Raw genomic sequence first — 63,545 nt, forward strand, 5'->3', positions numbered from 1 at the left:
GGGGGGGGGGGGGGCTTGGATAGAAAGGTTTCATAAAAAGAAAAGCTAACAACGAGGCCCAAAATAAAGAACTGATGTCTCTATGAACCCATGCGTTTAGTTGACTTTAAGGAAACAATCATTATATTTTCAGTTGCAGTATACTCTAATTTTTTAAAGATTTATTTAAGGGTCATCCGACCAAGCTTCCAAAATCAACCTGTTTACCCTAAAATGGGATAACAATTGAATTTATACACAGTTTTAAGGACACGTGATATAACTTAGTACAAATTAAGAAGAATGAATTAATATTGATATTGACGATAAAAGAAATAATGCGAACCACACGAATTGAACAGCCTTGGCCCTCGCGTTCAGTCACCCTTGAACCAAATATGTTTCAACTTGCTTATGAACAGAGTAACAAGATAATGAAAGCTAGAAAATGACAGTATATTGCTTAGTATTGCGTGAATATGATGATGTTTACAAATGATCAGACCCCCCTTTGTATAGTAGGGGAATCCTACTCTAGGTACAAATCTGTATGAGGTAAGAAATCCCATGATTGGCTAATCGGTCTCTTCTTGATATGTGTCGGAATTCGCGCCGTGATCCTCGCCCGATTGCGGATATTTTGGTTTTCCGTTATTCGGCTCGGTAAACTTCCCTCGATCTTTATCTTGTTCGGTCTCGATCTTGATCGGTCTCAGGGTCACGAGCTCGGCAACCTAACTTTGCATCATGGTTCGATATAATACGAGGCTGAACCTTGGCTTATCGCGTTCCAATCTCGATAAGTCACACAAAAAGAGCGAGCCCGATTTTGACCGTATACAGATAGTCCCCTCGTTTCTCGGAGAGAACATGACAACAAACGATATGAAACTTTTCCAATCCCGTCTCGACATGTCATGACGTAAGCGACGAGCCCGACTATGATGTCAGCGACAAGTGGATACCGATCATCCCGTCAGTTCGGTTACCGAGGCATTAAATGCCTGTTAGTTGCTGGTTGGCCACCACTGGTTCTGAACCGCCACCTTCTTCCACTCAAACATTACGTTCAAAACTTCCCTTACCGTTGCTTCTCTTCAAAAATCTCTTTGCTTTGCAATTCTCGCTCCCAAATCTCTTGGATCTTAAGCAAATCGCATATCATCCTAATTCCCTTCTCTTCTACTTTACAATGGAAAAAAGTTCTAAAACCGTACCGCAAAAGGAGGTCGCCTCTTCTTCACGGCCCGCCGGCGACGGAGCTATGGAGGAACCTCCCCTTGAGGATTTCGTTCCAGGAGGGTGCCCTATTATCGCCGATTTTAGGATCGAATAAACCTCCTCAGTACCTGGTCAATGTGAACCGGTCTCAAGATACATATGCATGATAACCGATGATCCCCTTTACAAAGTTAAAGAGGAGTGCCACTGGGTCGATAAACATGTTGTGGTACCTTTGCCCGAGGAGTCGATCACTACCCATGTGGAGGGTTTCCTAAGTGTTTACACTTACCCTTTCATGTTGGGTCCCTTAGACCCTATCATCGTCGCCTTCTGCAAGAGGTATGACGTGACCCTGGGCCAGATCCATCCTTCCTTCTAGATAATAGTGATTCTCCTCCGATTCTTCGTGAGCAAAATCGAAGGATGTCTTTTCACCCTCGATCACCTTATGCGCCTTTATAGTCCCCGACTTTATCGAGGAGGGCTGATCAAGCTTGCTCGTCGGGCCATCAAGGCCCCGTTCTCGAGCAAAGACGAAGCTCGCGACCGAGGTTGGATGGGCCAATTTGTCTGAATAAGGACTTCGGACCTAATCCCTGCTGAAGACATGCCATTTCCTAAAAAATGGAACATGAACCGTGAGTAGTACTTTACCTTTTAAATTTTGTTGTTTTACCTCTTATCTTCTATCCTCGTCTATATTTTTTGGTATTGCATCTATGGCCCAGGCGCCAGAGGTAATCTCCGATCTCCAGCAATGGGTCAAGAGCCTAGTGTCGCAGAGACCATACTCTGAGTGTGCTTGGATGGAATTATCAAAGGGTCAATGGGAGGCCCGTAATCATGGTAATTTTCTTTCTCAAAATGGTTATCGTTTGGGGATTTTTCGAGCTTACTCGTCTTTTTATTTTGTAGGCCTCGGGAAGGATGTAGTAATGAGACCTCCATCTGACGAAGAAGAAGTCCTTCCCCAACCACCTGCTCCGAAGCAGGCCAATGAGAAGAAGAGAAAAGGGGCTCCGAGTTCCCCGAACTTGGAAAAGCCAAAGCCAAAGAAAAGGCAAGCCCGTTAACCCAAGGGGAGCACCATCGCTCTATCCTTGGACTCAGTCCGTCGGCTAGGGTGTGAGTCTGAAGATGAAGAAGAATAAGAATCCAATCTGGTAGCCCAAGTGCGGGCTGGTGCTTCGATACAAAAGCCCTCCGTACCGGAGGAGGTTAATAAGGGAGCTTCGGCCGAGGTTCCTGAGCCAGAAAGAGTTGAGGCCACTCTGTCCTAGGTCGGGGGCGAGGCTTCTCGAGTGGCGGAAGGTGTTCCGAGGGACGAGTTTGGCGTGAATGATATTTCTAGGTCCCCTCAGATTTCGGACGCCATGATCCGTGAGGCCAATATGTTGGAAGGTCGCTCTTGCGAGGGTCCTCAGGGAATGGTCGATATCCACACCTTCTTGGATGGGGTTGAGTTCGATGCTTTGGAAGATGTCACCGGGCTTGGTGACTTACCGGTGCCAAAGAAAGCACCGTCCCCTGGCGCTACTGGGTCTTCGTTGAGCCCAAAATTGGTGGACCGATTCCCGGCCCCAAGTATTAACCCCGACCGTAGGGGGAATATAGTAGTTTCTGTACCGGAGGACGCCCGGGTATTCTCTCCCCCAATAGGGATTGCCAGCTACCTCAGATGCTTGGTGACCGAGGAAGACCAAGCCATGATGAATGCGGTGGGAGCCGTTGGCCTGTTCAACGAGGCCCAATATGCCCTGAATCGGGTAACTTCGAGGGCCATTCCATTATCTCTTTTAAACTTGGAGTCGTAGGTAATTCTAACATCTTTTTCCTTGCTTGTAGGCTTTGGTGTTGCTTCACGAGGCTTTCCTTCGAATCCGGGAGGTTACAGCATTATATGCGCACCACCACTTGATCAGTTGGTATATGTTGATGATTTTACCCACAGTGGCCGAGATGATATGATGGGTTGCCCTCAGAAGCTTGATGATTTTATGCACACCTATACCCATGCATGACACGACATTTACACGCACGTGCATGATGTTATAATTGTTTAAGGATTTGCAAAGTTATATAAACTTACAAGCGGAATTCCTTATTCCATGTTTCATCTATGTCTCTTATGTACTGATTTTCATGCCTTACATACTCAGTATATTGTTCGTACTGATGCCTTATTTTTTCAGGGCCTGCGTTTCATGCCCGCAGGTGTAGGTAGGCAAGTCAACAGTCCCCCTACTTAGGATCTTTGATCAGCGAGAGTTGGCGTGCTCCCACTTGATCCCAAGCTGCTTTTGATTTTGGTAAGATATGTTTGTATATATATATATATATATATATATATATATATATATATATATATATATATATATGGGTATGACTTGGCTCAGTCTCGTCTTTGTACAGTTGTATTTCTGTTAGAGGTCTATAGATAGTTATGTATAGTTGGATAGTATGTGGCCTTGTCGGCTTTCAGTTTTTGTTATATAGTTGTCTATAGTAGCCTTACCGGCTCGCCCCACTGTATTTCCGCATGTATATGTACATATGAATTTTGGACAGGTTTCCCTGGCATATGTTATTCATGTTTATATCTTAAACGCATGCTTAAGAGTGTTCGACAAGTAGGATCGGGCACCCGTCGCGGCCCATCGGTTTGGGTTGTGACAAAAGTGGTATCAGAGCAGTTCTATCTTAGGGTTGTCTACAGACGGTGTCTAGTAGAGTCTTGTTTATAGGTGTGTTGTGCACCACACTTATAGACGGGAGGCTACAGGACATATAGGATGTTATCCTCTCTTCTTATATTAGATTGTGCAATATAAGAATTCATGTTCCTAACGATATGTTACGTTTTCAGTGATGCCTCCAAACACTACAGCCGCTAGCAAGGGTCAGAAGGCTACGAAGGTGTTAGGAGGAGATATAAGTCATACTATGGAGTCAGATCCATCGGAGATCATGGGTTCTATCAAGGAGGATCCATCCTAGGATCCATATGACACATCCGTTCGAGTAGTTTCGATTTTGCTGGCAGCAGATGAGGTGAGGGGAGTTCCTACCTTACCAAGGCCCTTAGTTTCATTATCAGGGCCCATTGATCAGGGTATAAAGGGAGTGGTGCATGGATTGGCACAACTGGGTTCCCCTCTGGCTCAAAACTATGTCAAGGTATTTGCGGACAACAACTCTTCTGAGGTTCCAGATAGTCCACAGTCTTGGGATTCCATCAACCAAGGTTCGTCAGTCTAGGTTATGGGATACGCAGAGGAAGAGGATAGTAGTCGGGCCAAGAGGAGGAAGCTAACTGATAAGGATATGAAGATTGCGCTTCGGAGTGTATCTGATCGAGGCTCTCATATAGGACGAGGCAAGGACCCTCTGCTGTAGACTTCCTCCAAAGGCCAGCTTTTGGTTGGTGACTTCTGGGAGTATTACCAATTCAGGGTTCTGCATATGTTAGGTTGTTTTATAAGGACATAGGGAGCCCTGTCTCGACTTGTATATATTATGGTTATGTTTACTTAGAGGTTTTGGAGACAGTATCCTGTATATGGTTTTGGGTATGATATGTCTACGGCCTGGTCGACCCCTATGTATATAAACCTTTTTCTAAATTAGTTATGCGAGTTATGTTTCAATATTGTTACTTATATATATGGATGTGACTCGAAATGGCCCGTGATAGATTTGATAATAAGCAAGGATAAGGTACGTGGTGTTCGGTTGGGTAGAACTTGATGTTATAATGGGTATGGATTGGTTGGCCTTTTATTATGCTAACATCAAGTGTAGATCACAGATGGTTTGATTTCAGTTCCCAGGAGAGCCTGTTTTAGAATGGAAAGGTAATACGGCATCGCCGAGAGGTAAATTTATCTCCTATCTCAAGGCAAGGAAGATGATTAGAAAGGACTGTATTTATCACTTAGTTCAGGTTTGGGATGTGGAAGTAGAATTACCAACCATTCAGTTCATCCCTGTGGTTAATGAGTTTACTAATATTTTTCCCGATGAGCTTACGGGTCTTCCGCCAGAGCGAGAAATTGAGTTTGCTATTGACCTACTACCAAATACTCATCCAATATCTATTCCCCCCTTTAGAATGGCCCCGGCAGAGCTGAAGGAGTTGAGGGAACAGCTAAAGGACTTGCTTGAAAAAGGCTTTATTAGACCTAGTACATCACCATGGGGAGCACATGTGTTATTTGTGAGGAAGAAAGATGGTTTCTTACAGATGTGTATTGATTACAAACAGTTGAATAAGGTGACGATCAAGAATAAGTACCCGCTCCCGAGGATTGATGATTTACTTTATCAGTTGCAAGGTGCCAAGTATTTTTCAAAGATAGACTTGAGGTCCGGGTACCATCAAGTAAAGGTTAAGGAGGAAGATATTCCGAAGACAGCATTCAGAACCAGATACGGGCATTTTGAGTTTCGTTTTATGTCGTTCGATTTGACCAATTCCCCAGCACTATTCATGGATTTGATGAACCGTGTGTTCAGGCCCATTTTAGATCTGTTCGTAATTGTATTTATTGATGATATATTGGTGTATTCTCGTTCAGAGGCTGAGCATGCAGATCATTTGCTTACTGTGCTCAGAGTTTTACAAAAAGGAAAGTTGTATGCAAAATCCTCTAGATGTGAATTCTGGCTGAACTCTGTAGCTTTCCTTGGGCATATCATTTCGAGTGAAGGTATCCGGGTTGATACACAAAAGATTGTGGGAGTAAAGACTTGGCGTATAGCCACGACACCGACGGAGGTTCGTAGCTTTCTCGGTTTGACAAGTTATTACAGGATATTTGTAGAGGGATTTTCTTTGCTTTCAGCACCTTTGACAAGGTTGACTCAGAAGGGAGCAAAGTTTCAATGGACTAATGCTTGCGAACGGAGTTTCCAGGCATTGAAGGATAGATTGACTTCTGCACCAGTTCTAACGCTCCCAGAAGGGACTAACGGTTATATTACCTATTGTGACGCCTCGAGCGTTGGGTTGGGTTGTGTACTGATGCATCATGGTAAGGTTGTAGCTTATTCTTCTAGACAACTAAGAAAGCACGAGAAGAATTACCCGACCCATGATTTAGAGTTAGCCGCAGTGATTCATGCACTAAATATGTGACGGCACTACTTGTATGGCATTATGTTGATATCTATACGGATCATAAGAGCCTCCAATATATCTTCAAGAAAAAGGAATTGAATTTACGCCAAAGGAGGTTGTTGGAGCTACTTAAAGATTATGATGTTGATATTTTATACCATTTGGGGAAGGCGAACATGGTAGTTGATGCCCTCAGCCGTAGATCTATGGGTAGCCTGTCATATTTACAGCCAGAGAAGAGGGGAATAGCCCATGAGATTCATCAGCTAGCTAGTCTCGGAGTTCGATAACTGGACTCAGGTGATATTGGAATTACTATTCAGGATACGGCAACATCCTCGTTAGTAACTGAAGTAAAGGAACACTAGTACGAGGATCCTGTGTTAGTTTATTATAGGGATACCACCCCTCATAAGGAGAAGACACCGTTTGAGGTTACAGAAGATGGGGTCCTCAGATATCGAGGACGATTATGTGTCCCTAATGTTGCACGGCTGCGCCGGCAGGTTATGGGAGAAACTCACTATTCTCGTTATTCTATCCATCAAGGAGTGACAAAGATGTATCATGATATCAGGGAAGTATATTGGTGGGACGGAATGAAAAAGGATATAGCGGAGTTTGTTGCTCAGTGTCCTAACTGCCAGCAGGTTAAGATTGAGCATCAAAAACCCGGTGGATTATTGCAGGCTATAGAGATTCCGACTTGGAAATGGGAAGTAATTAATATGGATTTCATCGTAGGCTTACCTCTTATCCAGTGTAAGTTTGATTCTATATGGGTGATTGTTGATAGGCTTATAAAATCAACCTATTTTCAGCCCGTTAGGACTACATATTCCGCAGATGGTTATGCAAGGCTTTATATTAAGGAGATAGTATGACTGCATGGTGTCCTGTCTCTATTATCTCGGATCGAGGAGCTCAATTCACAGCTAACTTCTGGAGGTCCTTCCAAAAAGGATTAGGGACTCAGGTAAGTCTTAGTACAACATTTCATCCCCAGACAGACGGACAAGCTGAGCATACTATTCAGACACTTGAGAATGTGTTACGAGCTTGTGTGATAGACTTCAAGGGTAGCTGGGATGATCATCTGCCGCTTATTGAGTTCGCATATAATAATAGCTACCATTCCAGTATTTAGATGGCTCCATACGAAGCTCTTTACGGACGGAAGTGTAGGTCGCCTATAGGGTGGTACGATGTTGGGGAAACTACGTTAGTAGGACCAGAATTGGTACACCAGGCAATCGAGAAAATTAAGCTTATACAGGAAAGGCTATTAGCAGCTCAAACTGTCAGAAGTCTTATGCGAATAATGGACGTCGAGACTTGGAGTTTCAGATTGATGACTAGGTATTCCTAAAGGTATCACCGATGAAAGGTGTCATGAGGTTCGGTAAGAAAGGAAAACTTAGCCCTCGGTTTGGACCATATAGGGTCATACGCAAGGTAGTCCAGGTAACATATAAGTTGGACTTTCCTTCTGACTTGGAATCTGTACATCCAGTCTTTCATGTGTCTATGCTCCGTAACTGTATCGGAGATCCTTCCAGAATCGTGTCAGTTGACGATGTTCAGGTCACAGAGCAGCTATGATATGAAGAAACTCCCATTGCTATATTAGACAGACAGGTTCGAAGATTGAGAACTAAAGACGTAGTTTCGGTGAAAGTACTTTGGAGAAACAACAATGTGGAAGAAATGACTTGGGAGGCCGAGGAAGGCATGAATTCTAGATATCCCTACTTATTTCCTCCTCCAGAGAAGGGTCCGACTGAGACATCACAACCTTAAGATACGTGTATGAATTCTTGTATTAGTTATTATCATTGGTCGTGTGAGGCCATTGTCGTTATTGAGGATTGTGGTCCTATGTGGCGTTGAATTATTGAGTTCCTACAGGAAGAGTTGGTAGTAGTTTTGTTACAAAGGCGACTCTGCCAAAGTTATATAGATCCGGGGAGTTAAACATTCGAGGACGAATGTTTCTAAGGGGGGAAGGATGTTACATCTCGCGTTTTCGTACTTTAAAGTTTCATCTTCAGTTAATTGACATAGACTCGGGGATGAGATTATCTTCAGGTTAACGTATTTATGCTATTTATAACAAGCGGTAAGTAAGTGCCAAGAAAGATAAAGGGTACACGAATTAAAGAAAATGAGTTTCGTTGAAGGCTGCCGATTTGGGATGAAATATGGTCCGAGCTATAATACCTAATACTTATGGACTAGTACCATATAAGGTACCATATGAACGTGATAGTATGATGTAAAAATTATATTAAATATTAAAAATAAGTAGGATTTTAAGTAAATTGAGATAATTCTTAATTATGCGGGCAATTGGTTAATTAACGGGTAACGGGACATTACCTAATTACCTAATAAGTGGATAAAGATTAATAATCTCACCCCACCCCCACGTGGCAGCAACCCACTATTAAACCCTATGACTCTTAGTCATATTGTCTTAGTGGCCATCTAAAGTAATAAGACACTTACGTGTAAGTAAGTGTAAGACATTATAGGTTTGGTTTCATAAGACATTACAAAGTTTGGTTTCTTCCTAAATTCATATTCAAGACAGTTTCAAACCAGACGCTCAAACTCCACCCAGCAAGCTTTCAACAAGATTCTTGCAATGTCACGACCCAAACCCCGCGCTGGTCGTGATGGCGCCTCTCATGAAGACGAGGCCAGCCAACTACCCGACTCGTCTTTGCAAAAATAGATTAAACATGAATAACAGCTTAAATATGACTTAATAATATTAATTAGCGGAATTTCAACCCCACACAGCCCTAATCGAGGTGTCACAAGTCACGAGCATCTATCAGAATGTAAATCCACTACAAGGTCTAAAATATACAAAACCGGAATAATGAAAAAAAAAAGAGAGAAAACATGGTGCTGCGAACGCTGGCAGTCACCTCCTTAACTCATATAACTCTGCCTCTGATCAGCCAAAACCCGTTGCCGGGTGAATAAATACCTGCATCTGCACACGAGGTGCAGGGAGTAAAGTGAGTACTCCAACTCAGTGAGTAATAAAGGTAAATAACAACTGAGCAGTAAGAAATCACGTAAAGCGGACCATCATGCTGTATAGAAGCAGGGTACAATCCTTTGAGAAAAAAAAAATAGTGAAGCTGTGAAATCTTTGGAAATCTCTTGGCTCAGTTTAAATCTCTTTTTAAAATGATCTTTCCAACAGTTACAAAATGATTTCAAAACAATTAATGCCGATAAGCACAGAAAAACCGCCCCTCGGGCACAAATATCACAATATAACAGGTAAAAAGGCAAGTAAATATGCAAGATGAGCACATAAAAGTTCGCCCCTCGGGCAATATCTCAAAACAGTACCAGCCCCTCGGGCTCACTCTCAGAAACACTCTCAGCCCCTCGGGCTCACTCTCTCAGATCACTCTCAGAACAGTATCATATAGTAACCGCTGCGGCGTGCAGCCCAATCCACAACTCGCTGCGGCGTGCAGCCCGATCCATATATCATCGACGACGCTCACTGGGGGTGTGCAGACTCCGGGATGGGCCCCTTACGGCCCAAGCGCAATATCAAGCCACCTCGTGGCATATAACATAAGGCCTGAAAGCCTCCTCACATCACACTTGAGGCCTGAAAGCCTCCTTACATCACACTCGAGGCCTGAAAGCCTCCTCACATCACACTCGAGGCCTGAAAGCCTCCTCACATATGGCCCTCGGCCTCACTCAGTCCAGAAAACCTCATAAGCCCCTCAGGCATCAATAAAATAGTAGTGCTCAGCCCAAACAACAATGGAAATATCATTTAGGTCTTAAAGTTGAATTAAAGCGGCTGAGTTTTTAAAACAGTATAATCAACAGGACTGAGTTCAAGTAGTATATCAAAATAGTGAGGAAACAGTGATAAAAATCCCCGAAGGGTTCAAATAATTGGCACGAAGCCCAAATATGGCAATCAGCCCAAATCATGATGATAGCAAATAAGTTTCAGTCAATTACGCGGTAAAATCATCAATCAGGATGGACCAAGTCACAATCCCCAACGGTGCTCTACCCCACGCTCACTATCCGATGTGCAAGTCACCTTAATATAGCACTATGATGTGCAATCCGGGGTTTCAAACCCTCAGGATATCATTTACAATCATTACTCACCTTGAACCGGCGAAATCTCTAGCTCGCGACGCCTTTGCCTCTCAAATCGGCCTCCACGCGCGTCGAATCTATCCAAAATCAGAGCGAATACATCACAATAGGCTAAGGGAACAATACCCAATCGAAAACAATCGAAAAATAACAAAAATCTCGAAATTAGCAAAACCCGAGCCCCGGGCCCACTTCTCGAAGATCAGAAAATTTTACATCAATACATTCCTTATCTCCTCACGAGTTCATACATACCAAGAACTCTCAAATCCGAGCTCAAATGGCCCATCAAATCCCCAAATCAAATTTCACAAATCTCAAGCCCTAGTTCTTCAATTTTTGGCTTAGTTTCCATGAATTTCTAGGTGGATTTCACAATAAAAACCAGTATTGAGATCAAAAATCTTACCTCCAATCGATTCCCCTTGAATCCCTCTTTAATCTCCACCAAGAAGCTCTCAAAATGATCAACCATGAAGAAAAAATGACCCAAAATCGCGGAAATGAGCTTTTAAAACATTCTGCCCAGCTATATATTTTCCTTCTATGCGATCGCAGCCCAAGGATTGCGATCGCAATGCACAAAATTCCCCTCTCCAAATTTAACACTGTGCTATTGCGATTACACCAACGCGATCGCAATGCACAACTTCCATGGCCTATGCGATCGCACACCAACACCTACGATCGCATACAATAAATTTCTCCTCAAAATCATGGATCAACTTACACTGTGCGATAGCATGCCTCCTTATGTGATCGCATTGAACAACCAACAACCCCCTCAAAATCCTCATATGCGATCGCAATGCCTCTCCTGCGATCGCATAGAGCAAAACCCTGCAGCACTGACCTGCAAATTTTCTGCAACATCCTAAGTCCCAAAACCTCCCGTTACCCATCCGAAATCACCCCGAGGCCCTCGGGACCTGAACCAAAAGCATCAATGCATCCTAAAACATCATTCAAACTTGCTCCAATCATCAAAACACCTCAAACAACATCAAATTACTCAAAACTCATCGAATTCAAGCCTAAGTTCTTCTAAAACTTCCGAAACACGCATTTGATCAAAAACCCAACCAAAATGTCCGAATGACCCGAAATTTTGCGCACACATCACAAATCACATAACGAAGCTATAGCAACTCTCGGAATTCCATTCTGACTCCCGGATCAAAATCTCACCTATCAACCGGAAATCGCCAAAATACTAACTTCGCCAATTCAAGCGTAATTTTACACCAGACTTCCAAAACCAATTCCGATCACGCTCCTAAGTCATAAATCACCCAGCGAAGCTAACCAAATCATAAAAACTCCGATCCGAGCTCGTATACAAATAAGTCAACTCTTGATTAAACCTTTCAAATTCCAAGCTTTCAACTGAAACTGTTCTTTCAAATTCATTCCAAATTTTTTCTGAAAACCAAAACCAACGATCTACATTAGTCATAATATATTACACGGGGCAAGTCATGCCCGGGAATTAGCGATAAAAGTGCAAAAGCTCAAAACGACCGATCAGGTCATTACATCCTCCCCCACTTAAACACACGTTTGTCCTCGAACGTACCCAGAGTTGTTCTAAGAGCCAACCAATCGCTGAATAACCTTACCATGCATATACCCGGGGGTGATCCCACGTCACCCTATCTCATATAGGTCCGCTAACACGCTTTAACCAAAATCACACAATCCAGTCTAGCTTATAAATCATAGGACCACATTTCACTTTCTGAAATCATTCACAAGATCAGAACCTCACATCTTTATTCAGAATAAGCCCGAACCAGCTGTAATAACCCATACCTGCAACCTCCGGTGTAATTATACGATATACCACATAACTCAAACACTCGAAACGATAACTTCTATTCGCAGCAGCTGCACACAACACCCGAATACCGGTAGAAAACCTCTTATCAACTAAGGTCTTATTCCAACACTTCTATATACTGCTAACGATAAATGAAACATGCAATAAACCACAACCATCTCTCAGGTCAACCATTCATGAAGTCACTTCCCTTTTTGGCTATCACCCCAGCAGATTTCCGAGTCGGGCCTCGATATTATCCTCCCAACAAGCTGAAATCAAATCCGTTTGCATTCATTAATGGCCCCAACGATCACCTCGAATCCAACACACCACTCTGGTGACATGACACATCACTACAGGCCTAAGCCACAACTTGCATGATTCGCGCGCCAATAAGAAACGGTCTGAACATACTCAAATCATGGAAATGACCCAAACGAAAGAGCTGTACCTCAAGCCAATCAGTACCATCACAACACAAAGGCTGAGACCCCATCTCACATCATAGAAATAGAACACATGAATCTTCCCCGAAAGGTCATATCTCCACGTAGCCTTGCTACAATGCGCGATCCTATCCAAACACTGCTCCACATGAAACACCTTAAGTCACTATGCGCAAAATCGACAGCCACGCACAATTTGATGTCTGGAACCAAAGCAAATCATTACACCAATGGTGAAACAAGTAACACATATCACACAAACCCGATAGAACATATCCGATACGCCATTCACCGAGCAACTCCCAATTACTCTTCCCGCTCGACTTCACTTATGAAATTCCGATAGAACCGCACCATAGGTGCCTATTGCCAATAGATCGTAACGTCTCACAACACTGAAAGATAACTCATAGATCCCCCTAATATCTAATAGCTCATTAACAACCGAATCAACACATCCCTCGCCAGCAACAACTCGAAGTCAACAAGCCGCCTCGATGCCGGACACATATCCATATAGGTCTCCCAATGGACTAGACATCAACTCTAGTTACCCACAATAGATAAATAACCCTTCGAAGGTTCACAATGAATGAATCATAGCGCATACTAACACTGACTAACTTACCCACATTTTGTCATCCACAACCACGAGCTAACCTGTACATGAGAACTTCCCATCTCCAAGTCCATAAAACACACGAATTACCATATCTGATCCCAATTTCGCCATTCGCATATATAACTCACCTCTAGTACTCAATCATTCCACGAGAGATATTCTAAGATTCTTCTGTGCTGCCAAGCAAACTCGAATATCAGCAGCCGATCTGACAAGAAGTGCTGCAATACTACCGAAGTGCCATCAACTTAATCACATTACCCTTTTTCTGAAACCCATACTCTCGTCAAATCACTTCCAAATAGAAATACCATTTCCTTAATCATCTGAGGCTACCCGTTGCCTAAAAGTGTTATGAACTTCCTTTCAGAACTGAACTGAAACCTCATACGCGCAAATCTCGATCCTCCACAACATACCGCATATACCACACATCCAAGGTTAACAGGAAAACTTTTCTCTCTCTTCCAAGCCACAGACATCTACGCACTCAATTAGCCAAGAACTTCCATTGATCCCATCTAGAAGAAGAATCACTACACATCCCATACCTCTCATATTCGTAGAAAATGCACCGCTCCAGCCATGGTAGAAATCAACAAGAACTTTCCCAATTCCGTTTGCACAAATTAAACTGCCAGGACTGAATCCTTCTAACTAGACCAAGCTAAGCAAGCCATCAAAGCCCATGAGCATTGTTGTAAATTACCTGTAAGAACCCATTACCTCGAACACATACAAAGAATTGATCATATCCTTACCGTACCGATTCGGTCTACTATCAAACCATTCCATCTATCTGAATTTCCTTCTGGTTCATTTTCAACTCGATGCTCCCTCTTGCTGTAGTACCACAATCTCTCAATTCCAGGCTCACTACACGAGACCCAAGCACAAGACCCCACTGTCTAGGAACCATAAGCCGCTAAATACTCTCTCCAATATTACCAGAAACCTCACGCTCCCGAATACTTCAATCTGAAGAACTTCCTGCGAATCCGAATCCGTTACCTTTACTTTCCTGATACTGATACATAGAACCCCATAATTAACATAGAAATACCACAAATCTGAACCTCTTCCAATGAAAACACAGTTTCTAACCACACATGTAACTCTAGAGCACTCAATTGATGTATACAGACTCTTGAACACATTAGAACTATTCTCGCAAGTCATTCCCTCTTATTCAAGCTGTCGTTTACCTGACCCAACGAACAGAACCGCTCGTGCCTCATTGGCACTCCGATACTGCAGAATGAAACCCCCATCCCAATACAACCAAGCAACTTCCTGCTCTATGCACCGAGCATCCTTTACCAACAACAACTCTAGACATTCCGTGATTCTCATACCCTATACAGCATAATATAACCTTTGCCAAAATTTTCCTTTACTCGAGCCATAGCTAATTCACTCGCATGCCCCAAACTGGAACCAACATAGCACCTAACCGTGCAATCAACTGCTCACAGCAGACTCCCCACTTGGCTCGAAGCCATAGATCAAGATACGCTCAATAACTCATAACACTTTTACTCTTTTGATGCCAACATACCATAGCGAGATTAAACTCAAATCATTTATAAGTTGTGAAAACATAGATCATCCCGTACTGTAACTCTCCTGCAATTCTCGCATTCATCCCCGCAACAGTTAAGCCCACTCTCTTAAGTAATCCAAAATCTCAAATTTTAACCCGTACCCTTCCATTACACATGAGACCTTCTAACATACACATAAGGATCACACCACTTCGGAACACTCCGCGGGAAATAACCCACGTGCTTCGCCTCAATATAGCATTTCCGTATACCTTCCACTGTCATACACATTACACAGCCACTTAGTCTTCCTGAGTCTGAACTCATACCGCAACATAAAGTTTACTTCACTCCCATCTAGGAGACACGAAGGATTCTTCACGCGCCCATAACTCGGAGCTACACATCCAATCACAATGGAAATTATACACTTAATAGTTCATCTACCATCTAGCAGACCTTCCTCGTCACTTCCAAGTCACATAGATACATCTCGCAGTACTAATACACTCTTTACATAGCTACTCAGCCGTCACTTCCACTAATAAGGACAATACCGAACATATAAGTTCAAAACACCTATTCACACAATCAGCACCTCAGTGCTCAAGCCATAGGCAAAAATCCGGCCCCAAGTCCTCCAGACTAGCCCAACATCAAACTCATAGAGATCACATCTCGCCCCTTGATCGGGGAATCACAAGCCATCAAGGCACATCTGATACTGAGCGCTCATGCGCGCATACAAACGCGTGGAAGGAATTTCAAGAGATTCTTTTCAAGCTGAATCAAGGACGCATGATAAGAATTCAAGAATGTGAAGTTTTCCTAAAGGTTCTGCAGCCTCTCGAGGATAAATACAGACGTCTTCGTACCGATCCGCGAGACTACTAAACCTGCTCATGACTCGTGAGACCTAGTAACCTAGGCTCTGATACCAACTTGTCACGACCCAAACCCCGCACTGGTCGTGATGGCGCCTCTCGTGAAGACGAGGCCAGCCAACTACCCAACTCGTCTTTGCAAAAATAGATTAAACATGAATAACAGCTTAAATATGACTTAATAATATTAAGTAGCGGAATTTCAACCCCACACAGCCCTAATCGGGGTGTCACAAGTCACGAGCATCTATCAGAATGTAAATCCACTACAAGGTCTAAAATATACAAAACCGGAATAATGAAAAAAAGAGAGAAAACATGGTGCTGCGAACGCTGGCAGTCACCTCCTTAACTCATATAACTCTGCCTCTGATCGGCCAAAACCCGCTGCCGGGTGAATAGATACCTGCATCTGCACACGAGGTGCAGGGAGTAAAGTGAGTACTCCAACTCAGTGAGTAATAAAGGTAAATAACAACTGAGCAGTAAGAAATCACGTAAAGCAGACCATCATGCTGTATAGAAGCAGGGTACAATCCTTTTAGAAAAGAAAATAGTGAAGCTGTGAAATCTTTGGAAATCTCTTGGGTTAGTTTAAATCTCTTTTTAAAATGATCTTTCCAACAGTTACGAAATGATTTCAAAACAGTTAGTGTCGATAAGCACAGAAAAACCGCCCCTCGGGCACAAATATCACAGTATAACAGGTAAAAAGGCAAGTAAATATGCAAGATGAGCACATAAAAGTTCGCCCCTCGGGCAATATCTCAAAACAGTACCAGCCCCTCGGGCTCACTCTCAGAAACACTCTCAGCCCCTCGGGCTCTCTCTCTCAAATCATTCTTAGAACAGTATTATATAGTTACCGCTGCGGCGTGCAGCCCGATCCACAACTCGCTCCGGCGTGCAGTCCGATCCATATATCGTCGGCGGCGCTCACTAGGGGTGTGCAGACTCCGGGAGGGGCCCCTTACGGCCCAAGCACAATATCAAGCCACCTCGTGGCATATAACATAAGGCCTGAAAGCCTCCTCAGATCACACTCGAGGCCTGAAAGCTTCCTCACATCACACTCGAGGCCTGAAAGCCTCCTCACATCACACTCGAGGCCTGAAAGCCTCCTCACATCACACTCGAGGCCTGAAAGCCTCCTCACTCACACTCGAGGCCTGAAAGCCTCCTTACATATGGCCCTCGGCCTCACTCAGTCCAGAAAACCTCATAAGCCCCTCAGGCATCAATAAAATAGTAGTGCTCAGCCCAAACAACAGCGGAAATATCATTTAGGTTTCAAAGTTCAAATAAAGCGGCTGAGTTTGTAAAACAGTATAATCAACAGGACTGAGTTCAAGTAGTATATCAAAATAGTGAGAAAACAGTGATAAAAATCCCCGAAGGGTTCAAATAATTGGCACGAAGCCCAAATATGGCAATCAGCCCAAATCATGATGATAGCAAATAAGTTTCAGTCAATTACGCGGTAAAATCATCAATCGGGACGGACCAAGTCACAATCCCCAACGGTGCTCTACCCCACGCTCGCTATCCGGCGTGCAAGTCACCTTAATATAGCACTATGATGTGCAATCCGGGGTTTCAAACCCTCAGGATATCATTTACAATCATTACTCACCTCGAACCGGCAAAATCTCTAGCTCGCGACGCCTTTGCCTCTCAAATTGGCCTCCACGCGCGTCGAATCTATCCAAAATCAGAGCGAATACATCACAATAGGCTAAGGGAACAATACCCAATCGAAAACAATCGAAAAATATCAAAAATCTCGAAATTAGCAAAACCCGAGCCCCGGGCCCACTTCTCGAAGATCAGAAAATTTTACATCAATACATTCCTTATCTCCTCACGAGTTCATACATACCAAGAACTCTCAAATCCGAGCTCAAATGGCCCATCAAATCCCCAAATCAAATTTCACAATCTCAAGCCCTAGTTCTTCAATTTTTGGCTTAGTTTCCATGAATTTCTAGGTGAATTTCACAATAAAAACGAGTATTGAGATCAAAAATCTTACCTCCAATCGATTCCCCTTGAATCCCTCTTTAATCTCCACCAAGAAGCTCTCAAAATGATCAACCATGGAGGAAAAATGACCCAAAATCGCGAAAATGAGCTTTTAAAACAATCTGCCCAGCTATATATTTTCCTTATATGCGATCGCAGCCCAAGGATTGCGATTGCAATGCAAAAAATTCCCCTCTCCAAATTTAACACTGTGCGATCGCAATTACACCAACGCGATTGCAATGCACAACTCCCATGGCCTATGCGATCGCACACCAACACCTGCGATCGCATACAATAAATTTCTCCTCAAAATCCCAGATCAACTTACACTGTGCGATCGCATGCCTCCTTATGCGTTCGCATTGAACAACCAACAACCCCCTCAAAATCCTCCTATGCGATCGCAATGCCTCTCCTACGATCGCATAGAGCAAAACCCTGCAGCACTGACCTGCAAATTTTTTGCAACATCTTAAGTCCCAAAACCTCCCGTTAGCCACCCGAAATCACCCCGAGGCCCCCGGGACCTCAACCAAAAGCATCAATGCATCCTAAAACATTATTCAAACTTTCTCCAATCATCAAAATACCTCAAACAACATCAAATTACTCAAAACTCATCGAATTCAAGCCTAAGTTCTTCTAAAACTTCCGAAACACGCATTTGATCAAAAACCCAACCAAACGATGTCCGAATGACCCGAAATTTTGCGCACACATCACAAATCACATAACGAAGCTATAGCAACTCTCGGAATTCCATTCCGACTCCCGGATCAAAATCTCACATATCAACCGAAAATCGCCAAAATACTAACTTCGCCAATTCAAGCCTAATTTTACACCGGACTTCCAAAACTAATTCCGATCACGCTCCTAAGTCATAAATCACCCAGCGAAGCTAACCAAATCATAAAAACTCTGATCCGAGCTCGTATACAAATAAGTCAACTCTTGGTCAAACCTTTCAAATTCCAAGCTTTCAGCTGAAACTGTTCTTTCAAATTCATTCCAAATTTTTCGTGAAAACCAAAACCAACGATCTACATTAGTCATAATACATTACACGGGGCAAGTCATGCCTGAGAATTGACGATCAAAGTGCAAAAGCTCAAAACGACCGGTCGGGTCGTTACATGCAACCACACAATTCCAACAAGAATTGTTAGAACTGTAGCTACGTAAAATTTTGCGGTTCTAAAGGAGTACGGTGCAATCTTTTCCAAGAATATTATACGGATTTTCCCTACTCCGGGTATGTTAAGGCTAAGCCCTTCCTTTTTTTTGGCATGATCTGTACGACATGAACGAAACGAGAAAATGCACAGCTTCCATAATGGCTCTATTCATAGAAGTATTAGAGGTGCCTATGTTCTTAATTCTCCATGTGTCCTATTATTCTTTCGTCTGTTCATGGGTTTCAAAAAATACGTAAGTTGATAAAGTTTACTTCATGATATTAATCAACGGCTTTCATGGTCTTATGACACAAAAAATATAATTTTAGTATATTAATGTTAATCAAATGTCAACTTTGAACAGAATATGGTATAGTCATCGGGCAATCATTGGTCAACATGTAAACATAAAGTTTACATACTACAAACTCTCATATGAATAATATAAAGGATCTTACTTTTACTTTTTAATCTTAAATACAAAAATTACACGAGAGATGTTTATTACTTATATATATCTTGAACTACTTCTCCCCTAAAACTGTGAAAAGATCTTAAAATAATTATTAATGTTTTCATGTTCAATTTGTTTATATATGAAGGATTTTACTGACCTACTTATCATGCATTACATTCATTTACACTGACCCATGACCAGATGGCGTTATATACGCATATATATGCAAATATATGTATATGGGATATGGAAAAAGGTTACCGCATTATATACGCACCACCACCTGATCAGTTAGTATATGTTGATGATTTTACCCACAGTGGCCGAGATGATATGATGGGTTGCCCTCAGAGGCTTGATGATGTTATGTACACCTATACCTATGTATGCCACGACATTTACACGCACGTTCATGATGTTATAATTGTTTCAGGATTTGCAAAGTTATGTAAACTTACAGGCGGAATTCCTTATTCCATGTTTCATCTATGTCTCTTATGTTCTTATTTACATGCCTTAGATACTCAGTACATTATTCGTACTGATGCCCTATTTTTCCGAGGCGTGCGTTTCATGCCCGCATGTGTAGGTAGGCAAGTCGACGGTCCCACTTCTTAGGATTCTTGATCAGCGAGAGATGGCGTGCTCCACTTGATCCGGAGCTGCTTTTGATTTTGGTACGATATGCTTGTATATATATATATATATATATATATGACGTGGCTCAGTCCCGTCTTTGTACAGTTGTATTTCTCTTAGAGGTCTGTAGACAGTTATGTATAGTTGGATAGTATGTGGCCTTGTCTGCTTCCAGTTTTGGGTATATAGTTGTCTATAGTAGCCTTGCCGGCTCGCCCCATTGTATTTTCGCATGTATATATACATATGTCTTTTGGACAGGTTTCCCTCGCATATATTATTCATGTTTATATCTTAAACGCATGCTTAAGGGTGTTCGACAGGTAGGACTCGGCGCACCCGTCGCGGCCCATCGGTTTGGGTCGTGACAGTCCGCAAGCCTGAAGTCCCTTTTCATATCTCTCTAGCAGTTTACGGTATTTCAGATAGTTATGCTTTCATTCAGACTTTTATTTGTAATGTTCTACTCGCTCTTGTACTTGTGACACCAGTTTTGGGATTGCATCTAGATATCGCTTTTGTTATGGTTTTCTCACTCTATTTCAGTTTATTTAGTTTCTTGGTTATTATTTAATCTGAATTGTTAAAAATGGCTTAAAACTATTCTAACGTTCGCTTGCCTAGCAAGTGAAATGTTGTCATCACGGTCCCGAAGGTGGAAATTCTGGGCCGTGACAACTAATTTTAAATCTCATGAGATCCACCTAGGCATGAAAGCATGTACTGTGATTGACTTTCTTTCGCAAATTACATTGTCCATACAACACTAACAACAAACTGCATGTGTTGATATATGTACATCGATGTCAATAATTATATTGATATGTACAATAGTGCAAATGGCTTTTACATTATTAGTGTTAACGGTGGCTAGACAGGAACTTTGCTAAAGGTGTTCTCACTATAAAGAAGCCAATAATTTTTTATGGTAGAAATTTAAAAATAGCTAGATTTATAAGTGATCATTCAAAAATAGATAAAGTTTCAAAAGTAACCGAAATTTAGCCACTTTTCATGTAAAGATAATCTGAACGAAAGCACTGTTCAAAATTCGGAAAATACTCCAGCATAATATACTGGAACTCCAGTATAATATACTGGACTTCCAGCATAATATACTAGAATTCTAGTATAATATACCGGTCCAACATAATATGCTGGAAGTTCATATACAGGTGCTCCAATCTCCAGTATATTATGTTGGAACTTTCCGCGTGTTGGAGTTCCAGCATAATATGCTGGAAATTCATACACAGGTGCACCGATCTCCAGTGTATTATACTGGAACTTTTTGTGTTGCAGCAAAATAGTGACTATTTTTCAATGACTTTGCAAACGCTGGCTATTTTTGAATGACCAGTCCGTAAACTGGCTAACCCATGCTATTTTTACATGAATGGATGCATTGAAATTTTAAATCAAAACACGCATTAGCTAAACCATAAAAATACTTTATAATAGAACTAATTTTATAAATTAAAACTAACATAAAACAACAATAGAAATTCTATAATAAAAGTAAACATAGGACCAAAAGAAAGAGAGAGTCGAGAGATTGTAGAAATCTTTTTGTTAATTTTATTTGTAATGCTTGAATTTAATTTATAAAATTTATTTAATAAATAACTATTAGTTTAAAAATTACTTTTAAGATTGCTGGTTTGTTTCTACACAAATATTAAGCTTGAAGAGTTATTATTAGGAAAATTTTAGATTAAAAAAAAAGAGTCGAATAGACCAATGTGGTCCTCGTTTAGTTTTGAAAAATTAAATAGGCAGATGAAATGTTAACATAGGGATTTAAACTCATGAACTCCAACTAAATTTGAACACTCTTTGTCGCTACTCTAGCCTACCTTTCTCAATTGTTTCAAGGATGTTTAGAATATATTATATACCCATAAAGGTGTTATTTGGCATATATCAATAATATAATTTTTCGGTAAAGGGTGTTCGTTTCACATCTTTGAGACTATGTAACTATGCCACTTTTAGTGTGGTTTAATAAATGCTAGCAGGATAATTACCATTTAATTCTTATCATAGAAATTGGCCTGTAATTACCAATTACTCCTACTTAAAAGTGAGTTGTAATTACATTATAAATTACTTAATTTATAATTACACTGTCAAACTCTCTCCAATATATTTTAACTTCATTTTTCAACTAATTAAGTGTTGGGGAAATTGTATGAGGGTCATCCAAGAGAAAGATCACATGCCATGGTGGTCTTAATCGATGAGACATTTGTTGGGAGTTCATTATGGAAAGTACAATTCAGACAACAGCTAATTAAATATTTGTGCATGCTACTTAATCACCTCTTACATATTCAATTATTTATATGATTTTTTTATTTAGAATTTAAAAAAAAAAAAAAAAGTGTTCATGAAACAAACTTGAGAAAATCCCTCGCTTCCTCTCCTACCAAATTAGATCCGAGCACCTCTCAATCCAATCTCCTTCTCCATCACTCACTTTCTTCTTCCTCCTACTCTACCGCTTCTACTCAACAGGGAATTCAGCACCATAACACTTTGAAACTCTAAAACAAACAAACTTAATGAGTCGTTGGAGCAATAATAATAATGACTTCTTCTTCTTCTTCTCAACGACCGGCATTTGGCCTCAGCTACCTTCGCAAAACTGTAACTTGGCTATTTATCACCTTGTTAATCATCTATCTTCTTTACTCTTTCACCTTAATTCTCAATAAAGATTCTGAATGTACCAATTCTTCCTCAGACTTATCCACAAAAGAAGCTTTTTCTCTCCCTCCACCTCCACCTTCTCATTCCAAAAACTCATCTTTTCACGAAAATTCAGGGGAGCCTGAAACAGGTCTACAACACATTGTATTTGGAATCGCAGCGTCTTCGAATTTGTGGGATAAAAGAAAAGAGTACATAAAATTATGGTGGAAGCCAGGGGAAATGAGGGGTGTAGTTTGGTTAGACAAAAATGTTACAATCAAGAAAAATGAAGGCTTACCTGAAATTCGTATTTCAGGGAACACAACTAAGTTTCTTTACACGAATCGACAAGGGAGCAGATCAGCTCTTAGGATTTCACGTGTGGTTTCGGAGACATTAAGGTTAGGTCTTAAAGATGTGAGATGGTTTGTAATGGGAGATGATGACACAGTTTTTGCTGTGGATAATGTTGTGAGAGTGCTTTCGAAATATGATCATAACCAGTATTATTACATTGGGAGCTCTTCAGAAAGTCATATTCAGAACATATTTTTCTCATATGCCATGGCTTATGGTGGGGGTGGATTTGCTATTAGTTATCCATTGGCAAAAGAGTTAGAGAAAATTCAAGATCGTTGCATTCAGCGATACCCTGGATTATATGGAAGTGATGATCGAATTCAAGCTTGTATGGCTGAGCTTGGTGTCCCTCTTACTCGAGAACCTGGATTTCATCAGGTAATTTAATTGAATGAAATTCTTGTTTTTATTTGGATCATACACAAGCTCTTCCTTTTGTATCGTTTATACAGTTTAACTTCTATGCACTAATAGTGTAAAAGATTTTTTGCACTATCAGGTCGTTTAAAAGATAACTATAGGTAACCTTCCATAATAAGTGGAATTAATAATCTGGAAATAAAGGCTTCAATGATCATTCTTGATCCATGTTAATTGGATGTAAGTCTTGTTTTTCGACCACATTATTTGGAGCATATATGTACCCAAACTAGTTATTCTGGTATTGTTCCAAGAGTTTAATTTTTGTGCATTGACAATATAGAATTTTTTTGATATTACTTAAAATAACATGTAATTGTTTATAGTAATCCTAATTTGATAACATAAATAAGTTGCTATAACTGAGAAAAGTAGATTGATAGCGTAAAACGTCTTTACGCGTTTAATTCAAATTGTTCATCAGAGTCATAACCAAAGTTTCATGCATTACTAGGCTATGCAACAATAATATTTGATCCCAGAGCCATGACACCAAACAATCCAAGTAAATAAGAAACTCACTCTCATTTCATTCTCTGATCATCAACTCCTTAGTGAAAATTATTATTGTACATCATTTTTCTATGCGTCATATAAGAGTACTTTCACTGAAGTTGATGAATTTTTCTTTGTGGTAGTATAGTATGATGTGTATGGGAACTTGCTAGGCCTATTGGGAGCACATCCTGTAACACCTCTAGTATCAATTCACCATCTTGATGTAGTGGATCCTATAATCCCAAGAATGAGCAGAGTTGATGGACTCCAACGCCTTTTTGAATCGATGAAATATGATACAGCCAGCATAATGCAACAGTCAATCTGCTACGACAAGCAAAAATACTGGTCTATTTCAGTGTCATGGGGCTATGTGGTTCAGATCACAAGGGGTAATATCTCTCCTAGAGAATTAGAAATGCCCACAAGAACATTTCTTAACTGGTACAAAAGAGCTGATTACACAGCCTATGCATTCAACACTAGGCCTGTGACCAAGCACCCGTGCCAGAAGCCTTTCGTGTACTACATTAGCGCAGCCAAATTTGATCGAAGCAAAAATCAGATCGTTGGGATTTACCATCGTCATAGAGAGTCGTATCCTTATTGCAGGTGGAAAATTGAGTCACCTGAGAATATCAACGCCATTGTTGTCTTGAAAAAGCCCGATAACGATCGTTGGCGAAAAGTAAGTTGTCGTGAAATTTCTGAAGATTGATCCCTAAGGACTATGTACTAAGTGGATTATATTATGATTTGCAGGCACCGAGAAGGGATTGTTGTAAAGTTCTACCATCAAACAACTCCAATTTGTACATTCGGGTAGACAGTTGCGGAAAAGGTGAAACCAGTGAAATGTAGCTGTTAGAAGGAGGGCTATAGTTTTTCTTACTCTATTTTTTTGTACTCATCAGCTGTAGATTAGGATAGGAGGAATTTAAATATTCTATGTTGAGAACAGAAAATTTTATAATTTTGCAACTTAAATGATGCTAGTACTAGAAAGCGTACATAAGCTATACTAGACTAACACACAGTGGATAGCCTAAATGTATTTTGCTTCAGCTAGTAAAAGCAATATACATATTTTAACCAACATACTGCAAAGCTATGTTAACCTCATGAAAAGTTAAATTCCAACCTAAACATGTCCAGAAAATACTTGGGAAAGTACAATCAGAATATAAAACATAGAGATAATAACACAAATTTCTTCAACAATTTTCACCAACTGCTGTGATCAACAATGATCCAGATGCAAAAATTGCATCCTTAGGAACTACTAAGAATGATTTTTAGGAACAAAGAGAATCCAGAAATGAAGGAATGACTTTTCAGTATAGTTGAGACATTGCCCACTAATCCTGGTTGAAACAATAGTAATTCCTGCTCGGTACTTTCATGTTACTTGTCCGGTTTGGCAAAGGCGGATCTAGGATTTAGACTCTGTGGGTTTAACTTTTAAAAAATTTAACATTGAACCCATTACATTTTTAAAGTTATGGGTTCAAATCTATTATTTTTGCAGTTTTAATGTATTTTTTCACATAAATTTCTACTCTGTGTCGAAAGTTATGGGTTCAATTGAACCCGTAAGTACCACTGTGCATCCGCCGAATGGAACAGATCAAACGGAATAAAAATGGGAAAACTCTAGACTACCTTTTCTAAATGAATTCACCCTAAGAGACACCTATTTACAGAGTCAATGAGCAATAATAACAAACAAAAAGCTAGTATTATTTGATGATTCCATAATTGCAAAATGAAGGTGGTTATCATTCGGATACAGAGGAATGTCGTAGAGCATAATTATTTTTCCATTTCTTATCTCAAATCTCACTTCATATCTGTGGAGACCTCAAGAGGAACTAATAAGAACCCATAACAATATTGCTCATCATGTTATGGGGACGTTTCATTAAATTTTCAATTTTGGTCATTTTGATCAACCCCATTCAATGTTCCACAATATTGCTCATCGTGTCTGCTGCAGTTTCATTGTTCACATTCTGTATATGGATTGACTCTTAGAGGATGATAGGAATTTCAAGCTGTTAATATCCTTCTTGGATGATTCATTTTCGCAGGTGAAATGATTCTTTCAGTCATCAGAATATGATGTTTTTGCCCCTTGTCTCTAATTTTATGTGACATCTATTTTCTTCCTTTTTGTGAAACTGTCCGATTTCAAGGTTAAATTTAATGTTTCTTTAATTTATTTATTTTTTAAAATAAAGATAATAAAATCGAGCAGTTTATCGACAACATTGAAGAATTTTCTGTTAAAAAGTTTACTCATTGCCAGTTTGAAGCCAGAAAAAAAGAGGAGAGCTCCGACAAGCTGACAGCCATCATAAAAACTATTCTATTCATGATGAATCCTCACAATACAAAATACCTGGGATTGAGACATAACTATTGTTATTCTAGTATATCATTGAAGCGTCGAGTTTTTACATATATACTATAAAGTGGAACTTGGATTTACACCATAGTGCCATATAAGTTGGGGACTGTAGGATATACAGAAGATTGTGCCATAGGACATCTTTATTATGTCCATTATATGATTTTAAATCTGCACCTGTAATTTATGTGACACAAAAAAGATGACAACCACGTAACTTTGTGTGTTTTTCTCTTGTTTTAGTCCTCAAGCTCTGTTGTTATCATGTCCATCACCATTACCAGGATTCTTCATCTGTTTTAGATTTGTGAAAAGATTGACTTTTGGTGGACTTTCGGACAGGAGGCTCGGTTTCGGGGTCATACTTTTGGGAGGCAAGGTAGTTCAAAGCAGTGACGATGTCAACAATGGGAGGACGCATATTAGGTTGTTCCTGGACACACATTGCAGCAATTGCAAGAGCTTGGTATAAGCTCCTAATTGGATAATGACCTTCAAGTGCTGGATCTGCCATCTTGTAGAATTTCTTCCTGTCTTTGAATAATGGTCTTGCCTGCAAAAGAAGAGTGGCATCTCTTGAAAATTAAAAAAAAAAAAAAAAAAAAAAAAAAAGAACTGTACCCTCCACTAATAGTTTAAGCTTTTACATGAGGTGGTCACACACTTCAACATGGTAACAGAGCCGAGCCGACAATGAAGGATTCATTAGCATATATGCACAAGTTCAATAAGGCTCGCCTTAGTTCCCTCCCGACTAATCTCAAATCTTGAATGAGGTGTCATAATGTTAACAAAGCACTTTGTTTTCTTCTATCAGGAAACAACGCGTAAATTTGATTTGCAAACATACACAGATAACAACATAATCATCCGACAAAACAAAATTAAAGTGCAGCAACTGGAATTAATTCAGCAGTTTCTCTGATATTGCTATGCCCCAGAATTGGGCAAGACAGACAGGAATATGCATGTTTACACTATATCAACAGACATCTACTCCTTAAAGCAGTATTCTGTTCCAAATTGGCACTGTACGGTTCTACAAGTTTGTAAGAAATGTACAACAACTTTTTATGAGTCATAAAAGAATGATCCCTTTTAATCTCTCACATTAAGCACTCTAGATTAAATGGAACGTTTGCTCTAGCGCTTATTCACCTAGCTGTCCAACTATGTACAATGTTTACTATGAAAAGAAAAAGAGAAGGTAGTGGAAGTAAAAGGTATAACCGTATAAGGTTGACATTTGCAGCCAATTTTTTTTTTTTTTTTTGGTAAGCATTTTTTTCTGAAATTGGCTGCCGTCACTAACCAACCATTGCTGGTAAAAACAAATACAGGCATTTTGGAAAATCTAGACAGAAGGACATCAAAATCCAAGGGCACTACCCAAACAAACAATACAGGACACCTTAAATGTACCAAAAATGAAAGATGATTCCAGTAAAAGCATATCGACTTTCTCAAGCAGAAATATCCATATTTTAAAGGTCAAGAACCTCTTATACCTCTTAAACCACAGATGACCTCCATTCTGATAAAAATGACTGAAAGACTTGTACAAATAACAACAAATTGATTGGAAGTAGTTTAGTAACATCGATTTCCTCTTAGATCCATTTAGGTATAGAAATGAGAATGATGGTCAATTAAGTAGCTAGGAGGCAAGGAGAACTCACAAAAACATATCACATGGCAATGATATTAGAAACAAAGGGAACTCACCCAAGCAACCAGATTTTGCTCTGCAACAGATTTTGTATAATCAATTGCTCTCCTGCCTGTGATTATCTCCAGAAGAACAACTCCAAAGCTATAGATATCAGATTTGAAAGTCAGTTGGCCAGTCATAGCATAATCTGGTGCACAGTATCCATATGTGCCCATCACTCTGGTGGAAACGTGAGTTTTGTCTCCACTAGGACCCACTTTAGCCAAGCCAAAATCAGATAACTTTGGATGGTACCCGTCGTCAAGCAGAATATTGGAGCATTTGAGATCTCGATATATTATAGGAGGCTTCATCTTGTCATGTAAATATTCCAGGCCTCTTGCAGCACCTGCAGCTATCTTCATTCTAGTGTTCCAATCAAGTGGTTTTTGATTTGGCCAGGGGTCTGCACACATTGAAAGAGCAAACGAAACAGGCGTGTTTATCAGGATGGAGGGAGCTAAGATTGGAAGAAGGTAACATGAAAAGCAAACAATTACATATAACATACCATACAAATGGTCCTCCAACGAACCAAGAGGCATGTACTCATAGACCAATAGCCTTTGATCTCCCTCGGCGCAACAACCAATTAGTTTAACAAGATTAGGGTGGTCAGCCTTACTTAGTGTCTGTACTTCAACAACAAATTCCCTAACTCCTTGACATCCATACGGATCGAGTTGTTTGATAGCGACAATCTGCATTAGCAAAAACAAATATTAAAGAACAAACATCCTCAGGCCTAAGTGAACAGACCAATTATTCCTAATGTTAAACCACTCACTTACTGCAAGAATGAAGGGGATATAAATTCATAAAAAAGGTTACATGCAAATAATCCTGTTGTTTATTGCAGCCTTTAAAGGAAAATACAAGAATGTAGTTGAGCTGACCTCACTGGTATCCAGCAAATGACCTTTATATACTTTGCCAAAACCGCCTTCTCCCAAGAAGTAATCTTCCTTGAAACTATCTGTTGCAGCTACCAATTCATCAAATTTAAACCGCTGCGCCTTAGCACCACCAGTTTTTCCATCTGTGGGAGGGGTGTTGTTGCTATAATCCCCTTCTTTCCTAGACGTAGATCGGTTTGCATCTTTAGCCTCCTCATTCTTCACAAATTTAAATTGACTAGCCACCAGCGTATCTAAGGCACACAAAAGAACAAGAGGCACCAAAAACATGGGAGTTTGAAACGAAGGAGGCCTCATTTGAAAGAGCACATGGAATAAATGGCCGAAATACTGATTCCAGCAAAGATTCTCACATTGTAATACACAAAGATTCATACACAGAAAGGACAAAATTAAGAGAAGAAACAATAACAAATTCAAACACCGCCATCCAAAGTCCAAACCATATCCAACAAGTTTTCTTAAAAAAACAAATGGGAAATTTCAGAAAAACCAAGAAATGACGTCTGCAATTGTTGCTCAATACACAACACAACACCCTGATTCAAAATGCCCATCAAATATTCAACCTTTTTATTCCTTCCATTGAAATTTCAAAGAACATCAGGAATTTCACATCCCATAAAACATGCTAAAGAGAGAATAGGCATAAACAAACCATTGGTTTTTAAAACGTGAAACCAAATGTAAATGGATATACAGAACATAGAACTTTAAAATGTTACATCTATTTATGATCTAACAATAAGAATTATTCTAAAAGGATTAGCCAAATATTAGATGCATGCAACCACAAAAACATACGATCAAATCAATACAAACGGAAAATTCACAAAACGGGAGATGATTAACCCTTTTGTATCAGAACAAAAGTTGTTGGCAAAAATTCACATTAAAATTTCCAAAATGCACAAAAAAGGAACAATCTTTACTTATCAATCATGTATAAAGCTCATACCTTGTTTAGGCTGAGGCTGATGATTAACCCTTTTGTATTGGTTATTGGCATGAATTATTTTTCTCTCCGGTTTCTTGATTGATGTATCTCCATCTCCAGAACAAGGGAAACAACCCATAATTTTTTTTAACTATCTATAAAACCACGAAACTGCCTATATTCTGTTCAATATGACTTTTCTACACGTACCTAATTCTTTTTCTCTCTTCTTTTTCTCAAAAACAGAACCCAACAGGGAAATGAGGAATGGAAGAATTATATTTTATAATCAATAAGAGTTACAAAACTCTCAGTTTTTTCCTTAAAAAGAGAGAAAGAAGAGAAAAATTAGAGAGAGAACATATAGCTTAACCATTTTATACGTTTTTTTTTCTCCTTAATTAACAAGGTAGTCTTTTTCTGGGGTTTTGTTTTTGTGGTGCAAATGTATGACATTTTTTTTTTTTCTGGTACGGTTAATCCTCTGATTAGTTGCCACGTAATACTACCTAGATTTTTTGGTCAAATCATGTAGTGCGTCACATCAACATTTCTTGTCGTCAGAGCTGACTCACCTACTAAATGTATAATTGTTTACCAACGTGATAATTGCTTTTTTTTTTTTTTAATTATTTCACACCCGGTGTTCGGTACCCGCATTGAAGCCCGACTATATCCGGATTCGGGGCATTTGCATCTATACCCGCTTTTTGTGTCACGTTTTAACTTATGCCCGCTTTGTAAAAAAAATTGCAAGCGTACCCGCTTTTTCGCATAACTTCAGCATACGGGGCTGAAGTAGCAAAGACAATCACGCAAAACTTAGCATTCTAGTAGCTGGGCCTGAAGTTCAGCTCTAGAGCTAAAGTTTTTGTTTTGTAACTATCGAACTTCAGCTCTAGAGTTGAAGTTTTTGTTTGTAACTAGCGAACTTCAGCTCTAGAGCTGAAGTTTTTGTTTGTAAGCTTCAGCTCTAGGGCTGAAGTTTTTGTTTTTTAACTGTCGAACTTCAGCTCTAGAGTTGAAGTTTTTGTTTGTAACTGGCGAACTTCAGCTCTAGAGCTGAAGCTTTTGTTTGTAAGCTTCAACTCTAGAGCTGAAGTTTTTGTTTTGTAATTGTCGAACTTCAGCTCTAGAGCTGAAGTTTTTGTTTGTAACTAGCGAACTTCAGCTCTAGAGCTGAATTTTTTGTTGAAATTTTTATTTTTTAACTGTCGAACTTCAGCTCTAGAGCTGAAGTTTTTGTTCGCCAGTTTAAATGCATCAACCTCATTTCGACTAACTCACACTCAGCTTTGCTCAGCCATTTTTATTGCTAAGCAACTGATATTCAAAAATACAAAACAATTAGGAAATCCTTATGAGGATCAAAGTATTATCTTTATAATATGTTGGAGCCGAAGTCTGGTTTATAGGTTCAGTTACAGCTTTAAAATAAGAGAATGACAACGATTAAGGGTAATGGCGTGTAATGCAGTAAAGAGAAGCAACACAGAAAAAGCATTCTACTTTGAAATGAAAACAACAAAGACTCAGACTACCAAGAACAGTAATGATCTCTAAGATGACATATTCAAAAGATTCAGTAGCTCCACCATACTGTACAATCTCCGACTTTTCTTTCTAAAAATGATTATTAATTTCTTGAAGACGTTGTGTGAATACATGTTATATACATAGCCGTAACAGATTTCTTGCAGAAAAGGGAGAAGGAGAAGTTTGAGAAAGAAGAGGCGGATATAACTTTGAGGAGGAGAAGGAGGAGGAGAAAGGGTGCTGAAGTTGTTTAAAAAGTGGGTACAAGTTAAAAGTTTTTAAAAAAATGGGTATAGGTTAAATGGGGGAGACCAAATAGGGCGCCCCGTGCAATTTTTACTCCGGATTCGCACCGCGTAGGGCCCCATTCGGGGGGAAGCGCTCCCTACCAAGGATTTTTCCATACCCAGGGCTCGAACTCGATACCTCTGGTTAATGGAAGAGCAGTCCCATCCACTGCACCACATCCTTTGGTGGTCCTTTTTTTTGTTTTTTGAATATCAATATAGTCTTCCATTTTACGTAAAAGTGGTAGATGAGTATGAATTATGAAATTTAAGAAACTTTTTTTTTAAAAAAAAATTATGGTATTAAAATAAAACATTTATTTATTTTTAAGGATATAAAATCATTTCATCAATAATAAAAAATCTAAAGTTAAATTATTTATAATTATAAAAATATATCATTCTTTTTTTGGACATACTAAATATAAAAAGTGTATCATATAAACTAAACAAAATAAACTATAACTATAATAGCTTAAAATAATTTACTCAAAAGATTTTATCATATTATACCAAGTTATGTCTAGTATTTATTTCAGGCAATCAATGTAAAATTATACAGGGTAATTGTCTTTTAAACAGCCTAATCAAATAAATATATTTTTTACACTATTATGTACTGATATGATCGATATCCCAGCTCAGGGACAATCAAGTGGTATGGTTGTCCTTTGGGATCATAACATGGTCAATGTCCATAGCTTCGTGCGTAGAAGCCAAGAAATAAGTGCAACAATTGAGGTAATTCCCACTCGCAAAACTTGGTTGTTTACCTATATTTATGCTAGTACTAACATTAACCATAGAAATCAAATGTGGAACAATCTTATTAACATGCATGCTAATTTTAATGGGCCATGGCTAGTAGGGGGAGATTTTAATGATGTCCTAGATTCAACAGAAAAATTAGGAGGTAACCAAGTATTCCCCCCGTTCCAATTTATGTGAACTTGTTTGACTGGATACAGAATTTAAGAAAAAATTAAGACTTTTGGAATTTGTAGACCTAAAAAAGTCAAAAAGAGGCTCATAATATTGTGTGGTTATAAAAGCTTCTCATTAAGGGTAGAATTGTAAGTTTAAGCTAAATTGTTACCAAATTTAGAAGGGGGTCATTCTTGTTGGAACGGACCAAAAAGGAAATAGGTTCACATAAATTGGAACAGAGGGAGTAAATAGAAACCGTTCCAAATACCTGTGGAACTGTATCAATAAATGTGGCCTTATTGATCTAGGGTTTAAAGGATGCAAATTTACTTGGACTAATCGTAGAAAGAAAAATAAAGGTCTTATTATGAAAATATTAGATAAAATCCTTGCCAACAGTGACTGGATTAGCTGCTTTCCAAATGCCTCAGTGACTCACCTTCCAAAAACACAATCTGTCCATAATCCTCTACTCCTAGATATAATCCCTAGATCAAATGTTTCCCTTTCTAAACCTTTTAGGCTCGAAACCTATTGGTGCAGACACCCAGACATTAATAACCTAGTAAAGGAAAGTTGGAAAGACAACTAACTATCTGAACTAGGCTAATCATTTTCTAGGTAATGTTAAAGCTTGGAAAAATAAGATCTCGGAGATATCTTCAAAAAAAAAATAGAATTATGGCTAGGCTAAAAGACATACAAGAATCCAAGCACTACTATAATAGTACCTTCCTACAACTGTATACAGTCGAAATCAGGTATGCCCGATTTCTCGGATTCGAGGGGTAGCTTAAGCCCGAGTTCAGGCAAGGTCGAGTTCAAGCTCGATGAACCAAACTTGAGCTCGAAGACAAAGTGCAATGCCCGAGGATCTAAGTGCTAGAGGGACATCGGAGCTGAGCTCAGGCTCGAAGGTAAAATAAGAGGCTCGAAGACATAAGTGCTCGAGGAACACCGGAACCGAGTACGACCAGCTCCGAGATAGTGCCGTTATGAGTTTGTTACAGAAGGACAAGATTCTCGCCACGTCCCCAAGATCGTGGTGTAAATTTCGGAATGGATCTGTACGAATCCGTACTAGACGGTTATACAGCTGTCCCAATAAGATCCTTTATTGAAAAAATAGGAATATACCTTATTAAGGGTTCCCCTATTATATAAAGGGGACCCCAATCATTTGTAACAGGACACAATCACTGAGTAAAGAATATACTCTCTACTATTTGCCTACTGTTCATCAGCACTGTCCTTTAGCTCTACTGCTCTTGTTTACTTTTCTTACTTTATTGCTCTTAGCCCGTCTCGAGGTCACCATCTCGAGGTCATTACTGCTGAGTTACATTGGTTTGATTCACTTGTCTCTTTCATTTCTACTTCATATTTCTTGATTATTAATTGGTATTGAATCTAATCACGTATCTTTAAAACCACAAATCAAATTTAATTGTTACTCGTATTGTCGAGGTAAACAATTTGGCGCCCACCGTGGGGCTAAAGATAATAGTGATTATTTCTTTACTAATTCTTGTTACACACGTTATCTTTACACTTTTTCTTGTCAAGATTTTTTGATTCTCAGGCTTAAACATGTCTAGCACACAAAACGCACCTGTTCATGACAACGAAGGTCTTGGAGAAAACAATAGTATAGGGGTCGGTGTACCACCAATAAACTCTGAGGAAGTGCCAAATATGGAGCCAGTTGATATCATTTCACATAATGCTCTACACGCGGATTCAGGCACGGACCCCGTAGGGAATGAACGCAGGGAAGCCCGATCTGGTGGACAAGGAGCAAGAGGAATAGGAGATGGGGGAATCAGCCTCCAAGTGATATTCGAGATGCTGCAAGCTCAGCAAATCGCCATTGCACAACTTCAAAGTCAGAATAAGACTCCGAGCGTAGCTGAACATGAAAATGCTTGACATACTGAACCAGCAAGGGAAAGGCCCGATGAAAGTGTCTTGGGGACTGACCCCACTATTATGAGAATGCTCGAAGATCTCACCAAGAGGATAGAGTCCGGGGAAAAGAGGATTGAGGATAATGACAAAAAAGTGGAGACTTATAACTCCCATGTCGATCAAATACCGGGAGCTCCCCCGATCTCGAAGGGATTGGATGCCATGAAATTCGTACAAAGGCCGTTCCTTCCGAGTGCGGCTCCGCAGCCCATCCCAAAGAAGTTTTGTATGCCCGATATACCTAAATACAATGGAACCTCTGATCCAAATGAACACGTTACTTCTTACACATGCACCATAAAGGGAAACGACTTGGAAGACGCCGTAATCGAGTCTGTGCTGCTGAAGAAGTTCGGGAAGACTCTATCGAAGGGTGCCTTAATATGGTATCATAACTTACCCCCTAATTATATTGATTCGTTTGCTATGCTTGCAGATTCTTTGTAAAAGCACACACTGGAGCCATTAAAATTGCAACAAGAAAGTCGGAAATTTTCAAGATAAGGCAGAAAACAACGAGATACTCAGGGAATTCGTATCTCAATTCCAAGCGGAGAGAATGGATTTGCCTCCGGTCACCGATGACTGGGCTGTACAAGCTTTCACTCAAGGTCTCAATACTCGCAGTTCTATAGCTTTGCAGTAGTTGAAGTAAAGTTTAATCGAGTATCCGGCTGTCACTTGGGCTGACGTGCACAATCGGTATCAGTCGAGGATTAGGGTCGAGGATGATCTACTGGGACTCCTTCAAGGTCTATTTATTCCAACAGGCCCGTGGATAGAGTCAAAAGGGACATTGATCGAGAGCCGAGATTGAGCATAGATCGATATCAACCGTACAACGGAGATCATATGAGCATCGGATCTGGGCGAAGCTTCGCACGAAATGATCGAGGTCAAAATTCACGGGGACTCGACGCTGAGGAAAATCACATCGAATATCCAAAATTTGAATAAAGGTACGGCCCCACCTTTTATATTTTTTCAGCTAACGCTTGTAGGTTATCAGTGAGGATCAGCAGAAAGCTATGGGTCTTAAAGCACGCGTTGTACTCTTTTTCCCTTAGACCGAGTTTTATCCCAAAAGGGTTTTCCCGGCAAGGTTTTTAATGAGGCAACCATTGTTCGTGCTGGCTTAGGGAAGTTCAAAGGTATCAGAGGTTCCCTGAGATAAGCCTCGAGATCTGGGAGGCATTACCTTCGAATGTCCACTTTGTTGCTAGGAAATTACTCCATGATGACGGGGCCTCGATAGGAAAATGTTGTAAGGGTCAAACGGTCAGATGAACCATACCCATATAGGTTACTCGAGCCCCAAACATCAAACATGCGCTCATGTATAATCATCCATTGAGAGAAGTATTTTTCCTTGATATCCCGTGCCTTTAGAGAAATTTCATATTTTATACTCTTGATCTATTGTGTAAACATGCTTAAGGACCGACAACGATGGAATTTCGAACAACAGACCCCATATTCGAGGACTGTTGTCCCAAATGCAAACGGAATCAAACTGCTAACATTTCGAGACCATAAGACCTTAAAGACAATCCTCGACTTTACGGGCCACGGCCACCCCACCCGGGGACTGACATTTCGGGCAAGCTCGAAGTGAAACGGAAGATAAGCCCAAAGGGCAAGTTCTAGACTAAAAAGGCTACAACCAGATTAACGCGGAACGGAGACACCCGAAATCCGTAACAGATACGAAAGCCAAAGGGCTATCTTAACCTAAACGGAAGCATATCTCGAACGCTCGGAGACTACCCACCCGAGCTATCTAAACAATAAGACCTCAAGAGGTACCCCTGATATACAGGCCAAGGCCATCACATTCGGGGATTAACATTTCGAACAAGTTCGAAATGTTATCGGGAAACAAGTCCAAAAGACATACCCGAAGGCTACGGCTATATTAAATGGCTACGGCCATATTAAAGACTACGGTCATGTAAAAGGTTACGGCCGAAATAATACGGCTCGGAGTCATCCGACTTCTACCATAAATTAAAGGCCTTCGAATACTTCGAAAAACAAGTTAAACTCGGCTACCCTCAGCAAAAGCAAAAAGGACTTCGATAAAATCAGCCCTCGAATAATTTAAAGGCTTCGATAATTTCAGCCTTCGAAAAAACCTCAAGAGGTATTCGATTATCATTACACAAACAAGTTACTAATAAGGTTCCGATACGTCGAACCCTCGAAAAACCCAACCGGTAGAAAAAACACATGCGAAGGCATACAAAAATTTTCACTAAGTCTTTTAGCCGAAAAAAAGGAAAAATTATAGCCACTTTAGAGGCCGAATTGGCCCGACTTAAAGAGCCTAAGGGCCGATATATAAGAGCCTAAGGGCCGATCTTAAAGAGCCTAAGGGCCGATATATAAGAGCCAGGGCCGATCTTAAAGAGCCTAAGGGCCGATCTTAAAGAGCCTAAGGGCCGATCTAAAAAAGCCTAAGGGCTAACTTTACTTCGAGTTCGAGCAAATTCTCACTCGACTATACAGCCCACGGGCTATCTTAACCCGAGTTCGAGCATACTCTCACTCGGGGACTATATATAAAGCCTAAGGGCTAACTTTACTTCGAGTTCGAGCAAATTTTTCACTCGACTATGCAGCCCACGGGCTATCTTAGCCCGAGTTCGAGCAGACTCTCACTCGGGCACTATCTATAAAGCCTAGAGGCTAATTTTCCCTCAAGATCAAGAGAATCGACTATTGAGCTTAAGAGCTACTTAAAATTCATGTCCAAATGGTCTTTCTTGGTCCATTGATCAGAAACGTTCGAGGGAAGTACTCATTATCGATCAATCTGAAAATAAAGGCAAAAGGTTACAGAAAGCATGAAGCCTAACCAGCACAATCCTTTTCAATAGAAGTGTATTCATCCTCAGAATCTTGTCCACCGCCAGATTCACTAGAGTTTTCGGAGTTTTCATCGGGAAAGGCCAGCTTCGAAGCTTTTGTTTCCTTTATCGCCTGCATCACGGTGATGGTATCATGATAAGTCCACGTAAGATCAAGGACTCAATTTGTTTCTTGTCATTACACTCGAAGAAACGCGGGGACTATCTGTATACGGTCGAAATCAGGTATGCCCGATTTCCCGGACTCGAGGGGTAGCTTAAGCCCGAGTTCAGGCAAGGTCGAGTTCGAGCTCGATGAACCAAAATCGAGCTCGAAGACAGAGTGCAAGGCCTGAGGATCTATGTGCTAGAGGGACATCAGAGCCGAGCTCAAGCTCGAAGGTAGAATAAGAGGCTCGAAGATATAAGTGCTCGAGGAACACCGGAACCGAGTACGACCAGCTCCGAGATAGTGCCGTTATTAGTTTGTTACAGAAGGACAAGATTCCCGCCAAGTCCCCAAGATCGTGGCGTAGATTTCGGAATGGATCTGTATGAATCCATACTTGACGGTTATATAGCTGTCCCAATAAGATCCTTTATTGAAAATAGGAATATACCTTATTTAGGGTTCCCCTATTATATAAAGGGGACCCAATCATTTGTAACAGGACACAATCACTGAGTAAAGAATATACTCTCTACTTTTTACCTACCGTTCATCAGCACTGTCCTTTAGCTCTACTGCTCTTGTTTACTTTTCTTACTTTATTGCTCTTAGCCCGTCTCGAGGTCTCCATCTCGAAGTCACTACTGCTGAGTTACATTGGTTTGATTCACTTGTCTCTTTTATTTCTACTTCATATTTCTTGATTATTAATTGGTATTGAATTTAATCATGTATCTTTAAAACCACAAATCTAATTTAATTGTTACTCGTATTTTCGAGGTAAACAACAACAATTGGAAAACTCTTTACAAATAGAGTATAACAATTACCTTAAAATTGAAGATGATTATTGGAAACTTAGAGCCAAAATCTCTTGGATTCAAGAGGGAGATGCAAATACTAAGTTCTTCCACATCATGGCCTCTAACAACAAAAGGAAAAACAAATTTATGTTTTTCAAAAATGATGCGGGCAACTGGATCAATGATCCATCAGAAATTTTAACACATACAAAGCAACACTTTCTAAACACATTCAAAACTTCCCACATATCCACTAGTTGGATAGACATACTTCATGATCCTACAAGTTTCAATAAAATCGATCTCAAAATGTTAGATAATCCCTTAACGCCCTCTGAAGTCACCAATGTTATCTTCTCCTTCAAACCCTTTAAGGCACCAGGACCAGATGGGATTTATCCTTTTTTCTATCAAAAATACTGGAAATTTGTGGGGCCATCAGTCATTAATCTTTGTCTACAAGTTTTTCGGGACAATTCAATCCCCGAAGGTATTAATAACACCTATATCTTCCTTATTCCCAAAATCCATAATGCAAATAATCTAAAAAAAATCCGACCAATTGATCTTTGCAATACAGTGTACAAAGTTATGATAAAAATTATTGCCAATAGATTAAAACCCTTTCTCAATGACCTGATTAGCTCATTCCAAGCAAGCTTTATCAAAGGAAGGAGAACTAGTGACAATGCTATTATAATTCAGGAAATCCTTAACCAATTCATAAAAATTAAAGGGAAAAAGGCTTGTATGATCTTAAAAATAGATTTAGAGAAAGCGTTTGATCTACTAGAATGGTTGTTTATCTATCGTATGCTCAAATTCTTCAAATTCCCTCCGTCAATCTCAAAATTAACCATGAACTATATTTGTACAAGCAATATAGCAATCCTAGTCAATGGTTCAACTACTGAATTCTTTAAACCAAGAAAAGGCATTAGACAAGGCTATCCCCTACACCCTACATTTTCATACTTTGTATGGAAATGTTCTCTCGTCTTATCTGCCATGAAGTTGATATTTGCCAATGGGACCCTATACACCTTAGTCCCCGAGATACAGGCATATCCTACCTCTTCATTGCTGACGACCTCACTCTAATGGCTAAGGTGAATGAGAAGTCAGCAACTCAATCAAAAAATGTCTCTCACTCTTCTGCAGTCTATCTGGACAAAATATTAATCTACAAAAATCAAGGATCATTCTCTCAAAGAACTGTGCTCCCAACTTAGCTAAAGAAGTGGAAAATATTTTTGACATGAGTATTAGCAACTCCTTTGGGAAATACTTAGGATACCCCATACTTCAGAATCAACCAAAACCTAGGGACTACCAATTCATAATCGACAACATGCAAAAAAAATTGACTGCCTGGAAAGCCAACTTTCTCAATATTGCTGGCAGAAAAACCCTAGCAATATCTTCCCTAAACTCAATCCCCAGCCATGACATGCAATTCACATTCCTATCTAATAAAATTCTCAATCAAATAGTTCGTATCCAACGTAATTTTACCTGAGGATCTACCGATGAAGCCAAGACACTATGTAAGCTGGAATAACATAATCAAATAAAAAGAGGAATGGGTTCTGGGCCTAAAAAAGGCCAAAACAAAAAACCTAATTTCCCTAAGCAACCTTGCTTGGAGGATCCTCACAAATCCATCTACTCTATGGTCCAGAATTATCATCTCTAAATAAGCCAATAGCAATTCTAGAATCCTAACTTCCTTTATCTGGAAAGGTATCATGAAAGGGTGGTCGATCTGTTCAAATGGCATAAGGTGGCAACCTAGAAAAAATTCAAAACTAGACCTATGGAACTCCATCTGGGTTCCAAACCTTCAACCACTAAGGGAATGCATTGAAGGACCCCTAACCAAAACAGATTCAACACTGAAGGTCAATGACATAATCTCCAATGGCCAATGGGATTTATCAAAAATCTCATTTGACATTCTGAAGGATATTAAAACAAAGTTTGATCAAATCCCAATGCCTTTAAATCCGGGAAATAGTGACACCCCAATCTGGCACCTCAACACAAATGGTTGCTTTAGCAGCAAAAATTACCTTAATAATATTAATAACAATACCACAACCCCTCAGCACGACTTCATGTGGATATGAAATCTAAAATGTTCTAATAAAATAAAATTTTTCCTCTGGCAATGCCTTCGCAACAGAATTCCTTGCCGTCAGTACCTCCGCCACATTGGCATTAACATTGACAACCTTTGCCCTATGTGTCGAATGGAGGAAGAATCCATCATTCACATATTTATTAGATGTCCCATAGTTCAATCACTATGGAATAAATTAGGTTTCAAAAACCTATCCACTAGTATCTCTCAACACTGGCTAATGCACATTAAAAGTCTTAGACCTAGCAGGAAACCATCTCACATTGAAATGATATTTTGAAGTGATGGTCTATGGGTAGTGTTGTTGGTATTGTTACTATAATTTCACTTCATGTCCATCACAAACCCACATCCAAAAGAAACAATTTCTATCCAAATTTGTTGGCATGCACCCCAGAAAGGTCGGATAAAATTAAACATAGATGGTGCTTTTACAACTCAAAACTGTGGAATAAGTGGTGTATTTAGGGACAACACTGAGAAATGGATATTAGGCTTTAACAAATACTGCAATGGTATAATTTCCTTACATATTGAGTTGCAGGCACTCCATGAAGGTCTTCAACTGGCAATCAGGTTTGATCTACTTCCGCTAGAAATAGAAAAGGACCCAACGGAAGTAATGAATGCTATCAATAATGGACATGCAACATTAGCTAATCTAATACAATCATGCAGGTCATTAATGCGCCAGGAGAAGCGCCTTCTACTACGACATAATTTCAGACAAGGAAATTTAGTAGCGGACGCACTAGCCATGGAAGCAAAAAAATAAGGAAAACAAACAATATAAGCCAGGAAGCACAAAACTTTTTGCGGATCCCCCTCTATTTTAAGCATCATCATGCTAAGGATATGTGTAGGGAAAGCAGTTTTATGATGCAAGTGCCTATTTCTATTTGTAATATGCTTAAGACTCTAGGCAATCAAAATATCACTAGTAATAGTACTCTTTTGTATGCGAGGATACCTTCCCCTATGGCCACTACTACAAAAAGTATGTCATGTAATATGTTTACCTCTATTTAGTAAGTAATATTAATCCTTTTATTACTCAAAACAATATATATATATATATATATATATATATATATATATATATATATATATATATTTTGTCATCTTGTGTTCTGAAGCTACACTATCATTACCCGGAGGTCCGCTTAGCAGTGCCAATCATACGTCACAGATATTTAATAGCCGTTCGATAAACAGGTGGGTCCCGAAAAGTGATTGATCTGAGGAGCTGTGACAAACTGCGAGTGAAATAGTAAGCCACGCACCAACACGGCATTTCGATTGGACAGCACGAGCCGACATAAAACTCTTGGGCCGCCGCCGATGAAATCAAGCTGTAAGAATATAGCTTGACTTGGTAAAACCATGTAAAATTGAAACCTGACTCAGTTGTTTGTAGTTGTGGGTTACGTTTTGACCAGATGTCCTAAACCTATAGTCTTATGGCTGACTATTAGGAAAAGGAGCAAAATTTAAGCTCTCACCTGAAAAAGTTGAAGCAATAATTTTTTGAAAAGTAAAGTTGCACCTAGCTAATATTGTGACGGAGGACTTTTGAAGACAATTTCAAATTCTTAACAGAAATAAATAAAAATGTTAGGTGGTTTTTTTCATTTGCCTTGACAAACAAAATCATGCGGTACATATACTAGTTGAAAATATTAAGTACGAATAAAATAGTCAATTATGTGTTGACTTACCAAACGTCATTGTCGTTTAAAAACTAAGATTAACATATAATGCTAGTCTACCCCTACTATCCCAGGGCATTAGCGGAGGCTAAAATCTCATCTGACAACTCCTGAGAGCATTTCTTGTTTTCTTGTTCCTCTTCTAACCTATCATGAACACTCTAAACCTTCAACGTTAGATGATCTAAAATCTAAATCATGACTAAATTAAATGTGTCCATGTTATTACAAGTTTTCTTTTAATTACTATAACATATACCGTAAATTTTTAGAAAAAAAGTAATTCTTCAACGTTATATTAGTCATACCAAATTCTTTCCTGCTGTTCTCCTTCCATATCCACTAAAAGAGAACACCCCCAAGATAGGAAAAAATGACGAAGAAATCAGCATAGAATAACATAGTTCACCAAACACAAACTCGATCAATGCCAACTTGTACTTGTTTTATATATGTATTGGTCGAAATTTATCTCAGCACTTAGGGCAAAGTAACATCGAGAAAAGAGTCAGCCGAGGTCGATCAGGAAATAGTGATGCTCGTGGTCGAGATGCTGGCGATGGTGGAGGTCGAACAACGCAGAAAGATCTGTAACGACCAGTTTATTAGAATAGGATATTAAAGAGAATATTACATTGAATATTCTCTGCACTTGTACTAGTGGCGTTTTGTTGGGGGTATGTCCCATACAAATAGGAAAAAGGAGAATAACCAAAGGCGGGTGATATTCATTGTAATAAGAGCACACTTTACTAAATTAAAAGAGTTTCTCTCTCTTGCAAAGATACACAGATTACCTTTTTATTAAAATTCTTGCTCGTATTATTCAACACTTTTCCATCAGATCCAAGGATATTTCGATTGTTCTATCATCTATCAGTCACTCATCATTGTCAGGAGGAAAAATCATCTAGTTCAGTATTTATTGGGTGAATGCCTTCTCCTATTTACATAAATGTCATTTATTGCGATTTATTGCTAGTTACTCCTCCGTTATTGTTCATACCTTTTGCACTCATTGAATGCTACTATCAACTCTCTGCTAGATCTGTCTACATGTTAGCAACATTCTCAGAGTTTATATTTAGAGATATTATCAATAACTAAGTTTAAACCCTTATTATATAAATAAAATAGTTTAACCAAAGTCATACTTCGTGGTCAAACAATTTGGCGTCGTCTGTGGGGATTTCTTAGTTAAATTTTTAGTTTCCTCTAGATCTATAACTAGCACGGACCGCTAACGTAAAAATTAAAAGAAAAAGTGAGAGAAAAGGGGGCAAGAACCGGATCTCCTTTCTTTGTATGCACAGATCTAATATGGCAGGTAACAGAGAAGAAAGAACGAGAATAATGACCGACCTCCCAACCAACCTCATGAACACCATCAATGAGAGTTCTGAAGCAGTGGATGAGGTTACAATGCCCAACGCCTCCCCTAGGCAAGGCGGATCACCCCTCCTCATTGTAGCATTACAAAATCTCTTGGTAAAGGAGCCTCCATGTCCGTGGTGGAAGAGACGCCACCAGCAATAAAAAATCTCCTTGAGGCTTGGCTAACTGACACACTAATCAGAGTCCTCCATAAGCCCGCTCAGGATACAACTACAGAAAATGCAAGGACTTGCGTTATACCACCAGCGGACGAGCAGCATGACCAGTTTCCTCTTCTAATGACAGGTATTACTCACAATATCGTTAACAGTGCAGGTGACGACACCCTCGCAACCATTCTGAAAAGGATAGAGGAGATGGAGAACGAGAACAAACCACTTCGGGATCAAATGAGAGAACACCGAGAAAGGGTCGATAAGATACCGGGCACCCCAAAGCTCTTATCGAAGAGAGATGCTGGTCGGTTCGTCGAGCAGCCATATAGTGATGACGCCGCCCCACATGCCATACGAAAGAGCTTTAAAATGCCGCCCTATCTGAAAATATATGATGGCATGACCGACCCCGAAGACCATGTAACTCATTACGTCACCGCCATGAAAGGCAATGATCTCGCCAAGTGATGTCGTCCAAGTCACACCTCTATTCGAGGTTATGAAACAGTCGATGCAATAGTAATACCCAACAGAGTAGGGTCGAATTCCACAGGGAGCTATGAGATGGGGATTTAGGAGTATATATTAAGGTATATGAGTTTGAACTATCTTTGATTACACTTCCACAAATTTGGTTGGTTCAATAGCTAAATTAAACTAAGATTGCAAATAAGTAATTGAAACTAAGAAATAGTGTTTCTGTTATTGTTTTCAAATATTATAATAGGCCTAGGGCTATGACCTCCACCTAGGTGTTTGCCTAATAGGTTGTACACTTTAAAGCTTGTTTTGTTGGTCGGGGTGTATTATAGCTATAAACACTCAATTACCCACACAATATCTCTCGGTACGAGAGTGAGTTTGCCCAATTTGGCTTTCTCAAGTCAAATGGGTATTGAACAAAACAGTTGATAAAATGCTCAAGTGGGGTTTTACTATCTCTAGGTTCAACCCTTTAATTGGGACTACCAATTTCTTGATTTCATCCCAAATTCTTGTTAGCCTAGTTTTTCTAGACTAAGTATCTCTTTCTCAAGTAGAGACCAAGTCAAATAGGCATGAACTAATATTTGCAACCATTAATTATACAATAAAAAGCAAGAACAAGGCTAAATAATCAACACCCAGTCATAAACAAGCCATAAATTAAACACCCATTAGGTTTACACACTAGGGTTGGGTCACAACCCTAGATAAAAATCTAGCTACCCATAATGGTTAATGAAGAGAACAAGGAAGAGGAGATGATAAAACTCATATTCAAAGATTAAGAGATGAAAATCCAATGTTAAATCACTAAAGTAAGCTAAAGTTGCCTAAAGCAGTAAATAAAAACGGATACAGAAGTTCATATATTCAAAACTTAACCTAATTTCGTGAAAGAAGTCTATTTATACACAGCTGAAATTTTCGGACAAAATTGCCCTTTCGGAGGTTCTCCAGCCGCATAATTCTGGATTGCGGCCGGATCTCTTGAGTTCTGCGGTCCGCGTAATTCTGGGTGCGGCCGCACATTTGATTACTGCGGTCGCACAATTATAGTGCGGTCCGCAGTTCTTGTTAGGCTTGAATTAGGAACTCTCTGAACTTTGACTTTTGCGGCCGCACAATTATTGTGCAGTCCGCACTTTACACTGAAGCTCTGTTGAATTTCATCATATTCTGCGGCCGCAGAAGAAATTTTGCGGTCCGCACATTAGCCTTTTTGCCCGATTTTTGTTCTTCACTTCAAATCACTCCTTCTTGAGTTGGATTTCATCTTTGTGGCTCATTTTCCAATACTTCTGCAATTAAGCATATTTCATCTGTTTTCGGGAATACAATTAAGCATTTTTTTACTATAATGAAAGCTAGAAGGCGCTAATAAGTAGTCAAAATCCCCACTTATCAACTCCCCCAAACTTAAGCTATTGCTTGTCCTCAAGCAGTTAAAGTAATTCCCACCTCTACAAGTTAAGAGCTATTCGAGCTAATCTAAGGTGCATCAATCACACATCAATTGGGACCAACAATTACCCACACACTTATGAATTATTAACAAGACAATGATTTGAATTTTAAAGCACAAATAGTTCGAATGTGACACTTGAGCATCAAGAGTTACTTTATTCATCAAGGAAGCTTGCTCTTTCATGTAGGTCATTATGGATCCCAAACTTATCCTCCTCTACTCTCCGTTAGCATATCTCACTTAAGAATGTAGCACTCAATTCAAGAATTTGTGAAAAGCTTGCTCATCTCTCTCAAAAGAATGTCACAAGTACGGCTCTAAGTATCACATGCTTGCCCCTCATGTAAATTACCACTAATGCAAGTTCACTCGACTTGAAATCACATAGGTCTTTTTCGGAATGTAAAGAAGGCTTTTGGACTAAGGTAGGAAATGTTGGAATAGAACAGGTTCATCTTTCCTTAAGAACTCCATTTTCTCTTTTTGGCTCACGTTTTGCCAACTCTTTGATTCTTTTTCTTTTTCCTTAGGGGAACTAGAGAGACTGAACATCACTCTTTCTTGGTCATGATGTTTATTTTCTCCTTCTTTGTTTTCTCCATGCTTTGCATCATTGCTTTTCTTTGAATCCTTTCAACTCTTCACTGTATTCACTTTCTTTTTGCATTTTTCTTTTGTTCTTTCTTTCTTTTTCTTTGCCTTTCCTTTTCTTAATTTCTTTTCTCTTTTTGTGCCTTAATACCACTTCCAAACTCCTCGTCTCTCCGCCAAACTTATGTTTTAGCCAATTGTTTCTCAAGAGTGTTAAGGAAAGCTCGGGTGCCAAGAGAGGGTCACTACAAAACGGGTAAAGGCATGTAACGTGGTTATCAAATAAGAAAGGTTTTAGGCTCAAATGGGTTGACTAGGGATAGCAATATTGGTGGGACATGGAAAATTTCACACGGGTCAAGGAGAGCCTATAATCACTTCTCAAGCCAAGCAAAACTTAGAATTTCGCATAGAAACTCATTCGGGGCAAGTTCTAGACCATTCGCACGGGTACTTGGACTTGCAACAAAATATCTCACTTCTCACACAACTGGATTGTTAAAGAGGATAGAGTCGAGGGCCCACAACAACCATATTCAAGATTGAAAATCACTAATGGTTCAACTAAACGACTCGATGATTGCTTAAGTCAACACAAGAGTCCAAAAAGGTCACTAACTAGAGCTATTTCTATCCACGAACTTGTTTTTAATCATAAGCACGTAGTTGAGTGTGTTGGTACCAATTGAAGCATGCTCGACTCTTCTAGTTCAACTCAATTAGGTCCTCTTATTCATTCTTACTACTACTCTTACTAAAACATCAAAAACGGACTCAATCCATTAAGAAGGTTGTCACGCCATCCATCGTTGGGAAGAGCCACCAGGTTGACACAAAAACCACCTTTGGAAAGAACCCTGGCATTAAGAAAACCAAAGGCTTATTGATCACTTAAACATTGTCACACCTCCTTTTTACACACCTACCCCGAAGGATAATGTATAAGGGAGTTTTTCCATTTAAAGTGACATTATTTGAAATGGGTTATTTATTTATTTTTCAGAGTCGCCACTTGGGATAGGATTGGCTTTTGGTGTCCCAAGTCACCGATTTTAAATCCCAAATCGAGGAAAATTTCGACTTCCCAATTGGAGTCTGCGAACCAGAAATTCTGTGTAAGGAATTCTGTTGACCCGAGGGAAGGTGTAAGGCACCCCCGGATCCCGTGGTTCTAGCACGGTCGCTTAAATTATTATAAATGGCTAAAAATCTGATTTTTATACAAGCTCAAACTTATAGTACAATTTTATAAATTATTTACCGCTTTTATTTACTTTTTACGAAAGTGAACGCCGTTTAAGAGCGTGTTTTTGGATCACGTCACATGAAATGCACCCGGATCCTCAACACCTCTTATTCAACGTTTTGGGATTTGGATTTGGGTTACATGAAATGCGCACCCGAGTTTAGGAAGGTAAAATTATTAAATAACGCGCCTAAAGCGACTAGCGTGTTGGTATCTTTGCGGGAGACCATGGAAATTTGCTAAATGGCTTACCCGATTTCTAAAATATTTTAACATAGTATTTAATGAGGGCCCCGCAATTTGTATGTTTTATGCGGCGAGGCTCATCTCATGTTTTATTTAAAGGGTATTCTAAAGAAACTATGATTTTCTATTACAGTGTTGTCTCTAAAAAAGGCCCTAATTAATTTGCATTTATAAATTCGGGTCTCAAGTTCAAGTCCGAATTCAAACAAAAGGAAGGACCCTCTTAATTTGAACCCGCTACTTAACTCGAAACCCTACATTTATATTGTAAATCAATACCCCCATATCCCTAATGTAATTTAATAGACTCTTCGTGTCTATCGTTTGAGCTGTGAACTTCGGGCCCAGGTCTTAATGGCAATAGTAATCTGTGAATGGAGCTTGCCTTGGGCTTCTGGGCATTGGCCCAAGGCTTATTTTATATGATTGGGTTGATAGAGTCCGATTTTCGCATTGCCATGTCTGGGCCTCTTAACAGCCCAGTTCAAACTCAAACTCATCTTAAAGAAAATTTCAACCTTATAAGAAAAAATTTTATGTGGAAACTGTGACTACTTTAAATAAAAATGACAGAATATGCTGAACGTGCTGAAATTTATTGTTAAAAATCAGGACTGGTCTAATGTTGGTCCTGCTGAAATTGAATATGTCGAAGTCATACTATTGAATCAACACGCTGAAACTCATAGACTAATTATATGCATGGAGATTTAAACGATCAACCTCAACTAAATTGAACCTACTATCGCTAACACATATATTCTATCACACTGAAGTTCGAAACAGTACAGAACGGTCCTTTATACAGTCCAGTTACACATTGGTAAGGCTAAAACAAAAATGATTCCTACACTACATACGTTATATACTTATTGAATTACACGCAGAAGCTCATTTAAACATAAAAGGCAGTAGGAATATATTGGGTTAATTGAGCATGAAAATCATGTGTTGACTTTTATTGCTTGCCCAATAAGTGGCTACATAGCAGTGTAACAGCAGAATGAATACCTGGAGATGGAAATATAACACGAGAAGAGGGGTCAGCAGCAGTTCAAGTCAGCAGTATCACAAGCGAGTAAGTTTAAAAATCCAGCAATGAGGAACCAGTTAAACAGAACCAAAATCTGATTGAGCAGCTAAATCTAGCTTGAAATCAACTCAGGAAATAGTTCATAACCAAAGGAATCAATAAACCAACTGGACATAACTCGAACAGGCCCAAAGTTACAATAGAACAGTATTTTTTTGTTAAGTTTTTTGGCTGTATTCGAATCTGAAGTTCGAATTTCAGATCTTAAACTTGCAGAAAATGTATATTTGGGGAAATTTGGAGCCGGAAGGTTTTTGGAAAATTCTCAGGGGTCTAGAAACTTGCTAAACAAGGCAATGTGTGTGCCTTTTATAGGCAAAATCTAAGGCTTTCTTCAGATTTTAGTTTTTCTCTTTAGTCCCTCTTCTTTTAGCTTTTAGTCCCTCATTTTTAAACTTGTTACCCAAGTAACAACACCTATTTTATTGGAAACTATACTAAAGTCTATTCTAGAAGGTCCTACACCCATTATAATTCCTACACTACCCTTCCCCTACTTTTAAAATTACTATTCCTAATAAAACTACCCTTTTCTATGCCTAAATTACCCTTCTACTAGTCTGAAATTACTAAGCTAGACTAAAACTATCAGCTATAACCAAATCACTAAGCCCACAAAACATTAAATTAATTATAATAACAGAAGATGCTAATTCAATTAAACAATACATAAACAAAATTTAAAACACAAACAATTACTGATATTCAAATTAAAACTTAATTATGAACTAAATTAATTACTAATACTAATCAACTACTAAATAAATCAAGGATAACGATTTTAAAGAAAATTACTACTAATTTTCAACCTAAAGTAAGACTAACTAAAAACTTAAAAATAAACAAGCAACAAAAAACATAAAACAGAACACACAAAAAATAAAATCAGAACGAACGATAATAAAAAAAAGAAAAGGAACAGGAAAACTCACTATTTTTGATATCTAGAGGCGGCCAAACTTGATTCGATCCCCGAACACGCGAATCTTTTAAAAGATTCTTGACCCGTAATATCCCTAACCATGTGTCTTCTCAAGAAGACACCTGGTTAAGGACATTAGGGTCGAGAACCTCAAAGATGTTGAGCTAAGGTTTCATCATTTTTTTTTTAGATTTAAAATTCAAGTATTTTGGTTAAGTTTGAAGGTTGTTGTTTGGAGATTTGGAACGAGGAGGGTGAGGGGAGTGTATGGTATTAATTTGGTTGAGTTTCGAGAAGGTAGGGTTTTGGCCGGATTTTTAGATTTGAAATCCGAGCATTTTGGTTGTGATTCGGGGAAAGTGGTTTTGGGGTTGGAAAGAGGATGATGAGAGGATTCCATGGTGTATTTTTTGGGTTATTTGGAGCACCGCCGCCGGCGGAGACGATTTCCGGCCGGCGGCGAGCGGCGGCGGAAGGCGGAAGGCGGAAGAGGGCGGAGATACGGTGGGGCTGTGGAGGTGAGGATTTCCGGTGGGGAGAGGAGTGGGGTGTGAGAGAGATGAGTGAATGGGGGGGGGGGTGGGGTATGGTTAGGACAACTTATATATTAAAGCATAGGGGGTTCCCGTCCGTTGGATCAAGAAACATAGACGGCTAGGATTAATCATAAACAAAACAACGTCGTTTTGGTGGTAAGGGAAACTGGACCGGATCAGGGATATTTGGGCTGGGTCTTGTGTCGAATTTTGGGTCCTCTTTTGGGCTAGAATTGTATTTTGGCCCAAATTTTGGGTCCTTTAACAAGACCAACTCTATTAATTCTTTTTCTTTCTTTTTCTCTTTTTGTATTTTTTTTTATATATTTGTTTATTTATTGCTTATGCTAAAACAAGGACATAATTAGACTATGTATTCTTAAAATATTCAAAACTCTATTTTTTTGCAATTTCTTTTTATTTTAAAACTAAATTAATACCTAATTAATACTAGAATTAAATGCCTAAATGCAAAAAATGCAACACATATTTTGTATTTTCTATGAATTAAAATGCTACAACATTTTTTTTTTGTATTTTTATGAATTAAAATGCAACATATATATATATTTTTTTGTATTTATTTTTTTGAATAAAAATGCGCAGACAAAAAATGCAAACAAGACACCAAACTTATGCAATTAATTCCTAGAAATCAAATAATTAAGGAAAAATCCTAATTTTAATGGATTTGTAGGAGTAAATTAAACATGGCAAAAATCACATGCTCACAGCTGCCCCTCTTTGCTTGAAGACACGAAGGGTTTTCGGGCAAAAGATTAAATGAGCGACTATGGGATTTTTGCCTGCTTGGCACTCCATGAGAAGCATTTTTGAAAAATCTGACCGAACCCTGCTTCAAAGGTTGCCTACATATCCTTGGCTATAAAGGAATCAGGTCAGTGTAGTTCTGGAAGGTTTGGTAGCTGGGACTACCAGGGGCTGTGATCTCACTGCTGTTGCTTGCTGCTACTGCTTGCTGACCTCCTTACTACACCAAAAGAAAATCAAAGCTAAGATAGCTATGCCTATCAACTATGAGTTACAAGATTCCTATCTATAATTGTTCTTGAAACTTGATCATGAGTCTTAGCTGATTTTGCTGTGAACTTCGATCTGAATCTTGATGCTCGCAAGTTGTAGGTGTTTTACTTCTTCCTGCAGCATTGAGTCAAAACAGGGCAACGGAGCTTGTGACTTTAATCAAATTTTGAGCAATCCGCGCCCTGGCTCGCTTCACACATTTGAGTTTATCTTTTTTTTGTTCTTTTTTTTTTCTTTTTTTTTTTCTTGGTTCTGGATTGAGATTTATTCCATTGGTCATCTCACACCTTGTGTCTTGAAGTTGACCTGCTTAGGATTCCAAAACAAACAAACGAATGAAATTTTCTGCCCCAGTTTTCACTATGAAAATTTTGTGAGTTAGTTGTGACACATATTTAATCAAATTGGGGATGTGTAGAGGGATCCTCGATTTTTGTTCCGGGATTTGGAAAGAAAAGGCTCCACGGTTTTTGTTCCGGGAGATCCTCGGTTTTTGTTCCGGGATTTGGAAAGAAAAGCTTCACGGTTTTTGTGCGCGGGAGATCCTCGGTTTTGTTCCGGGATTTGGAAAAGAAAAGCTCCACGGTTTTTTGTGCCGGGAGATCCTCGTTTTTGTTCCGGGGTTTGGAAAGAAAAAGCTCCACGGTTTTTGTGTCGGAGATCCTCGGTTTTTGTTCCGGGATTTGAAAAGAAAAGTCCACGGTTTTTGTGCCGGGAGATCCTTGGTTTTTGTTCTGGGATTTTGAAAAGAAAAGCTCCACGGTTTTTTGTGCCGGGAGATCCCGGTTTTTTTTTGTTCCGGGATTTGAAAGAAAAGCTCCACGGTTTTTTGTGCCGGGAGATCCTCGGTTTTTGTTCCGGGATTTTGAAAAGAAAAGCTCCACGATTTTTGTGCCGGGAGATTCCTCGGTTTTTGTTCCGGGAATTTGAAAAAGAAAAGCTCCACGGTTTTTTGTGCCGGGAGATCCTCGGTTTTTGTTCCGGGATTTTGAAAAGAAAAGCTCCACGATTTTTGTGCCGGGAGATCTCGGTTTTTTTGTCCGGGATTGGGAAAGAAAAGCTCACGGTTTTTGTGCCGGAGATCCTCGGTTTTGTTCCGGGATTTTGAAAGAAAAGGCTCCTCGGTTTTTTGCCGGGAGATTTAAGGAATGGGATCCTATGCTACCATGATTTGTTTTTCTTTTGGGATTTTCATTTTTATTTCTTTCCTTCTTTCTTTTCTTTCGTTTTCCTCTTTATATTTTTTCCTTTTATTTAAGCCAAACGCACGAAAGAATTTGGGGAGAAACTTCCTTTTTGGTCATTTTCCTGCTGCAAAACTGTTTCAGTGCTTGCGCATTTCCATTTCCTTTTGATTGCACCTGCTTCTTGCACGGTTGCTTTGAATTAGTCCTGTTTTTCAACAAAGAACAATTTGTTAGTTTGAAAACGGTGGTTTGGTTTTGTGGCCTGATCATCCCAATTGCTTGATCCCCGGCCCCATTTCCGTTGAGAAGTTTGGTTGCTTGTTGGCCTTGAGGGTGACTCTCTTTTTGAACCGATCGGTTTAAACTCTCAGGGTTCATTATGACTCGCCCGTGTGGGCTCTGGCCTTTTCCCTTTATTCCGTCCTTGCCTTTGATTCTCTTTCTTTTCCAATTGTCTTTGCTTCGAAAGCATCAACCACTATGGTCAGTCAGGATCGGCTGACGCACTCGCTGAGGCTGGGATTTTTCTCCGACTTTGACCAGGCGGAGCCCTATGAAGCCGGTCCTGCCACCTTTTCTTTGTAATAGTTTACGGAGAAAGGGATTCAAAGAAGAAATATGCAAAAGGTAAGCATATGAGTTTAAAGAGAAACGTCCCTTTCGGGGGGAAAAGAAGGACTTATCTTGGGGTGCATGCTGGCTTCAAAATGACAATGACATGCTTCTTGGACTGGACGCCCGACCCACCACAAACTTTCCAGCTTCCATTGTTCCGCATTTCAAAACCAGGGAACCTTGCCAGGACTCCTTTAGTGGCGAGATTCTTCTTTTCGGCCGACAGCGCCCTTTGCGGGTTCGCCAATCGACCTCTCTCATTTCTCTTGCTCACCGTTGCCCGATAGTGCTCTTTGCGAGTTTTCCTAAACGGACTCTCTCATTTTCAGTTTCTCTACTCACCATCGCCTTTGGTGCCCGAGGTTTTCACCGATAAGACTCTCTCATTTTATTTCTCTCAACTTGCATTGTGTCAGATTCCAACAACAACGCTTTCCACTTCCCTGCCTTTGCCAATTGATCGGAAGCTTGGACAAGGTTTCGGGGTAAAAAGGATTTTGGGCAGAACTACAACTTTGGAACCATTTCGGCGGACTCATGGCCGAACCATTATATCATCTGCCCCAGTTTTATTTTTTGGGGAAATTGGGATTTTTGTTTTGGTGTGACTGAACCTCAGGGTGAGGCTGCCTACGTATCCTTTCGGAATCAAGTCAAACGTAGTTCAAACAACTTTTTTTTTTTTTGGCTGTTTTTGTTTTTGTTTTCTTTTTCTTTTTCTTTTCATCATATTTTCTTTTTCTTTTCTTTTTTTTTTTCATTTATATTTTTTTTTCTTTTTCTTTTTCTTTTCTTTTTCTTTTTCTTTTTCTTTTTCTTTTCATTTTCGTACTTCCGGGTTCCAAAGAGGGTAGCCAAAGGAGAGTAACCTGCTCAAATGGGTTTACGAAGGGTTGATAGTGTTTGGTAGCGAGAAGGCCTTCTCATCTCAAGTACACAAAAGCCATCGCCGATGAGGTCAGACGTTAGTACTTTTTACTGCATCTGCGTTGACTGCTGTCTCAGGGATCGTTCCCTTCGATGTCTCCAGATACAGTGCTCCTCTTGGCAATATTTTCCGGATGATGTATGGACCTTTCAATTAGGGGCAAACTTCCCTTTTGCTTCCTGATGATGAGGGAGAATGCGTCTGAGTACGCCTGTCCCACTTCAAAATTCCTGGGGTTTTTATTATAGGCACGGGCCATTCTTTGTTGGTACAGCATGTCCGTGACAAAACCGCGGCCATCCGTTTTTCATCAATTAATGACAATTGCTCTAGTCGGGTTTTAACCCATTACTGTCCTCAATCTCCGCCTCAACGATTATCCGGAGTGAAGGAATTTCCACTTCTTGCAGGTATGACCGCTTCAGTACCGTAAACTAACAAGTACCGGTGTTGCTCCAATTGATGTACGTACTGTGGTGCGATATCCAAGTAATGCGAAGGGTAACTTTTCATGCCATTGCGGGAGCTTTGAATCATCTTCTCAAAATCTTCTTGATGTTCTTATTTGCTGCCTCGACACACCATTGGCTTTTTGGCCGATAGGGAGTTGAGTTTCTATGCGTTATCTTGAATTGTTCACACACCTCCTCCATCAGCGACTGTTCAAGTTAGCTGCATTGTCGGTAATAATAATTGCAGGAATGCCAAAGCGGCAAATGAGATTGGAGTGCACAAAGTCTACCACGGCTTTTCTTGGTGACTGACTTGAGGGTGATGGCTTCAACCCATTTTGTGAAATAGTCGATTGCTACCAGTATGAAACCTATGCCCATTCGAAAGCTTTTGGCTCGATCGGCCCAATGACATCCATGCCCCAAGCAACAAACGGCCAAGGTGCTGACATCGGATGGAGTTCTGTCGGAGGTGCATGAATCAAGTCGCCGTGCACCTGGCATTGATGACATTTCCAAACAAAAACTGAAACAGTCCTTCTCCATGGTTATCCAGTAATACCCGGCTCGCAAAATTTTCTTTGCCAAAACATAACCATTCATATGAGGTCCACATACTCCTGCGTGCACTTCATGCATAATTCTTTCCAGCTTCTTCGCGTCAACACATCTTAGCAAGTTGAGGTCCGGGGTTCTTTTAAAATACAAAACATCACCACTTAAAAAGAAACACTCGCATGTCGTCTAATGGTTCTTTTCTGATCTCCGGTGGCCTGCTCAGGTATTCCTGTGTTTCAGAAATCTCTTGATATCATGTACCAGGGCTGACCACTTGGTTCACCTCAACCGCATTACAATACCCGTGCTTTTCTTTGATTTGAATCTCTAAAAGGGTCAATATGGGCATTGCCTGGGTAAGGCAACATTGAAGCTAGAGTGGCAAGTGGCATCGGCTAGTTCATATGACACCGGGGGATATACCTGAATTCTACCGACTTGAAGCGTTTGGTGAGATCTTCCACATGCTGTCGATAAGGAATGAGCTTAACATGTCGAGTTTCCCATTCTCCTTGGGGCTTGTCGGATAATCAAGTCAGAGTCCCCATGATTAATAAATCTTTCAACATCTTGGTCAATTGCCATGTTCATGCCCATGATGCAGGCTTCAATACTCAGCTGTATTGTTTGTGCAAAAGAAACGGAGCCTGGCTGTAGCCGGGAGTGCTGACCATTGGGTGATATTAAGATTGCCCCAATACCTACACCCCTCGCATTTACTGCTCCATCAAAAGAACATTTTCCAAAGCACGTAGTGTCTTCAGAGATGGCTTCCACCGAATTTACTTCCTTCATACCGGGAAATATAGGTGCTTAACGGTGAATATCCTCTGTCGACCGGGGTTTTCAACGCCAAATGAAATCCGCCAAAAGCCTGGGCTTTCACTGCCGTTCGAGTAACATAGACTACGTCAAAAATTCAGAGCAAAATTTCGCATTTTGCCAAACCTCCCAGTGGGCATCGTGTTTCTGGAATATGTATTTCAAAGGATCCCAATCCTTGGTTATTAGATAGGTGGTTATGGGCTTGAAGATAATTGTCTCAGCTTTTGGGCAACCCACTCAAGAGCGGCAAGCAATGTTCTTCCAAACAAGGTGTATTTTGCCTCGTAAGCCAGTAAACTTCTTGGCTCAGATAGTAAAATTGGCCTGCTCTTTCCTCCGGTTAGTCATGCTGACCGAGGACACAACCAAAAGAATTTTTCCAACACTGTTCAGATACAAAAAAGAGGTCGTCCCTGCTCGGTGGACCAAACTGGAGACTTGACAAATATTCCTTGATTTCTCCGAAGGGCCTCTTGACATTCGGACGTCCACTTGATAGCCGCATCTTTCTTCAATAACTTGAACTATAGGCTCACAGGTGGGTAGTCCAATTGATGCGATGAACGCGACTGATATAGTTTAACCTGCCAATAAAACTCAATCACCTCCTCTTTAGTTCTGGAGGAGTAAATCTCGAAATGGTCCTTTTAATTCTTTGTTGGATCAACTCAATACCTTCTCCTGCTGACTATATAAACCCAAGAGCTTCCGATGGGCTCGCCGAAAGCACATTTAGCTGGAATTCAACTTCAATCATCTGCGCAACCGTTCAAAGAATTTTTCTCAAATGCTCGACGTGATCGTTCTGAGTTCGTGACATAACGATTACATCAGTCCACATACACCTCTATTCCTTGATGCATCATATCGTGGAAGATGGTGGTTCATGGCCTCATATTAAGTTGCCCCAGCATTCTTCAGCCCAACCCGCAATGACCCGATAACAGTAGGTTCCCATGGTGTAGTGAAAGCTTCTTTTTCGGCATCCCTCTTCATCCATCACACTGGTGATTAATCCCTGCGTAAACAGTCCCACGAAAGGACTTTTAATTTCATTGTTTGGCGCAGTTATCAACAAGGATGTGGAATGTTAGGTAACGAAAATTATCTTGTTGGACTTGCCCTGTTCAAAATCTTCGTAATCTACACACACCCGGGTTTTCCCGTCTTTCTTTGTTACTTTGTGAACACATGGCCAACCACGTGGTATAATTCGGACCACTCGAATTACCCCCCCTTCAACTGTTTTGTGACTTCTTCTTTGATCTTATCACTATATTCATTTGAAACTTCCTTTCTTTGCTGTACTGGAGGACAATCGGGGTAGAACGGCAATTTGTGCACCACTAGGTCCAACTTAGTCCTGGGCATGTCGTCATACGACCAAGCCAAACACATCTTTTAAATTCGAACAGGAGCTGGATTATTTGCATCTCCGAGTGTTGCATCTGTGTGAATTGTTATTTTGGTTTCCCTTATTTCTTCGGCCGTTCCCCAAATTAACCGGTTCAGTGTCGTTCAGGTTTGCGTTAAAGGTTGTCTCTCAGAATTGTTCCAAATTTCTCGGTTGATCTCCCTAAAAGCCTCTTCGCTCATCATATTCCGGTTTCTTGATCATTATTTCACAATTAAACAGCGTTGTTTGAGCGGGCATGGAGTCCGCAAGCAATGTCATTTATTTAAAGCTTGCATTATTATAAACTGAAAAGAAAAGGATGAAAAAGAAGAAAAACAATCCAAAATTAGAAAGAAAAAGAAAGTGGATGATGAAATATTGATTTCATTTCTTGAATTGGAAAGATAACAGGTTTTACATTCAGCGAATTTATAAAAGAACATGAAACTAAAAGACTCCCGAGCTTAACACCCTGAAAATAACTCGAGATGTAGAAAAAAGGTGGCAGGGCTAGTCTACACGGGACTCCCGCCTAGATTCGGGAATGGCGTAGCCTCCAGTTTTTGAGTTTAGCATCTGGCCCACATGAGAGCATTTCAGCGTGCTAAGTCCTTCTTCCTAGCTGAACCATGTTGGTTTTCAATAAAGCATTTTCTGTCATAGCTCCACATATGTCTTTGATTTCCTCAACTGTGAACGAAAAACTCGTCATCTCATTCTTTGCCATACTTGGTCTTGACAAAAAAGGTATGGTAGAGAATGGCAAATGGCTGGGCTAAGAACCCATCCTTCTTTCTTTCTTTCTTTAGCCCATTTCTCATCATCTGGGGTAGAGTGGAAAGCCTACTTCGAAGAACTTTTCTGTTGCGGGTAGAGTACTGGCTCAGATATTCTTGTAAAGCTTTTCCAACCCTTTTCCTGGCCCTGAAACCATTCTAAATCATTTCTCTGGCCACCCATGATTGAAGCGTTAGATCAGGAAAGGCTGGAGGAACGAAGGATATTCTTCCTCGTCTGATCTGCTACCACAATCTCAAAGGTCTTGGTTAAAACAATATGCTCACTTCTCACTTCCTCCTTGCCTCAAACATGGATAGAAATGGATCAGCAATAGATAGATTGCCTCGTCTCTCCGTGGACCACGATTTCCTACCTTTCATACTCGAATTTTACCATTTGGTGGAGGAGTGGAGGGCACAGCTCCTCAGCATGGATCCAAGCCTCCCAGAAGGAAGTTGTAGGATGTATCCATGGTCCATACCTGGAAAGGTCACACTTCGAAGTCGTACCTGCGTCCTATGGTCAATATCAATGTCGATTTCACCGATGAGTATCCCGCCTCTTACGATACCATCCAAAAGCCCTTACACAAACATTATTCCGGCGATCTTTTCTGTCCTGATTCTCCATCCTCTGCAGTTGGAGAGGGGGCCAGATTGTCAACCCCCGATCCGTCCAAAAATCCCACCATGACTCGTTTTGACATAGTAACCCTTCACACTTGACGGTCCAGAGTGCAAGGCTTTTGTTGTGGCGCTGCGCCTTCAGGAGGCAAGTCATTCTTACTAAAAAGAGAGTTGGTGATGGCAAAAAACCTTCTACCATTGCCTTCGAGCTGCTCGAACTGAAGTTCAAATTGCACGTAGCCTCATTCAAAGTTTTCATCAAGATACTTCTGATGTTTCGAGATTTGTACCAAATGAGAGCAGGACACCGTTTCAGGAGTACTTTCTTAATTGACCACTGTCCTCATAATCAGGCATCTTCAATTTTTGGAAGAAGGCGTCTGCTTCTTCAAGCACTCACTGGCCTCTTGGACGGAAAACGCTTCAGCGGCACTTGTTCACTTTCCTGCACATTCGAATATATTCCTCAAACAGAGTTCTTTCCCTGGGATTCCCCGAAAAATTTTTTGGCCTTGTATGTGACCACTTTTGCTGATAGTTCCATGTACTCGCAGAGGGTCGTCATTGGCTTCTGTGGTACGCCGTCAATTAACCACCTGGCTTCACTGCCGAGTGCGGTTTAATTGTCCCCCCGTACCACAAATAGTCCTTTTGGTACATATATTGGTGTTTCCCTTTTACCTCAGCTCTCTCGAATAAGTGACAACCAAATGGTTTTTTCTTGGCCGTCCTCGCGGAACATAGAGATTTCCATTCTTAAGAGATTCATTTCTACTTTATGTCTCAGGTTTCTTTTCAAAGTTCAGTTTGACAAGTTTTGTTCTCCCTCTCCCCTTTCTCTTTGCTTCGGGGAAATCTTGGCTTTTCTTTTCTGCATCGAATAGCAACTAATGTTTCAAACTGGATCAAACCTCCCCTGTCTTCACAAATCAAATACCGATTACTGGCCCATTGTTGTGAGCGGGCAACGGGTTATTAGTCACATTCGGGGCTTCTTCATCCCTCAACACTATTTTACCTTGTTTCATCAATCTTCCACAGCCTTCTTCAATGTCCAGCAGTTATCAGTACTATGCCTTCGCTCCCCTGAAATGGTAGCACAATGGAACCCCCGCTCCGTTGATAAGATGAGACGACTCGGTTTTTGCCTGTTTTGGGGAATAAGGCTGCAAGCAAATTTCCATCTGAACGAGTTTCCGGGAACAAACTGAATAAGGTTACCGACGGTGTAAAATTTGGTCTCGCTGGGCGGTTCTCCGGGGAACGAAAGTTTAATTCTGCGGTGGTCGGGGATTATATTTGGTTCTGGGTAAGGAGGTTGATTTCTTTGGAATGGAGGTGGATTTCGGTTAAAAGCTTGTGGTTGCGGTCGGCCGATTAAGGTTGTGCATTCATGCCGCATAAGGTGCAGGAGCAATAGGCATACCCAGTAATGAGGGTAATAGTGTCGAGGGGCTCTTTCAGAGAACACCGGTCTAGGAAGCCCGATACCTTCCTTCCCTCCCGAGGCCACCATCACTGTTTTCTTTCTTTCTTTCTTGCCCTTTTGGCCATTCCTCCAGGACCCGCTTGGATGGCTTGGGAGGTGGCCCCTTATGGCTGAACTGGCTTTCAAGTATTCTACCTGTTTTTAACCCATTCTCCTACCATCTCTTCCGATTTTTTATTGACTCGGCGAAAGGTTTACCCATCGGCGGACATCATATTCTGAAAATAGTCTGCTTCCTGGGCTTGGAGAAAAAACCAGTGACCATCTCTACCTCATCCATTGGAGTTTCACTCTCGACGCCTGTTCGTGCCAACTTAATTGCATATTCACGGAAGCTTTCCCTGAAGGCTTCTTCTTAGATTTTGCCCAAAAGAGTTTCCTGTCCGGCGCGATGTCTATGTTGTACTAAATGTGTCCGAACAAAGTCTCGGGGCCAGATCATCCAGATATGCCAAACGCAGGCAAAAATCTTGATCCATGTAACATTCTGAAGCGATACCAACAAGCTTTTCCTCCTAAAATAATGCCATCAACCAATCCCTTCTTTGCCACCGGCCCCCCGTAACTGATTGGAATACTTCTTTAAGGTGAGGCAATGGGGTCACCAGTGTCCGTCATACTTTCTCAAATTTTGGTGTTTTGACCCTAACGGCAAGTGTACATGAGGGAACATACATAGATCCGTGTATGAGACACTCTTTTTGCCCGCTCAATCCTTGCATGTTTTAACAAGCTTCTGCTCGAGGCCTTCTCATTCCTCTTTGCCATTTCGTCTGCTCTGGGCCTTTGGGGGTTTTTGTCCTGCCTTGGTGTACAGCCTCGTATGGGGGTGGCTGAGAGTAATTTTTATAATGTGGGATATTTGAAGGAGGAATCTGACGGAAATACCAGGTTTTGGGAATGTGAATTGCTGAGGGGATCAAAGGCAGGCCCTTGGCAAAGCGAAGGTTGTGTTGTGCAGGACATGGTGGAGCAGTGAAGATGTTAGGAACGCTCCCGCTGGGAACACCTTTGGGGGCGAACCTCAGAAGGCATGCCAACGAAATGAGGCGGGCATGGTCGGTTGCCCAAAAGGGGTAGGGGGTTGACTGATAGGGACCGTAAGTAAGGCACCTCCCAGCTCTAGGGAATAACTCTGGGAATCCGGGAATATCGCTTGGGGGTTCCTTTCCATTGTTCCAAGCATCCCACATTTTCCCAATCAGTCGTAGGCGCAAGATCCGATTTTTCCTTCAACCTGTAAAGATTCAGAGGCCGGGACCCCCGAGATGGGCTATCTTCAGAGAAATGGGGAACTGCGGGCAAAAGTCCACTTCTGTGAATTTCCCACACTTCCTTTTCGATCTGGTAAAGTATTGATTGCGATGCCACTTATTCACAAACAAACCACCGTTTCCTAAAGCTAGGCTGGAAATTAGCAACATCACGGTTTAGTTTGAGACAAGTAAAATAGGTAATCCGCACATTGGGGTGGTTGATGCACCTATACAGTTAATCGGTTGTCCTACATGTTTGCCACCTGGTTGCATGCGTTCATCCGGCTTTTTCCTTTTCTATTTTCCCTTCCTTTTGTTTCCACTTTCTTTTGTTTTTCTTTCTTGCTTTTTTTCTCCTTTCTATTTTTTCTCTCCATTCTTCTTTTCCCATCTTTTTTTTTTTTATATTTTTTTTTTTTCGCTTTTTTCCCTGTTCTTCTGCCATGGTTTTTTCTCTATCGATTTCCTTATTTCTCTTTTTGTGGTTTCTTTTTCTCTCTTGTTTTTTCTTTTATTTCCTTCCCTTGTATTTTATTTTTTTAGGGGATAAACGGTCGAATCCCCTAGTGGAGATTGCCTACGTCATCAACGACCCCGCAATGAATCAGACCAATGCAAGCGTAGTTCTGCAAATAAATGGAAACCTAGATGCAAGAATATAAATAAACAATTTGTTTTTCCGGGAATCTTCGAAATTTTCATTGATAACAAATGCAATTACAAAGCTACTACTAGATCTATGTGTTTTTCTTTTTTCTTGGAAATAAAATAGTACAAAACCCAGCACGAAAACTACAGACTCAAGAAGTACATCAGGCTTCAAATCCTGGGGCCCCGGGGGCAATCACTCGGGCATCGCCTGCGGGCCCTGGCGTGCAAGACCCTTTTGCAACTGATCTAAGATTCGTTTCATAACCTGGGCGAAACAAAATTATCATCAACGGAGGCAAAGGAATGTGGTAATGACCCATCCGTTCACCGGCCTGGGCACTTCATGACAATTGTAGTTTGGCAAATGTTTCCTGAATTCTTTCCCTGATTTGGGCCTTTCTCTTGGAGTAGCCGGCTTATCTGTTGAGTGCGAGCCTCTAGTAACCTGAGAATCCTGGAGTGAAGATCTTTGGTAACATTTTAACTTCCTTCTCTCATATCGGCGATTAAATTCAAATAACCATTTTTTCCCTCTCGGCCTGTAAGCTCTTTCTTTCTCCACGACGGGCTGCCTTTTTCTTCAGAGTGTTCATTTTTTTTTTCACGTTGGCGATGGTTTCCCTCATAGTTTTTCTTCTTCATTTTGCTGTCCAAAATGGGCCCTTTTCCCTCGGTCCCTTCTTTGCCCATTGAGCCCGAAGCTTTGCCATACTTCCTCTGGATTTTTTCCCAAGTTCTTTCCTGACAGTCCATGGACTTGTTTCTTTCAATTCCTCTTTATCAATCTTCTCGTCGGATAAAGACTCTTCTCGATCTTTTGCATCCTAATTTCAAGTTGTTGAATTGGGCCCTTGAGGAGCTTCATTCTCTTCGGGGCCAATTTTTTATCTGCTTTATCGGATGCGGCTTTGTAAGCTATTTTCCGATTGAAGCTCTTGAACCTGTTTTTTTCCCAAATGCTCCAATTCGAGCTCTGTACTCCTTTTTCTTTAGCCAACCAATCCCACTGCACTGAGCCTCGCTTGTTATTGGTTTGCACATGTGGCCTTTTTGGCGGGTCCTCTCGGGGAAATTTGAAACCCTTTTACCAAACCCAACAACCAAGGTATTTTGGATCTATCTACTCACCTCTGGCCCGGTTTCTGTACTATAATTTTTAGGCTCAAGG

At 40.2% G+C, this 63,545-nt stretch overlaps 2 protein-coding genes across 2 annotated transcripts; one reads left to right on the top strand and one right to left on the bottom strand.

The window, feature by feature from the left end:
* Positions 1–22,535: 22,535 nt before the first annotated feature.
* LOC109240721 lies at positions 22,536–25,059 on the top strand. The gene is made up of 3 exons (XM_019407390.1): positions 22,536–23,529; positions 24,215–24,757; positions 24,832–25,059. The coding sequence occupies exons 1-3, from the start codon at positions 22,687–22,689 to the stop codon at positions 24,928–24,930; spliced, it is 1,485 nt and encodes a 494-aa protein (XP_019262935.1). The 5' UTR covers positions 22,536–22,686; the 3' UTR covers positions 24,931–25,059.
* Positions 25,060–26,414: 1,355 nt separating this feature from the next.
* On the bottom strand, positions 26,415–30,441 carry LOC109240722 (serine/threonine-protein kinase CDL1-like). Its single transcript, XM_019407391.1, has 5 exons — positions 30,066–30,441; positions 29,087–29,340; positions 28,702–28,891; positions 28,205–28,596; positions 26,415–27,032 (listed from the first exon to the last, which is right to left on the bottom strand). Exons 1-5 carry the CDS (start codon positions 30,181–30,183, stop codon positions 26,757–26,759), a joined length of 1,230 nt encoding a protein of 409 aa, XP_019262936.1. The 5' UTR covers positions 30,184–30,441; the 3' UTR covers positions 26,415–26,756.
* Positions 30,442–63,545: the final 33,104 nt, after the last annotated feature.

This window comes from Nicotiana attenuata, unplaced genomic scaffold (genome assembly GCF_001879085.1).
Source record: "Nicotiana attenuata strain UT unplaced genomic scaffold, NIATTr2, whole genome shotgun sequence".
NCBI lineage: Eukaryota > Viridiplantae > Streptophyta > Magnoliopsida > Solanales > Solanaceae > Nicotiana > Nicotiana attenuata.

Coding starts and splice junctions, on each gene's coding strand:
- LOC109240721 (XM_019407390.1), top strand. CDS start 22,687: ATGACTTCTTCTTCTTCTTCTCAACGACCGGCATTTGGCCTCAGCTAC. Junction 23,530..24,214: donor GAGAACCTGGATTTCATCAG/GTAATTTAATTG, acceptor GTGGTAGTATAG/TATGATGTGTATGGGAACTT. Junction 24,758..24,831: donor ATAACGATCGTTGGCGAAAA/GTAAGTTGTCGT, acceptor TATGATTTGCAG/GCACCGAGAAGGGATTGTTG.
- LOC109240722 (XM_019407391.1), bottom strand. CDS start 30,183: ATGGGTTGTTTCCCTTGTTCTGGAGATGGAGATACATCAATCAAGAAA. Junction 29,341..30,065: donor TCAGCCTCAGCCTAAACAAG/GTATGAGCTTTA, acceptor TGTGTGCCTTAG/ATACGCTGGTGGCTAGTCAA. Junction 27,033..28,204: donor AGCAAAATCTGGTTGCTTGG/GTGAGTTCCCTT, acceptor CTTCTTTTGCAG/GCAAGACCATTATTCAAAGA.